This window comes from Mercurialis annua, linkage group LG5 (assembly GCF_937616625.2).
Source record: "Mercurialis annua linkage group LG5, ddMerAnnu1.2, whole genome shotgun sequence".
Classification (NCBI taxonomy): domain Eukaryota; kingdom Viridiplantae; phylum Streptophyta; class Magnoliopsida; order Malpighiales; family Euphorbiaceae; genus Mercurialis; species Mercurialis annua.
In genome coordinates this window covers 32995312-33067400 of record NC_065574.1, presented here as the reverse complement: position 1 = coordinate 33067400, position 72089 = coordinate 32995312, and positions in this window count along the sequence as shown.

Here is a 72089-nt window from a genome sequence, read left to right as displayed (position 1 = left end):
GCTTGGATTTGTTTGGTAACGTTGGTAAACGTTTTGCTTAAATTTCTAAAAAGGCGAAACGCTTGGTTTTGTTTCGTATCATTTGTAAACGTTTGTCTTAAATCGCTAAAAATGTGAAACGTTTGAATTTGTTTCGTGACATTTTAAACGTTTGGTTTTGTTTTGTAACGTTTGTAAACCTTTGGCATAAATCGCTAAAAATGTGAAACGTTTCGATTTGTTTCGCAACGTTTTAAACGTTTGGTTTTGTTTCGTAACATTTGAAAACGTTAGGCTTATATCGCTAAAAAGGAGAAACGTTTGGATTTTTTTCATAACGTTTGTAAACGTTTGGCTTAAATCGCTTAAAAGGTGAAATGTTTGGATTTGTTTTGTAACGTTTGTTAACGTTTGGCCTAAATTGCTAAAAAGGTTAAATGTTTGGTTTTTTTCGTAACGTTTGTAAACGTTCGGCTTAAATCGCTAAAAAAGTGAAACGTTTGGATTTTTTCCGCAACATTTGTAAACGTTTGGCTTAAATTTCTAAAAAGGTGAAACGCTTGGATTTGTTTCGTAATCTATGTAAACGTTTGGCTTACAATACTAAAAAGGTGAAACACTTGGATTTGATTCGGAACGTTTGTAAACGTTTGGCTTAAATTGCTAAAAAGGTGATACGCTTGGATTTGGTTCGTAACGTTTGTAAACGTTTGGCATAAATTGCTAAAAAGGTGAAATGCTTGGTTTTGTTTTGTCACGTTTGCAAGGGTTTGGCTTAAATCGCTAAAAATGTGAAACGTTTGGATTTGTTTCGTAACATTTGTTAACGTTTAGCTTAAATCGATATAAAGGCGAAACGTTTGAATGTGTTTCGTGACGCTTGTAAATGTTCGGCTTAAGTCGCTAAAAAGGTGAAATTTTTGGATTTATTTCGTAACATTTGTATACGTTTAGCTTAAATCGCTAAAAAGGTGAAACGTTTGGATTTTTTTCGTATCGTTTGTAAACATTTGGCTTAAAGCGCTGAAAAGATGAAAGGTTTGGATTTGTTTCATAACATTTGTAAACGTTTGGCTTAAATTTATAAAAAGGTGAAACGCTTTGATTTCTTTCGTAACGTTTGTAAACATTTTTGCTTAAATTGGAAAAAAGGAGACACACATGGATTTGTTTCTTAACGTTCGTAAATGTTTGGGTTAAATGGCTAAAAAGGTGAAACGTTAGAATTTATTTCGTAGCTTTTATAATCGTTTGGCTTAAATCGCTAAAAAGATGAAACGTTAGAATTTATTTCGTAGCTTTTATAATCGTTTGGGTTAAATTGCTAAAAAGAAGAAACGTTTGGATTTGTTTCGTACCGTTTTGAAACGTTTGGCTTAAATCGTTAAAATCGTGAAACGCTTGGATTTGTTTCGTAAATTTTGTAAATGTTTGGCTTAAATTGCTAAAAAGGTGAAACGCTTGGTTTTGTTTCGTATCATTTGTAAACGTTTGGCTTAAATCGCTTTAAATGTGAAACGTTTGGATTTGTTTAACGTTTTAAACGTTTGGTTTTGTTTCGCAACGTTTGTAAAGGTTTGGCTTAAATCGGTAAAAATATGAACCGTTTTGATTTGTTTAGTAAGGTTTAAATGTTTAGTTTTGTTTCGTAATGTTTGTAAACGTTTTGCTTAAATCGCTAAAAAGGGGAAACGTTTGGATTTGTTTCATAACGTTTGTAAACGTTTTGCTTAAATTGCTAAAAATGTGAAACGCTTGGATTTGTTTCGTAACGTTTTTAAACGTTTGTCTTAAATTACTGAAAAGGTGAAACGATTGGTTTTGTTTCGTAAAGTTTGTAAACGTTTGGCTTAAATTGCTAAAAATATGAAAAATTTTGATTTTTTTGTAGCGCTTGTAAACATTTCGCTACAATCGCTAAAAACGTGATACGTTTGGATTTGTTTCGTAACGTTTGTACACGTTTGGCATAAATCGATAAAAAGGTGAAACGTTTAAATTTGTTTCGTAACGTTATAAACGTTTGGCAGAAATTGCTAAAATGGGGAAATGTTTGAATTTATTTCGTATCATTTGTACACGTTTGGCTAAAATCGCTAAAAAAGTGAAACGTTTGGTTTTGTTTCGTAACGTTTGTAAACGTTTGGCTTAAACCGCTAAAAAAGTGAGATGTTTGGCTTAAACCGCTTAAACGTTTGTAACGTTTGTAATCATGCTGCTTAAATTGCTAAAAAGGTTCGTAACGTTTCTAAACGTTTGGCTTAAATCGCTAAAAAGGTGAAATTCTTGGATTAGTTTTATAACGTTTGTACACATTTGGCTTAAATTGCTAATAAGGTGAAACACTTAAATTTGTTTCGTAATGTTTGTAAACGTTTGGCTTGAATCGCTAAAAAGGTGAAACATTTGGATTTGTTTCATAAACTTTGTAAACGTTTGGCTTTAATTGCTAAAAAATTGAAACGATTGGATTTGTTTCGCTACATTTATAAACGTTTGGCTTAAATTGCTAAAAAGGTGAAACGCTTTGATTTGTTTCATAACGTTTGGCTTACATTGCTAAAAAGGTGAAATGTTTGGATTTGTTTTGTAGCATTTGTAAAAGTTTGGCTTAAATCGCTAAAAAGGTGAAACGTTTGGATTTGTTTCGTTCCGTTTATAAACGTTTGGCTTAAATCGCAAAAAAGGTGAAATGTTTGGATTTGTTTTGTAACTTTTGTAAACGTTCGCTTAAATTTCTAAAAGGTGAAACGCTTAGATTTGTTTCATAACGTTGTAAACGTTTGGCTTAAATTGCTGAAAAGGTGAAACGCTTGGATTTCTTACGTTACGTTTGTAAAGATTTGGCTTAAATTGCTAAAAAGGTGATACGTTTGGCTTTTGTTTCGTAACGTTTGTAAACGTTTGGATTTGCTTCGTAACGTTTGTAAACGTTTGGCTTCAATCGCTAAAAAGGTGATACGTTTGGCTTTGTTTCGTAATATTTGTAAACATTCGGCTTAAATCGCTAAAAAGGTGAAACGTTTGGATTTGTTTCGTAACATTTGTAAAGGTTTTCCTTAAATTGCTAAAAAGGTTAAACGCTTGGATTTGTTTTGTAATGTTTGTAAACGTTTGGGTTAAATTGCTAAAAAGGTGAAACGCTTGGATTTGTTTAAGAACGTTTGTAAACGTTTGGCTTAAACTGCTAAAAAGTTGAAACGCTTGGCTTTTTTTTGTAACGTTTGTAAACGTTTTGTTTAAATTGCTAAAAAGGTGAAATGCTTGGTTTTGTTTCGTAACGTTTGTAAAGGTTTGGCTTAAATCGCTAAAAATGTGAAACGTTTGGATTTGTTTCGTAACGTTTTAATCGTTTGGTTTTGTTTCGCAACATTTGTAAACGTTTGTCTTAAACCGTGAAAAAGGAGAAATGTTTGGATTTCTTTCGTAACGTTTGTAAACGTTTGGCTTAAATTGCTAAAAAGGCGAAACATTTGGATTTGTTTCGTAACGTTTGTAAACGTTTGGCTTAAATCGCTAATAAGGGGAAACGTTTGGATTTGTTTCGTAATGTTTGTAAACGTTTGGCTTAAATCGCGAAAAAGGTGAAACGGTTGTTTTCTTTTGAAAAGTTTGTAAACGTTTGGCTTATATCGCAAAAAAGGTGAAACGTTTGGATTTATTTCGTAACATTTGTAAACGTTTAGCATAAATCGCTAAAAAGGTGAAACGTCTGGATTTGTTTCGTATCGTTTGTAAACGTTTGGCTTAAATTGATAAAAAAAGTGAAACGCTTGGATTTGTTTCGTAGCGTTTGTAAACGTTTGGCTTAAATTGATAAAAAGGCGAAACGCTTAGATTTGTTTCGTATTTGTAAACGTTTGGCTTAAATTGCTAAAAGGGTGAAACGATTGGATTTGTTTCGTAACGTTTGTAAACTTTTGGCTTAAATTGCTAAAAAGGTGAAACACTTGGATTTGTTTCGTAATGTTTCTAAACGTTTCACTTACATTGCTAAAAAAGGTAAACATTTGGATTTATTTCGTAGCGTTTGTAAACTTTTGGCTTAAATCACGAAAAAAGGTGAAACGTTAGGATTTGTTTCGTACCGTTTGTAAACGTTTGGCTTAAATTGCTAAAAAGAAGAAATGTTTGGATTTGTTTCTTATCATTTGTAAAGGTTTGCCTTGAAGTGCTAAAAAGGTGAAACGCTTGGATTTGTTTCGTAACGTTTGTAAACGTTTGGCTTAAATTAATAAAAAGGTCAAACGCTTGGACTTGTTTCGATACGTTTGTAAACGTTTGACTTAAATTTCTAAAAAGGTGAAATATTTGGTTTTTGTTTCGTAACGTTTGTAAATGTTTGGCTTAAATTGTTAAAAATGTGAAACATTTGGATTTGTTTCGTAACATTTGTTAACGTTTAGCTTCAATCGCTAAAAAGGTGATACGTTTGGATTTGTTTCGTAACGTTTGTAAACGTTTGGCATAAATCGCTAAAAAGGTGAAACGTTTGGATTTGTTTTGTAACGTTTTAAACGTTTGGCTTAAATTGCTAAAATAGGAAAACATTTACATTTGTTTCTTTACATTTGTAAATGTTCGGCTTAAATTGCTAATAAGGTGAAACGTTTGATTTTGTTTCGTAACATTTGTAAACGTTCGGCTTAAATTGCTAAAAAGGTGAAACATTGTGATTTGTTTCGTAACGTTTGTAAATGTTTGCCTTGAATTTCTGAAAAGGTGAAACGCTTGGATTTTTTTTGTAACGTTTGTAAACATTTGGTTTTAAATACTAAAAAGGTGAAACGTTTGGATTTGTTTCAGAACATTGGTCAATGTTTGGCTTAATGTCAGGACCCGATGCCCCCCTCGAAACTCGAGCCAAGACCGGCGCTAGGGAATGGGAATGGTTGTTCCGAAACCCGTAGCAAGCCTAAAATCTCTATAAATGTTTTCGCCACCTTAAATATAAATTTAGATCGTACCTCATGTACGATCCGTTTTCAGAAAACACCGTTAAAACATTTTTCCGTTTAACGTGGAATACACGTTCTTAAAGTATTCATATAAGTGAAACCGCATTTTCCGAAATGCTGGTTGAATAACCCTAGTTATTCTGACCCACGCGCATTTCTGAAAACCGGTGCGGTGGTACAGGGACTTAGCTCACATGCCTTGCCTCGCAGGCAGCCCTGTTTCAAATCACGCATCCGAACAATATGTTTAATGAAATATATCGAACACTTTCCTTTTCAAAGCGTTATATCAAACATATTAAAAACATGCACAGCAGGCACACAAACGTAAGGCCAGCTAAACTACACACAGTTTGCAGACCAAATACACAAAGCTTGGACCACCCGTATGGGACACCATAAAACACAATATCAGAGTATATAAACAGAGGAACCATGACATGGCCACAGGCATGTCAAACCTATATACACTATTGCAGCATCTAAGAGTTTAAAGTGTTATTTACAAAACAACAAGATAAGCTTCCCTGATGGAAAAGGGTGGAAACTCGACCAGGCCCGGTAGCTAGGTATCTGAAAATGATAAACAGCAACGGGGTCAGAAATATAAATATTTCTGAGTGAGTAGATATGTTTACAGTTAAATACCAAAATCGCATATAGACAAAATCTCGGTATATAAAAATATTGCCAGTCCTCGATGCAAATGAAACCCTAGTCCTGTTATGTAATAATGCTATCATATATAATGCATATGCACAACTCTTGTTTAATACAGGATGAGCTGCATACTTATGTATCACAGCCATCTTGACTTTGTATAGGGTTGCTGGGCCGGAACTTAAATCACTGCCACCTTAGGACTACCCAATAGGTTTAAGCCGCTTTACAAGCATCTGTCTTAAAACCTAATCTCAATATGTATGCTTATAATATTTACCTCACATCTAGTTCATTAACACCGTTGATCACACAGTCCTATTGGCTAAGTTTCATACTTAGTGCTATTTGTGCATTATAAAACAATTGAATACTAATATTCAAAAGTAACCAAATGAACTCACAAACACCGCTAGGTCTAGAACTTAATCATGTGGTTGTGGTCAGACTGCTGGCTAGCTGGTCGGACTAAACACACAAAGCAAACAGGATAAAACACATCAATATATGTTTCCTATAAAACCTCTAGATCCTTAAACCCAGATCTAGGTCAAACATATAATCATATAAAGACGTAACACTTATGATCTGTTTTCTTTTAAAACCATATTATAAATTCTTGTTTTGAGAAAACGTTCTAACTTCTCTCTAGAAGTTATTTTAGGTATCGCGATACCTAAAGACAATCATTTATAGTATTGTCACGACCCAAATTATTGAGCCGAGACCGGCGCTAGGGAATGGGAGTGGTAGCTCCGAAACCCGTAGCAAGCCTAAAACCATTAATGATTTATCGCATATAAAAGTATAATATATAATGTATATTAAAACATTTTCGGAAAAACTCTTTTTAATAATATACTTATGGATATTAATGTATTATATCAGAGTTTACAATATGAAATACTATTTGAAATTAATTTACCAATCTTGGACCGACACCTACTGACTACTGCAGCTCTAGGAACTCATACTTGTGCAAGTCCAATGACTTATGGCACAATGGAGATGGTTTGTCTGATCCGACTCCGTCTACCTGCAAACATCAGAGTGAGGGGTCAATATTTGGGAAAATTCTGAGTGAGTTTGCAAGTTACTTATAGTATTATCAAAATACAGCGTCACACGCTTAATACGTATATAAATTTTTGATGCAAGCAAACATTATTAATTTCAAAAGTGTGAGTCCAACTCACTAGATACGGGGACTTCCAGACTACGCCGTAGCCGAGTGCTCACTCGTATCGAAATCATAAAGTGTGAGTCCAACTCACTGGTGGGTCCAACCCACTGGTGGGCCCAGCCCACTAGATACGGGGACTTCCAGACTACACCGTAGCCGAGTTCACTCTCGTATCGGATTCGTAATACATCATGCATAATTATATCATCTTACTTTTTAATCGCAAAGTCAGACACTCTAGACTGACTCACTAATGATCACAGAGCCTATTGACACCCAATAGGTAGTTGGTCTCTTTGGACCGCATGTTAGACATTCATCTTCAAATCAACGTATACAACAGAATTTATATAGTCAAATCTATCAAATAAAACATCTTATATGAGCAAATCATATAGGTACAAGGTATTTAATAATAATATTAACGATATAAGAAAATAACTTTTATAATAATACGCAAAAGTAAATTGCCACTCACAGTGACCGCTTTCCGAATAATAATAATATAAAGATCCCATGAACTTCATGCGTCGTTTGATCACACAGCTATTCCAGCTCATCGGCATGGTAGCTCGTCGATACGTCAGTTCCTATTCAAATCATATGTACGTTTAATTCATAAACGTAGACTTAATCTCAAAACCCTAAGTTATAAACTTAGGTTAACTCGATCTTATTCTAAATACGTCTTTTAACTTTCATCGTGTCCTAATACATAGGTGAGATACTTGTTATATCTCTTATTCATCGATTTCTAATCATAGGTTTCTTATATCTCAGAACCCTAATCGAATACGTCATGTTCGATATTTAAATTTATCGTTTTCGGGGTCCGTATTTCCTTTTTGATGTCTGACATTCTTAAAGTCGGAAAATGGGCTCATAGCGGGGTGAAAATACCGTATAAGTGCTTCACATAAACTATGCGCCCGCATAGTCTTGCTGCGCGCCCGCGCATTATAGTTTTGCGCCCACGCAATATGATTGCGCGCCCGCGCAATTTCTTTACGCGCCCGCGCATTATAGTTTTGCGCCCACGCAATATGATTGCGCGCCCGCGCAATTTCTTTACGCGCCCGCGTAAGACAGTTACACGCCCGCGCAACATACTTACGCGCCCGCGTAAGACAGTTACGCGCCCGCGCAACATACTTACACGCCCGCGTAACTATGTTACGCGCCCGCGCAACATACTTACGCGCCCGCGTAACTATGTTACGCGCCCGCGTAACTATGTTATGCGCCCGCGTAACTTTGTTACGCGCCCGCGTAACTTTGTTACGCGCCCGCGTAACACTCGCCCTCAGCCATTCCGACGTGCTTCCGACATGAAAACGCTCCAAACGTGTTAATAACACTTAATCTAAGTTCAAAACACTATAATTCAATCTCAAAACATTAAAACGATTAAATCGTTCCGTGGCCTAAAACTTTAACTCGATATAACTCTAAATATATCCATTTAAACGTAAAAAGATAAGCTTACCGTGATTTGCCATTGAAATACGATCAATTCGAGCTATAGAACGTCGGAAACGGACGAGAAACGAGATCGAGCGACAAAAACCGTAAGTATCGTCGAATGAATAAGAAAATGATCTGATGGTTTATGAGTTTCTGGATTCTTCATCCTTAATGATGAAGGATATATATATCCTGGCTAATTAACTCTTTTAATCCTTCATTTCTTTAACTTAAACCATTTCTCTTTTAAACTTTCTAATTTAACCAAACGGTTAAATTATTCTTTTGACTCAATTACTTACGTATTATTTATATCCAAATAAATAATACTAATTCATAATTATTATTTTCCGTCTATAATCTTTTAATTACTATTCTCGAGACTTAATTGGCTAATTTGCACTTTGGTCCTTGAAATTTTTCAAAAGTTGCAATTTAGCCCAAAACACATCCGCGTCCAAATTTTAAAAGGTCTCCGATTGACCCGAGATTTTTACCATTATTACTATAAAACATTTCGCGGACCTTGGCGAAATAATTTTCATTTCGAGATTTATATGGTTAAATTACCACTTTAGTCCCTATACTTTATTTTGCGACTTTCTTAACATTTTTCTTTTCTAATTCCAATTCCAACTTTAGAACTGAAATATAATGTTAAATTTCTCACAATAATCCTCTCGAATCCGTCCTGCTAGAATTTAATATTTATCTTAATTTCCCGGAAATCTCTCTGATATCGCCACTCTAGCGACTTAACACTGGACACGTGGTCCAATTAAATACTTAAATATTTTGGGGTATTACATTCTTCCCCCCCTTATAAAAATTCGTCCTCGAATTTTCGTATACTTTTCTTACTTTAATCCCCTTTACGTCTAGTAAGGATACCGTGTTCGTCTCTTAACACTGGTCAGCACATGGAATCGTCATTCCAATTTCTGTACTTCTTGCACTTTGATGTCAGTTATCACTGACAACTTTACTTTTGATTTCTTCTCTTTAAACTTTCAGTTTCTTACTGATATCCAATGGTAGTTCGTCTTAATGACGTTTTATCATTAAGGACGACGAAACTAGTAGTATTCATATGTACTTACCATTCTCTGTCTTTGATTGTTTACTTTTTGTTCAATACGTCTATCCCATTATAATTCCTTGTTGAGTAATGTGATTACTCAATTAGCTCATGTGTAGTCTCTTGCATCTAGATATATCGTATACCTCTTTATTCGTTTGCATTTCCATTGATCTATTTCCTTTAAGCATGACGTACTATTCTTTGAAACTCTTTGTCTCTTCTTACCTTACATCGATATGTTTCATCAATCTGGTTTTCAGCCAGATAGGATTGTCATATTGGTCGCTGAATTCTTATTTTAATAAGGCAGCGTGTGGCCAATGCTCATGCAAGCTTTCTTTGCTTCTAATGCTTAAGTGAAGATCTTAATCCTTTTCCAATCATATACTTACATCTGAATGTTCCTTAATGACATTGTTACTTGCTCCATATTTGATCTTTTTATTCATCATAATCTAACTCTTTCTTTTCTATTCCTTCTTTCCAATTCTCAATCTTAATTGGCTCTTAGCTTCCAAATCATTTCCCTTTACTATCATGTAGCGTTAAGTTTACTTCTCATTACTATCCATGATCTTGTTACTTCACTTGTTATTCCTACTTTTGTTCATATTGCAGACGTACTTCTCCGTAACTTTCTTTGACTTCTTGTCCTTTGTTAACCAATAGGATTAATAGTCTAAATGCTATGATCCTATGGTATTCTTCTTGTGTTCCTAATTCACGTTTTTATCGTGTTTCTTGATTATCTTCTATAACATTCTTTGCTTTTCTCCTCAGCGCCTTTTGTACATCGTGTACTACTTGCTTTTAATATCCATAACATCGATTATTAATAGAGAGTTGTGGCCTTCTTCATCTGAATTTCTCGATGTAGTGCGTTCTCAATCGTATATATATCATCTTATCGTATTTCATATTCCTGATATTTCTTGTTTTGGCACTCTGAACGTCGATCACCAATTAAATAATGGGTCGCAATTCTTTTGCCTGAATTATCGACGTAGTGCATTCTCGATTACTTACATATCGTCCTATTGTACCCTTACTGACATCTTAACTGTCAGTGGATCCATTCATATGACTCTATCATCTTTATCCTTTTTTGTTTCTATGCGTTGACGACTACATAGAATTCAATCCATCTGATCCTCTCGTCATCTTTCCACGTGACTTTCTCTTTTTCATTTTTCAATAACTCTTATCAAGTTCCTTGCGACATACGCAAGTTATCCGTACTTTCCTTAACTCTGCTTATTTTAACTAATTTCTTATTATCCATAATCTACTTTTGCGTCTTTATACTTTATCATATACGTTATGTACCTTTGATAATCCCTCGACCGTACGCAGGAAGTCAGTGGAATATTGTCCCACTGGTAGCATTCCTTGTGATGAGGAGCGCATTTGCTTCCTAACCTGATTCAAGGTCATTTATGCTTGACCATTGGCTATCTCTGCATCCTCCCTCAGATTGCGATATTTCCGTACACTGAACTAACAATGGTCACTCCGATACTCCTCGACATCGGACTCATCTGATAAATCTTCTTCCCCGAAGTCCTCTTCCTGAGGGTCTTCTTCTTCTGGGAATATATCAAACAAGCTTGATCGTATCTAACACATCTTAATCCTTGAAGGATCATAATCCATCTTTTATATCGATCACATTATGCACTTTACTCTTTATTTGATCTAATTTGGAATTTAAGGTTTAGCACTTCACAAGCATTTATTACATTTGTGCCTTCTGACCTCATTACTTTGATTTTTCCGATTATCTTTAATTGGGGCTAATAGTAGAAAGAATTCCTCAAGTCGGGTCACAAACTTAGTTCGTATTATTTGATCTATCACCGCTCCAATTGCTTGTCGAAACTGATCATAGGTTGAACCTTTCATCGACATCTTGATCGACATTACTGTTTGTCTTTCATCTGCTCGATATGTACAAACATCTTACTTTACCTTTCCTAGAGGCTCTAGCATTCCTCTTGATCCGTTAAACTCTTTTTGCCTTAACTTATGTATACAAATATCAAACCTCTATAGGTGTCTCTTTCTTCACGCTAATACTATCTTTGTATCCATCGTTTTATTATTGGCACACAATTCCTTATATCAGTTGCTTTTACGACTATTTGATCTATAACAACGTTGGATTACTATGGCACTCCCAATGCCTGTATATTCTTACTTTATTTTACTAGGTTCCCATTGACCTTCATCTCGTTCTTGGCCTTTATTGGTCAAATGGACTGGGTTGCATTCGCTTTTGTTACTTCAATCTTCCTCTCGCGCTTCCTATACCTGCTGTGCAACAGCACGCGTTCGCGCAATTCTTTGTTCCTAGTATAGCGATTATATAAAGGAATACTGATAAATTCCTTAAAATATAATCCTTACTAATTATCACGTCTAATAGCTGTCCACGTATGTTGGACTCTAGGGACGTCTCCTTCCTTTAGGCTTTCTAGGATGATGTCTCTTATTGCAAGTCTTCTGAGTGCTCTAACTCATTGTAGACTTAGCAAATTATCAAAACATATACGCACGTTGTATATGTTAAACGCATGTTACTATCGTAGCTATAAGCATCTATGTTGACCGAATTCAAGAAAATCAGTGTCCCCTAGATTTTCTTGATTACGTATCGCATCTTAAGTCTTGCGAGCATTCCGCTCACATGGACTTAATCAAACATCAAAAATATCTACGCATAACATATCATACATGTTCTATACATCATTAATCGGATATAAATTATTACCCGAACACATTTACTATTCTGATCGTACACTAGTCTGTTTAATTAATGCTAAGTTCATTAGCTAGAGGCACAAATCCTATGTTCTCACAACTATACATATTCATTCACCTCGTAGCCTAGATCATAGCTTGCTCGCGAGCACTTTACTTCCGTCACAGAGTTCTGGTCTAGGTATACTCACATTAAAAACAAAACTCTTTGAAAACTCTTTCAAATAAAACGACTCATTTGAAAATTTCTTTTAAATCTTAGCAAAATTGTGCACTAGGATGATGACGTCTCTCATCCCCAAAGAGTTGCCACATCTCACCTCTTCGTCTGAACATAATGCATATGATGCATGTCCTATATATGCATGTATTGATGTATGTAGTGATGCATTTCTATCAATATCGTGGCAATCATGTATTTCTGTATCGGGTCTAGGCAAAATTATGCTTTCAGAATTGTAAAACAAATAACTTTTAAAAGTTATAAACTTTGAGTTTTGTAAGATCTTTAGACCTTTAAACTCTGCTTCTGGAAAGTTCCTCAACTTCTACAACTTTGCATTCCTTCTTCTCACTCTTTCTGAAATTTCGATCGATCGAACCCAGTAACATTTCTCACGTTATCTGATGCTAAGTACACATACATATGACATCAAATCACAATCATATCAATTATGTTCTATTCATAGGAGGCAATACCTCTCCTAGAAACTTCATTTCAAACAGCATATTATTCTTAATCTCTTTCGTCTGACATCGATAGCAAAGCCAACCGATGTACCCTATCTGCCTGACATCGATAGCGAAGCCAACCGATGTATCCTATCTGCCTGACATCGATAGCGAAGCCAATCGATGTATCCTATCTGCCTGACATCGATAGCGAAGCCAACCGATGTATCCTATCTGCCTGACATCGATAGCGAAGCCAACCGATGTATCCTATCTGCCTGACATCGATAGCGAAGCCAACCGATGTATCCTATCTGTCTGACATCGATAGCGAAGCCAACCGATGTATTCTATCTACATGACATCGATAGCCAAGCCAACCGATGTATTCTTTATGCCTGACATCGATAGCGAAGCCAACCGATGTATTCTTTATGCCTGACATCGATAGTGATTCAACTCATACAAATCAATCTCATATCATGCAAGCACATCTTATCGAAAACAAAATTATGCGTATATATCCCGTATATACGTGTCACGAAAAGCAAACAAACATTTTGCAAGTCAATCTATTATACTTATCATAAAACACTTTACGTAGATGACTGAGATCAGACAAAGCTCAACTATATAGCTGCAGTAGTTCCTAGGTTACTTAACCGACAAACGCATCTTAGCAGAGGTAACTGGACCAACTGCTCTGATACCACAATTGTCACGACCCAAATTATTGAGCCGAGACCGGCGCTAGGGAATGGGAGTGGTAGCTCCGAAACCCGTAGCAAGCCTAAAACCATTAATGATTTTTCGCAAATAAAAGTATAATATATAATGTATATTAAAACATTTTCGGAAAAACTCTTTTTAATAATATACTTATGGATATTAAAGTATTATATCAGAGTTTACAATATGAAATACTATTTGAAATGAATTTACCAATCTTGGACCGACACCTACTGACTACTGCAGCTCTAGGAACTCATACTTGTGCAAGTCCAATGACTTATGGCACAATGGAGATGGTTTGTCTGATCCGACTCCGTCTACCTGCAAACATCAGAGTGAGGGGTCAGTATTTGGGAAAATACTGAGTGAGTTTGCAAGTTACTTATAGTATTATCAAAATACAGCGTCACACGCTTAATACGTATATAAATTTTTGATGCAAGCAAACATTATTAATTTCAAAAGTGTGAGTCCAACTCACTAGATACGGGGACTTCCAGACTACACCGTAGCCGAGTGCTCACTCGTATCGAAATCATAAAGTGTGAGTCCAACTCACTGGTGGGTCCAACCCACTGTTGGGCCCAGCCCACTAGATACGGGGACTTCCAGACTACACCGTAGCCGAGTTCACTCTCGTATCGAATTCGTAATACATCATGCATAATTATATCATCTTACTTTTTAATCGCAAAGTCAGACACTCTAGACTGACTCACTAATGATCACAGAGCCTATTGACACCCAATAGGTAGTTGGTCTCTTTGGACCGCACGTTAGATATTCATCTTCAAATCAACGAATACAACATAATTTATATAGTCAAATCTATCAAACAAAACATCTTATACGAGCAAATCATATAGGTACAAGGTATTTAATAATAATATTCACGATATAAGAAAATAACTTTTATAATAATACGCAAAAGTAAATTGCCACTCACAGTGACCGCTTTCCGAATAATAATAATATAAAGATCCCATGAACTTCATGCGTCGTTTGATCACACAACTATTCCAGCTCATCGGCATGGTAGCTCGTCGATACGTCATTTCCTATTCAAATCATATGTACGTTTAATTCATAAACGTAGACTTAATTTCAAAACCCTAAGTTACAAACTTAGGTTAACTCGATCTTATTCTAAATACGTCTTTTAACTTTGATCGTGTCCAAATACATAGGTGAGATACTTGTTATATCTCTTATTCATCGATTTATAATCATAGGTTTCTTATATCTCGGAACCCTAATCGAATACGTCATGTTCGATATTTAAATTTATCGTTTTCGGGGTCCGTATTTCCTTTTTGATGTCCGACACTCTTAAAGTCGGAAAACGGGGTCATAGCGGGGTGAAAATACCGTATAGGTGCTTCACATAAACTATGCGCCCGCATAATCTTGCTGCACGCCCGCGCATTATAGTTGTGCGCCCGCGCAATATGATTGTGCGCCCGCGCAATGTCCTTACGCGCCCGCGTAAGATAGTTACGCGCCCGCGCAACATACTTACGCGCCCGTGCAACATACTTACGCGCCCGCGTAAGACAGTTACGCGCCCGCGCAACAAACTTACGCGCCCGCGTAACTATGTTACGCGCCCGCGTAACACTCGCCCTCAGCCATTCCGACGTGCTTCCGGCATGAAAACACTCCAAACGTGTTAATAACACTTAATCTAAGTTCAAAACACTATAATTCAATCTCAAAACCATTAAAACGATTAAATCGTTCCGTGGCCTAAAAATTTAACTCTATATAACTCTAAATATAAACATTTAAACGTAAAACGACAAGCTTACCGTGATTTTCCATTGAAATACGATCAATTCGAGCTATAGAACGTCGGAAACGGACGAGAAACGAGATCGAGCGACAAAAACCGTAAGTATCGTCGAAGGAATAAGAAAATGATCTGATGGTTTATGAGTTTCTGGATTCTTCATCCTTAATGATGAAGGATATATATATCCTGGCTAATTAACTCTTTTAATCCTTTATTTCTTTAACTTAAACCATTTCTCTTTTAAACTTTCTAATTTAACCAAACGGTTAAATTATTCTTTTGACTCAATTACTTACGTATTATTTATATCCAAATAAATAATACTAATTCATAATTATTATTTTCCGTCTATAATCTTTTAATTACTATTCTCGAGACTTAATTGGATAATTTGCACTTTGGTCCTTGAAACTTTTCAAAAGTTGCAATTTAGCCCAAAACACATCCGCGTCCAAATTTTAAAAGGTCTCCGATTGACCCGAGATTTTTACCATTATTACTATAAAACATTTTGCGGACCTTGGCGAAATAATTTTCATTTCGAGATTTATATGGTTAAATTACCACTTTAGTCCCTATACTTTATTTTGCGACTTTCTTAACATTTTTCTTTTCTAATTCCAATTCCAACTTTAGAACTGAAATATAATGTTAAATTTCTCACAATAATCCTCTCGAATCCGTCCTGCTAGAATTTAATATGTATCTTAATTTCCCGGAAATCTCTCCGATATCGCCACTCTAGCGACTTAACACTGGACACGTGGTCCAATAAAATACTTAAATATTTTGGGGTATTACAAGTATAGACCTAATTGTCAAAACAATCCTCGGTCATATACTAAGTATTTAACAAAACCGGTCGCTAAATCTTTAAAATCATTTAAACGTTGACTTTAACTCTTTTAAAGTCCATTATAAACATTTAACTTTACTTCTAAAATCTTCTTTTAAAAGTCTTTAGGTTTAGTATATAAAACCTTTTCACTTTCTTCTATCACAAGTTATCATTTTAAAATATATAACTTTTGTTTAAAAACATTTATTAAAAATGTTTTAGGTTCGTTTGGAAAACACCTCGGGTTTCTAGGCGAAAGCACGTCGGAATCGCCCCCGGAAAGTCCCCCAAAAGACCAAAGAAAACGAACCCCGACAGCCTGTCGGGGCAGCTGTGCGCCAGCACAGAAGCACTGTTGTTAGTAATATGTGCCCTAAGGCCATTTAATCGTGTATATTTATAGAACTAATCCCAATGCAAAGATATATATGTTTTATTTGAACTAAGTGTCTTATCAACTAAGTGTTCATTTATTACGTATTGTCCTTAACACATTGTGATAGAATCTATTCTTAAGGTGTTAAGAATATGAGTGACAAATTCTATTATACAAGTGATCTAAATAATTATTCATGATCAATGGGATCCTACAAATAAGGGCATCACATTATCCCAGAAAGATCGTCACCTCTGTTTATTCTCCTGATTAGTAAAGAGTTACTAAATTATAGGAAGTAGTGAGTCTTATACTACTTGATGTGGATCAGAATAAACATGTGGACACTCAAGGTGTTGAGTGAGTTGAATAAGTGACGCTAGATGACTTATACATGGTAATTCATTAAAGTCAATTTAATGTCATCTAGTTCATAATTGTACATATGTCCTTTGACTTGCGGTGACACTGTCTTGTATTTAGGTGATTAGAGTTTGATACTCCTTAACTCTAGATCTTTCATGAGCTAGGGCCGCGGGATGTGTTGGCTCTAGTTTGTTGTATACGGAGATAGGGGTTTAACCTAGAAAGGATTCATCGCTCTGGATGAACGGAGACAAGATTCTATGCTATCTTGAATGGTTCTTGATGGATGATAAAACCATCACAGGTGTATATGACTTACATAGAAAGTTGTTTCTAGTGGAAGTCATATTTATCAAGAATTAAAACTGAGAGATGAGGTCATATAATCAAGACAAACAGTGTTTGACTTTACCGTGACACTAGTCAAGATTGGAATCTTAGATGAAGGGAATTTTGAGTGTACGGTAATTATGAACATTGGTTCATAAAGAATGCATCGAAACATTCATATCTATTTGGGAGTCGTGATATGTTGCTAGACGTCACTCTCGATCTACGAGAATTAATAATTAAATGGGATTTAATTATTTAATATAAGAAAGGCGTTTCTTATGTCTCTCGTTGCCATATAGATGTGAACCTAGTTAGTCACACACAATAGAGTGTGCAACCGATTGAGTTTACGAAAGATCGATTTCATAGCATATCTAGGAAATTAATGTAAGATGAAAAACAAGTACAAATTAGGGACTAATTTTTAAGAGTTATAAATTAGTAAGAACCTAATTGTACTATATCCAAATTAATTAGGGACTAATTTATAAGAGTTATAAATTAGTAGGAACCTAATTATATTTTAGCCAAAATTTACGATTAAAAGACTAAAGTAATTAATTAGTGTAACTAATGATACTTAAAGCAGTAATCATAAATTAGTGGAATGATGATGCAATATAGTGATGTCATGTCATGAAGATGATATCATGGAGATGATGTCATGGAGATGATGTCACAAGTGACACATATGTAGTTAGGTGTCACATGGTGGCAATACCTTAACTACATATGTAACACTTGTCTTACAATGTGTCATAAGGACACTAAACCTCCAAGCCTATATATAGTTCATGGAAGTTAAGGCAAATGACTACAACACACAACACACATCTCACTACAAAGTTGTAGAGAGAGAAAGCACTTGAAGGAGTTCAAGTAGTCATCAATCATGGGAAAAACTTGGCGACGTTTTTTATATATCCGAGCAAGGACGTAATCGCGGCGAGAGTTTGAGCTTAGGGCTACTCGGCAAGAGGAATTCTTGCAGATTACTTCAAGGCGAGGATTCAATCGGACGCATACTCGTGTGGACGAGTTCGAGGTCGCCGTACTTTCGAGACTACAAGAATCGTTGGTGAATCGACATAGGTATTCTTCTTATGATTCCTAGATGCGTGCTTTAATTACTAAATGATACGACGATCCATTTGTTGTTGATATGATCAACTTTAGTATCCGGATTGTTGGAATTTCGATTTTGAATTGAATATACGATCCGGACCCACGCCTCCCGTTGCGCCAGCAGTGGTATCAGAGCCACCGTATCATCGAGTATTAACGATTTACGATTGAATACATGTATAAATAATCATGGACTTAGGAATTATCATTGGGCATGTAATTTATAATTCCGAGGGCTTAATATTTTTTTTCCAAAACGAACAAACGCTATTGTGATATTAATTACATTTGATTAAATTCTGTATAGGTGATTGGTACTTAAGTGGTCCGCTCGTGACCCTCCAATCTATCCTGAGAATTTTTCTAATGTGATCATTTAACACAATACGTGATTCGCTTGTGCATTATGTTGTCATCAACGGAATATGCACAAAAAGCGAAACCCGGAAAAAAAATCCGGAAAAAAAATAATATTTTTTTTCATAAAAACCAAAAATGCAGAAAAACGGGTTTTTCACCCGGGAAAAATTTTCGGCCCGAAAAAAAAAGTATTTTTTTTCCGTAAAAAACCGAAATGCTGAAAAGGGGTTTTACATCCGGGAAAAAGTTTCCGACTCGAAAAAACAAACCGAAAAAAAAAACCGTAAAAATTAATTTTTTTCTCGAGGATCTGCAATTGGTTGAGGCTTTCAGAGGTTCTAGGATGAATTCTTGATACCTAAAGAATGTAGATATTACATAGTGAATGATTAGAGAATCATTTGTGAGTTATGTAATAGTTTGCTCATTTTTTTGTGGCTAAAGAATGAGAACTAGGAAGTCCATGATCATACATGTGTGGTTGCATGATTTATTTTAGCTTTAATATGTATGGGATGCATGCTAAAATGTGTTGTGTGTTTAGTGAGACCGGAATAATTTAAAACCCTAAGAAATCTTACTAAAAGTTGAAAGATTGAGTTTATATTGATTAATCATTAAATTGATTTATCCATGGCTCTCCATTGGAGCAATAAACTAACACACTTTGAGTTATCATCTTGTCGGCTATGGATACATTGGGGTGAGATGATATTGTCAAGAGGCTGTTGTTGAGTTAATTGTTAAGAATAAGATGTTACGGGTGTAGTCGATATAATACACGGCGAGAAAGGCATTAGTCGTACCTGAGTCGTATATTATTCAAATTGATACATCTTAGTTGATTCAATGGGTTAAACTTAACTGATGCAGAAATCCAATAACGACAATGGGTATCTGAGGGTGAAAGCATTAGGAGCCGAAAATGATTGAACCTTATATGAGATATGATGAACAAGTAGTTGTTCACTTATATATAATTTTGATCCCAAGAATAGCATTAAGTACTTGAGGGAAAGATAAATGAATATAATAACTCAATCCCCCGCTTGAAATCTTTTCCAACAAAGATTCACGTTTCCTATTTTGGAAGTATAGGATTCGAAAAAGATAGTGGGAGGCCTAGTGGGAGGCCCTTTTGATAAAGACCAAATCATTATGGTTAAATATATAAAATAACATGAATACTAATTAGAGATCTTTGTTGTCTAAGGGATAATAAGGTTAAATAGAATCCTTTAAGGTGACATTCACGATAGTAATCGGCTAGTGGTTTAAAATTAATTTTTGGTTGATTAAGATATTTAGATGCCTCCAAGGCAATTGCGAAAAAGAAATGCACATCAGTTAACAAAGAAAAATATTTTCATTTGTTAAGATGTAGGACAGTATAAGTCATTGCCGGGAATATTTGGAATATTTAAAAGGCGGTTCGGTCAATAAAAGAAAGTGTTTCTTTTGTCAAACCGAAAGACATTGAAATGGAAATCGCATTAACTATTGTGAATTCTTAAAAGGGCAATGGCGAGAGGAACAAAAATTCCATCAAGAATGTGTCGATCTCATGTTCCACTGTCGATTGCTCATTTAAAATTTTGGGTATTGAATACAGATGTTAATTCTCACATTTGTTTATCTTTTACGGATTTAGTAAAAGTGAGAAAGATAGGAAAAAGATGAAGTAATCTTAAAGCTCGGGAATGACGCAAGCGTTGCGACAAGAGTTATAGGATCAACTTCAATTTTCTTAAATAAATATAAGTTGTACTTAAACAAATTTTTTGTACTTACCCAATATATATAGAAATATCATATCCGAATTTGTATGACAAATTTGGTAGTTAATTTTCTATTTACAAAGGATGTTTGTAATATTATGTTTGATAATACGAAGTTGGGTATGGATATGTACAAAATGTTCTTTATGACTTGAATAAAGATTATTAATGCAAAAAATGTTTTGGAAATTAATACCATAAGTTATCAAATTTCTAAACAACTTTGGCACTTCTGATTAGGACATATTGCAAAAGATAAACATAACAAGTTAGATAGGATGAGAATCTTGAACAATCAAGATTTTGCATCTCTTCCGATTTGTGAGTCGTATCTTAAAGGCAATATGGCCTGATTATTCTTTGTTGGACAAAGTGGTAGAGCCAGAGCTGTTTAAAAGATCATACATAGTGGTGTATATGGTACGTTTAAAGAAACAGACCAAGGTAGATACTTATACTTCATTTCCTATATCGATGATTTATCACGATATAGTTAAGTTTGTCTTGTGAAGAACAAATGTGAAGCATTTGAAAAGTTCAAAGACTTCAAGAATGAAGTAGAAAACCAAATTGGAAAAGGTATTAATACTTTATGATGTGATCGAAAAGGGAAGAATACTTGAGTACAGAATTTGGTACGTTCCTAAAAGGAATGTGGTATTATTTTTCAACTTACTCCTTGGGAACACCATGGTTGAATGGTGTGTCTGTCAGTAAGGATGTACCGTACATTTTGGGACATGATACTATCAATAATGAGCTATATATTGACTTATCCATCTCGTTATGGGGTCAAACACTTCTTAACGCAAATAAAATTTATAAATTAAATTCCAACTAAATTTGCACCATAGATACCTTATGAGATATGGTATGGAATCAAATCTTAAGGATGTTAAGATTTGAGGGTGTTCAGAACATATCATGTAAATGATATCCGATAAATTTGGAATCAAAATCAATCATGGAAAGGTTATGTCGGATATCCTAAAGACAGTTTAGGATATTGTTTCTATATTCGAACCGAACAAACAATCGTTGTTTATCGGTGGTAGTCTTTCTTGATAAAGCGTTTATTCAAGAGGGAGACTAAGAAAGGAATATAGAATTAGATGAGGAATCATCTAGTTACCGACAAAATAATGAATCAATGAAGATTGATCAAACCCACCAAAAGCCGGAGTTAGTAAAAAATGTATCTATATTAACATCTCGAAGATCAAGTAGAGTATCTCGTCCACCGGAAAAAGATGGTTTTCCCGCATGATAACAAGAGTTGTTTGGACATGGAGAAAAATATCAAGTGTTGATCCATCTACTTATGAGGAAACTATATGTGATATAGATTCTTCAAAATTGGTTTGAAGGAGTAAAATTTGAAATGGATTCCATATAAAGAAACCAAATTTTAAGAGCTAGTCGATCCATCCATAGGTATTATACCGATAAGGTTTAAATGTATCTTCAAGTGTAAAATTAGTACTAATGGAAAGGTGGAGACCCTTAAAGCTAGGCTTGTTGCAAAAGAATTTTGCTAGAGGCAAGAAGTTGTATTGTGAATACACTTTATCGCTGGTAGCCATGCTTAAGTCCATCAAGATTTTTCTTACCAAGGCTACACATTTAGATTTTGTGGTTGGACATATGGATGTAAGAACCATATTCCTTAATGGTTAAATTAAGGAGTATATCTATATGGAACAAGTCAAGGATTTTGAATACGAAGAAGGTTCCAATGCGTGTAAGCTAAAATGATCCCTAGTGGATGAAAAGGAAGCTTTGAGTTTCTTCGTCTTGATAAATCCGTAAGAAGTTACCAATTTATTAAAAACGATGATAAATCCAATGTTTACAATAAGGTTAGTGGGAGAAAACTCACTTTCATGATCTTGCATGTAGATAACTTATTACTAATAAATAATAATATCAGAATGTTAACTTTTGTAAAACTTTGGTTTATCTAATACGTACTCCATCAAAGACCTCGGAGAGGTAGTCTAAATTCTCAGTATTAGTCTCTACAGAGATGGATCTAAGAGAATAATTGGTTTCTCCTAAAGGCTCTTCTTAGAAAATATATTGAAGTAGTTCAATATGGAAGTTCTAAGAAGGATTGATACTAGTTAGGCATGAAATTCTTCTTTTAAACGAAATGTCTTCCGAGACTTCTGAAGAAAGAAAGAATCTAGCAAAGATACCATAAGCTTCGGCAATTGGTAGTTTGATGTATGTGTTGTCACTTACAAAGCTAGAAATTCTCTATGCGTTTATTGGGACTAATCGGTTTCAATCCAATCCACGTTGAGAACAGTGGATGGTTGTTAACGATATCTTTAAGTACTTTTGAAGAACTAAACATATGGTATTAACAAATGGAGAACGAGATTTTTAAGTAGACCGTTTTACAGATTATGATTAATAATCAGATATGGATGAGAGAGAGTCTATCTCCGAATTCATATTTATCTTTAATGAAGGAGTAGTGAGCTAGAAGTGTTCTGAGCAAGAATTAACTCCATATTCCATTATAGAAGCCGAGTATATTATGAAATGAGATGTCGTAATAGAAGGTGTTTGGATAAATTAGTTCCTAACTAAACCAAGTACGGTTTTCTTCCATTAAGTCGATAGTTCCTTTTTTCTGAGACCACAATGGTGTTGCTGCCCTAGCCAAAGAAACCGGGTCTCACAATTTGTCCGAACATAAGGAAAGGCATTATCATATTATCTAAAGAAAATGTTGGAATGAGAAAGGTGTTTCTCTAAAAGACAGCATTAGCCAATAACACGGCGGACCCACTGACAAAGCCCATAACTTAGAGTCCTTAAAGTTTACATGACTAAGAGTCATTAAGATTTACATTTTGTAAAGATGGGGCTTAAATATAGTTGACAATGGCACTAGTGCAAGTGGGAGATTGTTAGTAGTATGTGCCCTAGGGCCATTTAATCGTGTATATTTATAGAACTAATCCCAATGGCAAAGATATATATGTTTTATTTGAACTAAGTGTCTTATCAACTAAGTGTTCATTAATCAATGAAGATTGATCAAACCCACCAAAAGCCGGAGTTAGTAAAAAATGTATCTATATTAACATCTCGAAGATCAAGTAGAGTATCTCGTCCACCGGAAAAAGATGGTTTTCCCGCATGATAACAAGAGTTGTTTGGACATGGAGAAAAATATCAAGTGTTGATCCATCTACTTATGAGGAAACTATATGTGATATAGATTCTTCAAAATTGGTTTGAAGGAGTAAAATTTGAAATGGATTCCATATAAAGAAACCAAATTTTAAGAGCTAGTCGATCCATCCATAGGTATTATACCGATAAGGTTTAAATGTATCTTCAAGTGTAAAATTAGTACTAATGGAAAGGTGGAGACCCTTAAAGCTAGGCTTGTTGCAAAAGAATTTTGCTAGAGGCAAGAAGTTGTATTGTGAATACACTTTATCGCTGGTAGCCATGCTTAAGTCCATCAAGATTTTTCTTACCAAGGCTACACATTTAGATTTTGTGGTTGGACATATGGATGTAAGAACCATATTCCTTAATGGTTAAATTAAGGAGTATATCTATATGGAACAAGTCAAGGATTTTGAATACGAAGAAGGTTCCAATGCGTGTAAGCTAAAATGATCCCTAGTGGATGAAAAGGAAGCTTTGAGTTTCTTCGTCTTGATAAATCCGTAAGAAGTTACCAATTTATTAAAAACGATGATAAATCCAATGTTTACAATAAGGTTAGTGGGAGAAAACTCACTTTCATGATCTTGCATGTAGATAACTTATTACTAATAAATAATAATATCAGAATGTTAACTTTTGTAAAACTTTGGTTTATCTAATACATACTCCATCAAAGACCTCGGAGAGGTAGTCTAAATTTTCAGTATTAGACTCTACAGAGATAGATCTAAGAGAATAATTGGTTTCTCCTAAAGGCTCTTCTTAGAAAATATATTGAAGTAGTTCAATATGGAAGTTCTAAGAAGGATTGATACTAGTTAGGCATGAAATTCTTCTTTTAAACGAAATGTCTTCCGAGACTTCTGAAGAAAGAAAGAATCTAGCAAAGATACCATAAGCTTCGGCAATTGGTAGTTTGATGTATGTGTTGTCACTTACAAAGCTAGAAATTCTCTATGCGTTTATTGGGACTAATCGGTTTCAATCCAATCCACGTTGAGAACAGTGGATGGTTGTTAACGATATCTTTAAGTACTTTTGAAGAACTAAACATATGGTATTAACAAATGGAGAACGAGATTTTTAAGTAGACCGTTTTACAGATTATGATTAATAATCAGATATGGATGAGAGAGAGTCTATCTCCGAATTCATATTTATCTTTAATGAAGGAGTAGTGAGCTAGAAGTGTTCTGAGCAAGAATTAACTCCATATTCCATTATAGAAGCCGAGTATATTATGAAATGAGATGTCGTAATAGAAGGTGTTTGGATAAATTAGTTCCTAACTAAACCAAGTACGGTTTTCTTCCATTAAGTCGATAGTTCCTTTTTTCTGAGACCACAATGGTGTTGCTGCCCTAGCCAAAGAAACCGGGTCTCACAATTTGTCCGAACATAAGGAAAGGCATTATCATATTATCTAAAGAAAATGTTGGAATGAGAAAGGTGTTTCTCTAAAAGACAGCATTAGCCAATAACACGGCGGACCCACTGACAAAGCCCATAACTTAGAGTCCTTAAAGTTTACATGACTAAGAGTCATTAAGATTTACATTTTGTAAAGATGGGGCTTAAATATAGTTGACAATGGCACTAGTGCAAGTGGGAGATTGTTAGTAGTATGTGCCCTAGGGCCATTTAATCGTGTATATTTATAGAACTAATCCCAATGGCAAAGATATATATGTTTTATTTGAACTAAGTGTCTTATCAACTAAGTGTTCATTTATTACGTATTGTCTTTATCATATTGTGATAGAATCTATTCTTAAGGTGTTAAGAATATGAGTGACAGATTCTATTATACAAGTTATCTAAATAATTGTTCACGATCAATGGGATCCTACAAATAAGGGCATCGCATTATCCCAGAAAGATTGTCACCTCTGTTTATTCTCCTGATTAGTAAAGAGTTACTAAATTATAGGAAGTAGTGAGTCTCATACTACTTGATGGGGATCAGAATAAACATGTGGACACTCAAGGTATTGAGTGAGTTGAACAAGTGAAGCTAGATGACTTATACATGGTAATTCATTAAAGTCAATTTAATATCATCTAGTTCATAATTGTACATATATCCTTTGACTTGCGGTGACACTATCTTGTATATAGGTTATTAGAGTTTGATACTCCTTAACTCTAGATCTTTCATGAGCTAGGGCCGCGGGATGTGTTGGCTCTAGTTAGTTGTATATGGAGATAGGGGTTTAACCTAGAAAGGATTCATCACTCTGGATGAACGGAGACAAGATTCTATGCTATCTTGATTGTTCTTGATGGATGATAAAACCTGCGCAGGTGTATATAACTTACATAGAAAGTTTTTTCTTGTGGAAGTCATATTTATCAAGAATTAGAACTGAGAGATGAGGTCATATAATCAAGACAAACACTGTTTGACTTTACCGTGACACTAGTCGAGATTGAAATCTTAGATGAAGAGAATTTTGAGTGTACGGTAATTATGAACATTGGTTCATAAAGAATGCATCGAAACATTCATATCTATTTGGGGGTCGTGATATGTTGCTAGACATCACTCTCGATCTACGAGAATTAATAATTAAATGGGATTTAATTATTTAATATAAGAAAGGCGTTTCTTATGTCTCTCGTTGCCATATAGATGTATACCTAGTTAGTCACACACAATAGAGTGTGCAACCGATTAAGTTTACGAAAGATCAATTTCATATAGATACTAGCATATATCGGAAATTAATCTAAGATGAAAAACAAGTACAAAGTAGGGACTAATTTGTAAGAGATATAAATTAGTAAGAACCTAATTGTACTATGTCCAAATTAATTAGGGACTAATTTATAAGAGTTATAAATTAGTAGGAACCTAATTATATTTTAGCCAAAATTTACGATTAAAAGGCTTAAGTAATTAATTAGTGTAATTAATGATACTTAAAGCACTAATCATAAATTAGTGTAATGATGATGCAATATAGTGATGTCATGTGATGAAGATGATATCATGTAGATGATGTCACAAGTGACACATATGTAGTTAGGTGTCACATGGTGGCAATACCTTAACTACATATGCAACACTTGTCTTGCCATGTGTCATAAGGACACTAAACTTCCGAGCCTATAACACACAACACACATCTCACTACAAAGTTGTAGAGAGAGAAAGCACTTGAAGGAGTTCAAGTAGTCATCAATCACGGGAAAAACTTGGCGACGTTTTTCATACATCCGAGCCAGGACGTAATCGCGACGAGAGTTTGAGCTTAGGGCTACTAGGCAAGAGGAACTCTTGCAAATTAATTCAAGGCGAGGATTCAAACGGACGCATACTCGTGTGGACGAGCTTGAGGTCCCCGTACTTTCGGGACTACAAGAATCGTTAGAGAATCGACATAGGTATTCTTCTTATGATTCCTAGATGCGTGCTTTAACTACTAAATGATACGACGGTCCATTTATTGTTGATATGATCAACTTTAGTATCCGGATTGTTGGAATTTCGATTATGAATTTAAATATACGATTCGGACCCACGCCTCCCGCTGCGCCAACAAATGTGCAGTCGCACAGTTGCAGCTGTGCGGTCGCACAAGATTTCAATGCTGTGCATCCGCAAAGCTCACTGTGCATGCGCACAGTGGGCTGTGCTTTTGCACAACCCCGGAATTTGAATTTCGGGACCTCCGTCCTACTTAAAACGTCCAAAAATACTATTCTAACATTCACTATCACGTATACACAATTCAAAATCAATACGGACGTTTAAAACGATTATTCGATATGGTAACCATTTATAAACGAGTTTATATTCGAAATAAATCGAAATAAACATTTAATACGGATATAATACCTCGATTACATGAGTAATCGTTGAAGAAATTGAGTTAGAATCGAGAAACGGATCGACGTCGCGAAACCCTAGCTTTGTCGCACAGTTACAGAGCTTCTGCTCTTATTTTCCTTTTCAAAAGAAAAGAAAATGGCTTCTGAGCCTTATTCTCATCCTTTAAAACATATATATATGTTTTGGCTAAAATACTCTTTAGTACTAGTTCAATCATGCACTTTAAACCAACTTCTAAACTAGTCGTTCGTAGCCTAAACGGAAACGATATCCGAATTTCGTGAAAATTTTACCAAAAATCTAATTAAATATAACAAGAATAAAAATATAATTTTTATTCCCATCCGACTTATATTTTATTCTTAATAAATTATTTTTGACTTATTACGTCCGCATTGATTGCGCTTGATAAAATTTCTGCTTCCAAATTTTATAAAATTTTAACGATAACCTTTTTAAAATATTTCGCGAATATTAGCACCAAAAATATTCGTTAGGGACTTATGAATTATTCTGCACCCAATTCATAAATCCATATTATTCTCATTAACTATATAACCAATCAAATTTAAATTCTAAAAATTTAAATTTGCAATCCTATAGCCATAATAAAAATTTAGGGACACTTGTAAATTAAATTTATCTTTAAATTTAATTTAGCTACTCCCGTCTAACAAAATATTAGACACGTGGCTATATTTTAACTTTTAAATTGCCGAGTTATTACATTCTCTCCCCCTTATATAAATTTATCCTCGAATTTACATATACTTACTTTTCATTTATAGTCAAAAATTCACCTATACTTAATCTCACTTCATGCTTCGGAAAGCATAGAACCATTTTGACTGGCATCCTCAATCATATCTCTCTTCTCCACTATTGTTCTTATCATCTGTTTGAACTTCCGTTCAGCAACAGATTATCCACTTTGTATACTCCTCTTGATCCTATAACTCGTATAGAATACCTTTTACTCCTTAGCTTAGCGTTATTTAACTTACTCTAGGGTTATCATAAAACTAGGTTACCTCTGCTAGTTTTTGATAACTCCTCCTTTAGTATATCACCTTTGTCGCACATCATTATTTATTTTATTTTTCTTTCTTTTGTTTTCTTTTCAACCTTAATTGTTTGTTTATGGCTCATCTTATTATTGAGATGACTTTTAGTATGTTTTATGATTACTGTTTCATAAACTAACTACTCATCTTTTAGTTTCCATAAATTTTTATACCTTGTATAGAATGTCCTCTATTTTATCCTTAATTTGTAGTAACTTCCTGTTACAGATTGGGTAACTGATCTTCTCTCTTGCAGAAATGTGGTTCTATAGGTGTGGGTGTGGTTATAATCTAACTATCTCACCATAGAATACCTTCTAACTTCCTTTATAATCACCGCAAAACTATATTTCCATTAATAGTTTTCGGGATTCCCAAGGTTAAGAAGACTTCTTAATCTCTTCTCCACATAGATATCCTCCTTGTTCGCAGCTAACAATTTTTCATAACTGTACTATAGATGTTACTATCGTGTTTAATTAACTGACTATCAACTTTAGCTCCACTTTCAAAACATTTTACATTAAAACAAAATGTTTATTAAATATTTTTCAGTTTTTTAGTCGGCCTTGCTTTACACATTTTTGGCTCGACACTCAAAATACATGTACACTACATGTACACTCTGTTACCATTCAGCCTAAACTTTTTTGTCATAAGGCTCGGATTGTCTCAATAAAGTTTTCAAATTCATTTGTATACATATATGGAGCTTATGTTGATAATTCTAAGTTAATTAAGGTTTACACTTCTTATCGTGATCACTTGCACTTTTGGCTCGCTGCCAAAATTCAGGTTTACACTTCATCTTCAAGCATCATCTATCTCTCTGTTCCTCGATCACAATGGTTAAAACTTAGATAACCGTCTTGGGATTATCATATCCCAATATCAAACCGATCTAACAGTTCGATTACTAGTTAATGGGTTTTTACTACACTTTGTTAGTTCCAGATAACATCTGAAACATACTCTTTTAGTTCATTATCTTCCTTTTCCTTACCTTGATAACATTTCCATTTATGTTAATCCAAGGTTTATTATACTGTTTTAGTATATTGTTTATTCATTAAATAGTTTAATAATGAATTATTAATGAATATCTCATTTGACACGACTTCACAAATTATGTCAGTCGTTAACATAATCAACGACTCTCTTTATTCAAATCAGAACTAGTAGTATAACTACTTAGTTCTGAAAATTATTTTCCTTTTTCATCATCTTTCTTTTAATTAATTATTTCGTTGTTGTTTATTGGTTAAGTGCTGAGGTTTACTCCTCTCAGACTTATGAGTTTTGGTTTATCTAACCACTCGTTTGGATTCAAGAGATATGTCCATTACTGACATCTGCTCTGTCTGTAAGACCAATCTCAGATCCATTTTAATTAAACACATGCGTATGACTTTGTTCACCGACAGTTACTTGAAGTCAAACTAACCGAGTTGTGTTTAATTAGATCCTACTCTCTCTTATCTTAATCGCAATTATCTTCTATTATCTACTCTCGAACTTTTATTTATCACAAAAGTCCAGCACCAGACTTACATATCAGTCTATCTCAGAGTAAGAATGTAAATTCTCACTTCCCACTCTTCTCAATCCTTAGTAATTTCTGATGTTTCGGAATGAAACATTAGAATCAAGATCTTTATTGTTTGTTATGAACAATAAAAATCACATCTTATCTCCACTATCTTGTATCCTATCTTGAGATTATTACAGAGTTTTCGTTCAAGTATGCTTACATTTTAAAACAAATACAGTTTGTTTTATAAACAAATTGTTTCTCAACAATTTATATCACAAAATTTTGTTTTATAAACAAATGGTTTCTCAAACCAATCATTTCAAACATATGTGCATATACACATATTCACCCACATATACAAGTATATGTGTGTACCAGCTGGATTTTTCTTTAAATTCATCTCTTCAAAACTGTGAATCTAACAATTCACATTTTAAAACTTTTGTACAATTGTGGCTCAGGGTGATGACATCTCTCATCCCCAAAGAGTTGCTATACAATCCATTTTCTTTTTGATATACTAATAATATACATGATGCATGTCCTATCAAAAATCATTTTGTATAAGTATATGGAATTCAAGTATTCCTTTTTTTCTATAGTGATCGTTGCAATGTGCATTCATGATGAATCTGAGCACAATAATACATTCTTTTAAAACAAAACTGTAATACTCACTCTGTAAGTTTCTTTCAAACTACTTCTCCGTAACATTTCAAGTTTCTTAATCCTAATAATTTATTCTCAAATTAGGATTATTATTGCTTCACATCATTTGATTGATTATCAATAGTTATTGATTTCTATTTAAAGGATGCACATTTCTAACATCCCTAAGTTATCAATTCCCATTTATCATTTAACTTTTAATGTTTACTTATATGTGTATTTCTTTTTGTTTAAGGATATGATTTATATCTATAATTTATGTTTTCCAATTCTAACGTGAATATTGAAAACATATAAACAGACTAACTTAAACATCAAACACGTAACTAAACATTACCTGACGATGATCGCGGAGAAGGAAACACCTCACGAATCATCGGGCCTTTACCTCGCCCTCCGCGGAATTTTAGTTTTCACTTATCCTTTCCCCCTCGCGGAACAAAATAGGGGTTGTAGTACCTCGCGGGTCTGAAATTTCCTACCCTAGGAAATGTAGCAGTAGATTCTTCAGGTTTGGTGTAATAGTACGGCTGGAGGGGTATATCGTTCCTCCTCAACTTACTCTCTATCTGTTTTGCGCGCCCAGCCAGATATGCTACAAAATCAGACTTTACCGCCATGAGTTCCTCGAACTCAGGCCCCAAACCTTTGACGTACCTATTGGCAACTTCCTCACCATCACGAACTAACTCATGTACTTCTTCGCATAAACTCGATAGTGTATGCTTCCACATTCAAATCTTCCCTAGTATACTTGTCCATATAATCCCTCAGCCTATCCAAACTTTGGTTCTCTTGCACCTCCCAGTCGCTCACGTAATCCCACGACTGATTCGGCGAGTGTCTTATTTGCTGTTGAACCCTCCTTAGATGATCCACCTAAGCTAAGAACTCTTTTACCTTAAATTCCAGATAAGCCGATGTAGCAGTTGATTCAGACACAGAGCTATGGCTATTTCCAGTACTATTTATGTCTTCATTCAACATACTCTCTAATTCCTCCACTCCAATAGCATCCTCCCATATGTCAATGTCGCATGTTGATGTTGAGTCAACAACCTTTATGGGAACAGATGTATCAGGTATAACAGGCAAACTTGGTACATTATGTGGATCAGACCCCACATGCATATGAGCTCTACTTGGCCCAGACATACTGAAATACATGAAATTTCAGCATAAATACCGTATGTAATAGTTATAGAAAAATCACATTTTCATATAACAGGTATCAACTATTAAACCCATATAAGCAAAACATATAACAATCAAATACAATTCAGAGAAAATCTAACTATTTTCTCGAACAAAAATCCAGAGGAAATCTTCGCTTTGTCCTATATTCTAACAGAACCATTCTCCTCGAATACTGGTAATCTGTTCTGACCATTCCGCTTCATGATTGTAACATGTTTCCAGCTTAGGAACATCTCACATGTTCCAACAGTTGTAACGTGTCTCGAACACAAGAACAACTCATGTGTTCCTGATCAAAACATCAATACATACCACATACATGTATTGTTGCTATCTATTGCTGATTGTATTCAATAACTGATAACTGATAAAGACATGACTTGAATCCTATGTTGCTGCAATAGTTCACTAGGAATTCTTATGACTTCTAGTACCTCTACTTAAATTATATCAGCAACAATACCTCAGACATTCAAGTCCTAAAACATTGCTCTGATACCACCTTTGTCACGACCCGTTTTCCCCCTCGAAACTCGAGCCGAGACTGGCGCTAGGGAATGTGAATGGTTGTTCTGAAACCCGTAGCAATCCTAAAATCTCTATACATTTTTTCGCCACCTTAAATATAAATTTAGATCGTACCTCGTGTACGACCCGTTTTCAAAAAACACAGTTAAAACATTTTTCCGTTTAGCGTGGAAGACACGTTCTGAAAGTATTCGTATAAGCGAAATCGTGTTTTCGGAAATGCTGGTTGAATAACCCTAGTTATTCTGAACCACACGCATTTCTGAAAACCGGTGCGGTGGTACAAGGACTTAGCTCACATGCCTTGCCTCACAGGCAGCCCTGTTTCAAACCCAGCATCCGAACAATATGTTTAATGAAATATATCGAACACTTTCCTTTTCAAAACGTTATATAAAACATATTAAAAACATGCAAAGCAGGCACACAAACGTAAAGCCAGCTAAACTACACACAGTGTCTTTGCAGACCAAAGATACGAAGCTTGGCCCACCCGTAGGGGACACCATAAAACACCATATGCCTATGAAGTAGCCACTTATTAGAGTTAGACAAAGTCAGGTTCCTATCAGAGTATATAAACAGAGGAACCATGACGTGGCCACAGGCATATCAAACCTATATACACTATTGCAGCATCTAAGAGTTTAAAGTGTTATTTACATAACAACAAGATAATCTTCCCTGATGGAAAAGGGTGGAATCTCGACCAGGCCCGGTAGCTAGGTATCTGAAAATGATAAACAACAACGGGGTTAGAAATATAAATATTTCTGAGTGAGTAGATAGGTTTACAGTTAAATACCAAAATCGCGTATAGAAAAAATATCGGTATATAATGAAACCCTAGTCCTCAATCCTAATGAACCCTAATGAAACCCTAGTCCTGTTATGTTATAATTCTATCATATATAATGCATATGCAACACTCTTGTTCAATACAGGATGAGCTGTATACTTATGTATCACAGCCATCGTGACTTTGTATAGGGTTGTTGGGCCGGAACTTAAATCACTGCCACCTCAGGACTACCCAATAAGTTTAAGCCGCTTTACAAGCATCTGGCTTAAAACCTAATCTCAATATGTATGCTTATAATATTTACCTCTCATCTACTTCATTAACACCGGTAATCACACAGTCCTATTGTTGCCCAATAGATAGCTCGTTTCAGTGGATCTTCCTTGGCTAAGTTTCATACTTAGTGCGATTTGTGAATTTAAAAACAATTGGATACTAATATTAAAGAGTAAACAAATGAACTCACAAACACCACTAGGTCTGGAACTTAATCCCGTGGTTGTGGTCAGACTGCTGGCTAGCTGGTCGGAATGTAATACCCCGTAGATTTTGTTAAATAGTTCCGGAAATAAAATCGACTAATTGCGGAGTCTTGGTTTAATTAGGAGTTATATAAATACTTTTTGTCTTGGGTCAAGATTCGATTTTTTGGGGCTATTTGATTTGTGGTTCAACCAATAATGGTTGAACTCGTGCCTCAGATGGTTCATTCCTTGATTAACGCTGAAAACATTAATCCCAGCCCTCCCTTACAATTTTTCAAATACAAAAACAAGTCCTACATATACACGTTCCACCTGTTTCACGTTTCCATTGGTTATAACCTAAAATTTTATCGCCTGGAATCAAACCTCAGCCGCCACACTTTCTTAACATCCTGAAATCATCATCATCCCTTCCGTTCATTCATAATCCGGTAAGAGATTTACGTTGCTTCCCTCTTTTGTCGTTGCTTCTACACGATATCGTATAAACCGCTTAATGACTTGTTATGTTCATTATGATAGCACTAGTCTAAGGTTGTTCAGTTCGTTACTACGGTTCGCATCATTCCCTTCTATCCTAAGCTTTGAGATCATCAAACGGTACATACAATTGTTTCGCTCTCGTGCCGTCTCGTCGTCGTTACTGAGTTTAGTTTCTGCCATGTTCATGAGTTCGTTGCTGCCGATTTTTTATTAAGATTTACTGTCATTTTACTTGATATACCATGTGGTGAGCTAGTAGTTAATCCTTGGTTAAACGTGAGAACATTTCTTTGCCATTTCGACTTCGCCGTGTATATGTTATAACGCTGCCGTGTTCTTGAGTTGTTGCTGAATGTTGGTTGCCATGACTGCGTTTCTTATTTGTTTGTTCGATTCTTCTATGAATAGGGTTTTATGGTTTGAATTATAAATGTCAGTAGGTTTATGGTCTGAAATTGAAATAGTTATTAGGTTTATATGTTTGTTGTTGAAGTTGTTTAGGCGGGATGTGGTGTTCATGGCAGTAGCATTAATTGCTATTTGATTTAAGAGATGGCCAATTGACCAAAGTGGTTCCCAAGTTATTATGACCTTATTAAATTGATTCCTTAAGATTACTTTTAAATTAATCACTTCTATTTGTTAATTGTTTTTGATTTTAAATTGTGGATTTAGTCCGACTTATAATTTGATAATTCGATAATATTATTACATATAATTTTAAATTACTTTGGTGATATTATTATTTTTAAAATCTAGAAATGATATTACTCCTATTATAATTTTAATGACTTTAATTTAAATTATTTAATTGATTATATTTATCGAATTATTTATTTTGATTTCTAAATTGAGGATTTCATTTAAATTAAAAGTTTGCCAAACTAGTTATATTATTTTTAAGATCTAAAAATGATATTCGACTTATTTAACAATTAAATTAATAATTATTGTTAACTATTATTGAATTGCTAAACTAAGATTTTGGTTTAGAATGCCTTTGTGATTAAAGTTATATTTTTACTTTATTTCTGTTATTTAATTATTTGAGATATTTTGCCGATAATTAAAATTACTTGGGTTTCAAGCTATTGAGTTCATTTTCATATTTAATCAACATTTTTATTAAAAATTTATAATCATAAACTGTGGTTTATAATTCTAAAATATCAGTTGGGTCGGTTTAGACTTTGATCACTGACATGTGGGGTTAGGCTTGGTAGTTTTAAGAAACTCGGCTACCCCACTATTTAGGAAAGGATTTTAATTATTAATTAAATATTATTTAATTAATATTTTTTCGGATGGATTTTTAATTTGAACTCAATAGACTTGATTTATTTTTCGGCATTATAATTTATTTGAAATTGTGTTTCTCTGTGATTTTATCTGACTTATTAATTCTGCTAATCCTACGTGGTGTCTAGTAATCTTAGAGTTAGGGGTTGGAGCTATTTTAACGTATGATTTATTTTTAGACTCTTCGACTACTCGCGCTCCGGAGTCGAACCAGGGTTAGCTGTTTGCCGAAGTTTCACGTGGATAAGTCAAGCAGTGAGTTTGTAGTGCTATTTACCGCTTTATTAAGTACAATATCATATTTTAATATTATAAATGCTTTTGAATTGTTTTAAGCGATTATGGATCTGGATTGAAACGAGCTACTCGATAGGCTTGTATCGAGACTGTGTGCACCGGTATATACTCTGGGATCGGCAGATTATGGTCTTGCTTACGCTGATAATTTGACGAGGATTAGTTCCCGTCCACTCTGGGTTTATTTTTCAGTATGTTATGTCATACTTACGCTGGGATCATTTCAATACTGTTATTCCATAATCATATTATATTAGTATAAAAGGTTTTGATTTAAGGGTTTTAAACTTAATAAATGTAAATAGTATTGCTAACTCATCTCAGTATATCTGACCCCGTTGTTTTTCCAAATTTTCCAAGTTTATGATTCGAAAGCTGGTCCACTCCGATTCTTTTAATTCTTCCGAGGTTTTTATGTTATTTAAACTAGTTACTGTTTTCGAACTCTTAGACCGCAGTAGAACTAGTTATGATATATTACATTGGTATTATACTTTGGAATTGTCGACTTGATCTACTATTTATTATTGGCATGTTGACTCTGGAATATTTTATTATTATATTCAAGGCATGCTGTTGAACATTTAAGATATTTAAGTTATTTATATTGAGACTGTAATATAAATTGCTAGACCTAGGGTGGAGTCTCGGTTGCCTCCGAGCAGTTTTCTGCAGGTTTAAATGTTTATTTGATTTCCGTGAGGCTTACAACGGGTTTTGGTACAACTATACCCATACCCTAGCGCCGGTCACGATTCATGAAATTGGGTCGTGACATAAACACACAAAGCAAACAGGATAAAACACATCAATATATGTTTCTTATAAAACTTCTAGGTTCTTAAACCCAGATCTAGGTCAAACATATAATCATATAAACACGTAATACTTATGGTCTGTTTTCTTTTAAAACCATATTATAAATTCTCGTTTTGAGAAAACGTTCTAACTTCTCTCTAGAAGTTATTTTAGGTATCGCGATACCTAAACACAATCATTTATAGTATAGACCTAATTGTCAAAACAATCCTCGGTCATATACTAAGTATTTAACAAAACCCATTGCTAAATCTTTAAAACCATTTAAACGTTGACTTTAACTCTTTTAAAGTCCATTATAAACATTTAACTTTACTTTTAAGATCTCCTTTTAAAAGTCTTTAGGTTTAGTATATAAAACCTTTTCACTTTCTTCTATCACAAGTTATCATTTTAAAATATATAACTTTGGTTTAAAAACATTTATTAAAAATGTTTTAGGTTCGGTTGGAAAACACCTCGGGTTTTTAGGCGAAAACACGTCGGAATCGCCCCCTGAAAGTTCCCCAAAAGACCGAAGAAAACGAACCCCGAATACATATCGGGGCAGCTGTGCGCCCGCAAAGAAGCACTGTGCGGTCGCACATTTGCAGCTGTGCTATCGCACGGCATTTCAATGTTGTGCGGTCGCATAGCGCACTGTGCGTTCGCACAGCGCCCTGTGCGTTCGCACAGCGCCCTGTGCGTTCGCACAGCGCCCTGTGCGTTCGCACAGCGCACTGTGCATGCGCACAGGGGGCTGTGCAAACCCGAAATTTGAATTCCGGGACCTCCGTCCTACATAAAACGTCCAAAAACACTATTCTAACATACACAATCACGTATACACAATTCAAAATCAATATGGACGTTTAAAACGATTATTTTATACGGTAACCGTTTGTAAACGAGTTTATATTCGAAATAATAGAAATAAACGTTTAATACGGACATAATACCTCGATTACGTGAGTAATCTTTGAAGAAATTGAGTTAGAATCGAGAAACAGATGGACGGCGCTAAACCCTAGCTTTGTCGCACAGTTATAGAGCTTCTGCTCTTATTTTCCTTTTCAAAAGGAAAGAAAATGGCTTCTGAGCCTTATTCTCATCCTTTAAAACATATATATATGCTTTGGCTAAAGTACTCTTTAGTACTAGCTCAATCATGCACTTTAAACCAACTTCTAAACTAGTCGTCCGTAGCCTAAACAGAAACGATTTCCAAATTTTGTGAAAATTTTACCAAAAATCAAATAAAAATATAATTTTGATTCCCATCCGACTTATATTTTATTCTTAATAAATCATTTTTGATTTATTAAGTCCCCATTGACTGCGCTTTATAAAATTTCTGCTTCCAAATTTTATCAAATTTTCACGATAACCTTATTAAAATATTTCGCGAATATTGGCACCAAAAATATTCGATAGGGACTTATGAATTATTCTGCACCCAATTCATAAATCCATATTATTCTCGTTAACTATATAACAATCAAATTTAAATTTGCAATCCTATAGCCATAATAAAAATTTAGGGACACTTGTAAATTAAATTTATCTTTAAATTTAATTTACTTACTCCCGTCTAATAAAATATTAGACACGTGGCTATATTATAACTCTTAAATTTCCGGGTTATTACACTTAAATTGTTAAAAAGGTGAAATGCTTGGCTTTTTTCGAGACGTTTGTAAAGTTTTGGCTTAAATCGTTAAAAAGGTGAAACGTTTGGATTTGTTTCATAATATTTTAAACGTTTAGTTTTGTTTCGTAAAGTTTGAAAACGTTCGGCTTAAATCGCTAAAAGGGGAAACGTTTAGATTTGTTTCGTAACATTTGTAAACGTTTGGCTTAAATTGCTAAAAAGGCGAAATCTTTGGATTTAATTCGTAGCGTTTGTAAAAATTTGGTTTAAATCTCTAAAAAGGCGAAAAGTTTGGATTTGTTTCGTAATGTTTGTAAACGTTTTGCTTAAATCGCTAAAAAGGTGAAACGTTTAGATTTTTTTTGTAAAGTTTGTTAACGTTTGGCTTAAATTACTAAAAAGGTGAAACGTTTGGATTTGTTTCGTAATGTTTTTAAACGTCTGGCTTAAATTGCTAAAAAGGGGAAACGTTTGAATTTGTTTTGTAAAGTTTGTAAACATTTGGATTTGTTTCGTATAGTTTGTAAACGTTTTGCTTAGATCACTAAAATGGGGAAACGTTTGGATTTGTTTCGTAACGTATGTAAACGTTTGGCTTAAATTGCTAAAAAGGTGAAACGCTTGGATTTATTTTGAAACGTTTGTAAATGTTTGGCTTATATCACTAAAAAGGAGAAATGCTTAGATTTGTTTCGTAACGTTTGTAAACGTTTGGCTTAAATTGCTACAAAGGTGAAGCATTTGGATTTGTTTCTTAACCTTTGTAAATTTGGTTTAAATCACTAAAAAGGTGAAATGTTTGGATTTGTTTTGTAACGTTTGTAAACGTCCGGCTTAAATCGCAAAAAAAGGTGAAACATTTGGATTTGTTTCGTAACATTTGTAAACGTTCGGCTTAAATCGTTAAAAAGGTGAAACGTTTTGATTTATTTTGTAAAGTTTGTAGATGTTTGGTTTAAATCTCTAAAAAGGTGAAACCATTGGATTTTTTCCGTCACGTTTGTAAACGTTTGGCTTAAATCGCTAAAAAGGTGAAACGTTTGAATTTATTTCGTAACGTTTGTAAAATTTTGGCTTAAATTGCTAAAAAGGTGAAACGATTGCATTTGTTTCCTAACTTTTGTAAACATTTGGCTTAAATAGATAAAAAAGGGAAATGTTTGAATTTGTTTCGTACCGTTTGTAAACGTTTGGCTTAAATAGCTAAAACGGTGAAATGTTTGGATTTGCTTCAAAATGTTTGTAAACGTTTTCCTTAAATGGATAAAAAGGTGAAACGCATGGATTTGTTTCCTCATGTTTGTTAACGTTTCGCTTAAATTGCTAAACAGGTGAAACGCTTGGATTTCTTTCGTTACTTTTGTAAACATTTGGCTTGAATAGCAAAAAAGGTGAAACACTTTGTTTTTATTTCGTAGCGTTTGTAAACTTTTGGCTTCAATCGCTAAAAAGGTGATACGTTTGGATTTGTTTTATAACGTTTGTAAACGTTTGGCATAAATTGCTAAAAAGGGGAAATTTTTGGATTTGTTTCACAATGTTTTAAACGTTTGGCTTAAATCGCTAAAATGGGGAAAAATTTATATCTGTTTCGTAATGTTTGTAAACGTTTGGCTTAAATTGCTAGAAAGGTGAAACGTTTGCTTTTGTTTCGAAACGTCTGTAAACGTTGGGCTTAAATCGCAAAAAAGGTGAAATGTTTGGATTTGTTTCGTAACGTTTGTAAACGTTTGCCTTAAATTGCTAAAAAGGTGAAACGCTTGGATTTGTTTTGTAACGTTTTTATACATTTGCCTTAAATTGCTAAAAAGGTGAAACGCTTTGATTTATTTTGTATAGTTTGTAAACGTTTGGCTTAAATTACTAAAAAGGTGAAACACTTTGGTTTGTTTCGAAACGTTTGTAAATGTTTGGCTTAAATTGCTAAAAAGGTGAAACGCTTGGATTTGTTTTGTAACGTTTGTAAACGTTTGGCTTAAATTGCTAAAAAGGTCAAATGCTTCGTTTTGTTTCGTAACGTTTGTAAAGGTTTGGCATAAATCGCTAAAAATGTGATATATTTGGATTTGTTTCATAACGTTTTAAACGTTTTGTTTTGTTTCGTAACATTTATAAATGATTGGCTTAAATCACTAAAAAGGGGAAACGTTTGGATTTGATTCGTAGCGTTTGTAAACGTTTGGCTTAAATTGAAAAAAAGGCGAAACGTTTGGATTTGTTTTGTAATGTTTGTAAATGTTTGACTTAAATCGCTAAAAAGGTGAAACGTTTGGTTTTGTTTTGTAATGTTTGTACAAGTTTGGCTTAATTCGCTAAAAAGTGGAAACGTTTGGATTGGTTTTGTAAAGTTTGTAAACGTTTGGCTTAAATCGCTAAAAAGGTGAAACATTTGGATTTTTTTCGTAACGTTTGTAAACGTTTGGATTAAATTGTTAAAAAGGTGAAACGCCTCGATTTTTTCGTAACGTTAATAAATGTTTGGCTTAAATTGCTAAAAAGGTGAAACGCTTCGATTTGTTTCGTAACGTTTATAGACGTTTGGCTTAAATCGCTAAAAAGGTGTAACGCTTGGATTTGTTTCGTAACGTTTGTAAACGTTTGGCTGAAATCGCTAAAAAGGTGCAACTTTTGGATTTGTTTCATATTGTTTAGAAACGTTCAGCTTAAATAGCTAAAAAGGTGAAACGTTTGGATTTGTTTCATAACGTTTGTAAACGTTCGGCTTAAATTGCTAAAAAGGTGAAACGCTTGGATTTGTTTTGCTATTATTGAAAGGTTTCACTTATATTACTAAAAAGGTGAAACACTTGGATTTGTTGTGGAACGTTTGTACATATTTGGTTTAAATTGCTACTAAGGTGAAACGCTTGGATATGTTTCGTAACGTTTGTAAACATTTGGCTTAAATTTCTAAAAAGGTGAAACACTTGGATTTGTTTCGTAACGTTTGTAAAGGTTTGGCTTAAATCGTTAAAAATGTGAAATGTTTGGATTTTTTTCGTAGTGTTTTAAACGTTTGGTTTTGTCTCGTAACGTTTGTAAACGTTTGGCTTAAATCGTTAAAAATGTAGAACGTTTGGATTTATTTCGTACCATTTTAAACGTTTTTTTTCGTTTCGTAACGTTTGTAAGCGTTTGGCTTAAATTGCTAAAAAGGAGAAACGTTTGGATTTGTTTCGTAATGTTTTGAACGTTTGGCTTCAATTGCTAAAAAGGCGAAACATTTGGATTTATTTCGTAATGTTTGTAAACGTTTGGCTTAAATCACTATAAAGGCGAAACGTTTGGATTTGTTTCGTAATGTTTGTAAACGTTTGGCTTAAATCGCTAAAAAGGTGAAACGTTTGGATTTGTTTTGTAATGTTAGTAAACGTTTGGCTTAAATCGGTAAAAAGGTGAAACGTTCGATTTGTTTCGTAAAGTTTGTAAACGTTTGGCTAAAATCGCTAAAAAGGTGAAACGTTTGGATTTGTTTCGTAACGTTTGAAAACGTTTGGCTTAAATTGCCAAAAAGGTGAAACGCTAGGATTTCTTTTGTATCGTTTGTAAACGTTTGGCCTAAATTGCTAAAAAGGTAAAACGCTTGGATTTTTGGAAACGTTTGTAAACGTTTGGCTTAAATTGCTAAAAATGTGAAACGCATGGATTTGTTTCGTAACGTTTGTAAACATTTAGCTTAAATTGCTATAAAGGTCAAATGCTTTGTTTTGTTTCGTAACGTTTTTAAAGGTTTGCATAAATCGCAAAAATGTGATACATTTGGATTTGTTTCATAACGTTTTAAACATTTTCTTTTGTTTCGTAACATTTATAAACGATTTGCTTAAATCGCTTAAAAGGGGAAACGTTTGGATTTGTTTCGTAGCGTTTGTAAACGTTTGGCTTAAATTGCAAAAAATGCGAAAATTTTGGATTTGTTTCGTATCGTTTGTAAACATTTAACTTAAATCGCTAAAAAGGTAAAAAGTTTGGTTTTGTTTTGTAATATTTGTAAATGTTTGGCTTAAATCGCTAAAAAGGGAAAACGTTTGTATTTGTTTTGTAAAGTTTATAAATGTTTGGCTTAAATCGCTAAAAAGATTAAACATTTGGATTTTATTCGTAACGTTTGTAAACGTTTGGCTTAAATTTCTAAAAAGGGGAAACGCCTCGATTTTTTTCGTAACGTTAATAAACGTTTGGCTTAAATTTCTAAAAAGGTGAAACGCTTCGATTTGTTTGGTAACGTTTATAGACGTTTGGCTTAAATCGCTAAAAAGGTGAAACACTTGGATTTGTTTCGTAACGTTTGTAAACGTTTGGCTGAAATCGCTAAAAAGGGGAAACTTTTGGATTTGTTTCATAACGTTTGGAAACATTCGGCTTAAATAGCTAAAAAGGTGACATGTTTGGATTTGTTTTATAACGTTTGTAAACGTTTGGCATAAATTGCTAAAAAGGGGAAATTTTTGGATTTGTTTCGCAATGTTTTAAACGTTTGGCTTAAATCGCTAAAATGGGGAAAATTTATATCTGTTTCGTAATGTTTGTAAACGTTTGGCTTAAATTGCTAGAAAGGTGAAACATTTGCTTTTGTTTCGAAACGTCTGTAAACGTTGGGCTTAAATCGCTAAAAAGGTGAAATTTTTGGATTTGTTTCGTAACGTTTGTAAACGTTTGCCTTAAATTGCTAAAAAGGTGAAACGCTTGGATTTGTTTTGTAATGTTTTTATACATTTGCCTTAAATTGCTAAAAAGGTGAAACGCTTTGATTTATTTTGTATAGTTTCTAAACGTTTGGCTTAAATTACTAAAAAGGTGAAACACTTTGGTTTGTTTCGAAACGTTTGTAAATGTTTGGCTTAAATTGCTAAAAAGGTGAAACGCTTGGATTTGTTGCGTAACGTTTGTAAACGTTTGGCTTAAATTGCTAAAAAGGTCAAATGCTTCGTTTTGTTTCGTAACGTTTGTAAAGGTTTGGCATAAATTGCTAAAAATGTGATATATTTGGATTTGTTTCATAACGTTTTAAACGTTTTCTTTTGTTTCGTAACATTTATAAATGATTGGCTTAAATAGCTAAAAAGGGGAAACGTTTGGATTTGATTCGTAGCGTTTGCAAACGTTTGGCTTAAATTGAAAAAAAGGCGAAACGTTTGGATTTGTTTTGTAACGTTTGTAAACGTTTGACTTAAATCGCTAAAAAGGTGAAACGTTTGGTTTTGTTTTGTAATGTTTGTACAAGTTTGGCTTAATTCGCTAAAAAGTGGAAACGTTTGGATTGGTTTTGTAAAGTTTGTAAACGTTTGGCTTAAATCGCTAAAAAGGTGAAACATTTGGATTTTTTTCGTAATGTTTGTAAACGTTTGGATTAAATTGTTAAAAAGGTGAAACGCCTCGATTTTTTTCGTAACGTTAATAAATGTTTGGCTTAAATTGCTAAAAAGGTGAAACGCTTCGATTTGTTTCGTAATGTTTATAGACGTTTGGCTTAAATCGCTAAAAAGGTGTAACGCTTGGATTTGTTTCGTAACGTTTGTAAACGTTTGGCTGAAATCGCTAAAAAGGTGCAACGTTTGGATTAGTTTCATATTGTTTGGAAACGTTCAGCTTAAATAGCTAAAAAGGTGAAACGTTTGGATTTGTTTCATAACGTTTGTAAACGTTCGGCTTAAATTGCTAAAAAGGTGAAACGCTTGGATTGTTTTGTTATAATTGAAAGGTTTCACTTAAATTACTAAAAAGGTGAAACACTTGGATTTGTTGTGGAACGTTTGTACATGTTTGGTTTAAATTGCTACTAAAGTGAAACGCTTGGATATGTTTCGTAACGTTTGTAAACATTTGGCTTAAATTTCTAAAAAGGTGAAACCCTTGGATTTGTTTCGTAACGTTTGTAAAGGTTTGGCTTAAATCGTTAAAAATGTGAAACGTTTGGATTTGTTTCGTAGTGTTTTAAACGTTTGGTTTTGTTTCGTAACGTTTGTAAACGTTTGGCTTAAATCGTTAAAAATGTAGAACGTTTGGATTTGTTTCGTACCGTTTTAAATGTTTTTTTTCGTTTCGTAACGTTTGTAAGCGTTTGGCTTAAATCGCTAAAAAGGAGAAACGTTTGGATTTGTTTCGTAACGTTTTGAACGTTTGGCTTCAATTGCTAAAAAGGCGAAACATTTGGATTTATTTCGTAATGTTTGTAAATTTTTGGCTTAAATCACTATAAAGGCGAAACGTTTGGATTTGTTTCGTAATGTTTGTAAACGTTTGGCTTAAATCGCTAAAAAGGTGAAACGTTTGGATTTGTTTTGTAATGTTTGTAAACGTTTGGCTTAAATCGGTAAAAAGGTGAAACGTTCGATTTGTTTCGTAAAGTTTGTAAACGTTTGGCTAAAAGCGCTAAAAAGGTGAAACGTTTGGATTTGTTTCGTAACGTTTGAAAACGTTTGGCTTAAATTGCCAAAAAGGTGAAACGCTAGGATTTCTTTTGTATCGTTTGTAAACGTTTGGCCTAATTTGCTAAAAAGGTTAAACGCTTGGATTTGTTTCGAAACATTTGTAAACGTTTGGCTTAAATTGCTAAAAATGTGAAACACTTGGATTTATTTCGTAACGTTTGTAAACATTTAGCTTAAATTGCTAAAAAGGTCAAATGCTTTGTTTGGTTTCGTAACGTTTGTAAAGGTTTGCATAAATCGCTAAAATGTGATACATTTGGATTTGTTTCATAACGTTTTAAACGTTTTCTTTCATTTCGTAACATTTATAAACGATTTGCTTAAATCGCTTAAAAGGGGAAACATTTGGATTTGCTTCGTAGCGTTTGTAAATGTTTGGCTTAAATTGCAAAAAATGCGAAAATTTTGGATTTGTTTCGTATCGTTTGTAAACATTTAATTTAAATCGCTAAAAAGGTAAAAAGTTTGGTTTTGTTTTGTAATATTTGTAAATGTTTGGCTTAAATCGCTAAAAAGGGGAAACGTTTGGATTTGTTTTGTAAAGTTTATAAATGTTTGGCTTAAATCGCCAAAAAGATTAAACATTTGGATTTTATTCGTAACGTTTGTAAACGTTTGGCTTAAATTTCTAAAAAGGGGAAACGCCTCGATTTTTTTCGTAACGTTAATAAACGTTTGGCTTAAATTTCTAAAAAGGTGAAACGCTTCGATTTGTTTGGTAACGTTTATAGACGTTTGGCTTAAATCGCTAAAAAGGTGAAACACTTGGATTTGTTTCGTAACGTTTATAAACGTTTGGCTGAAATCGCTAAAAAGGGGAAACTTTTGGATTTGTTTCATAACGTTTGGAAACATTCGGCTTAAATAGCTAAAAAGGTGACACGTTTGGATTTGTTTCATAACGTTTATAAACGTTCGGCTTAAATTGCTAAAAAGGTGAAACGCTGGGATTTGTTTTGTAATAATTTAAGGGTTTGGCTTAAATTACTAAAAAGGTGAAACGCTTGGATTTGTTTCGGAACGTTTGTAAACGTTTGGTTTAAATTGCTACAAAGGTGAAACGCTTGGACTTGTTTCGTAATGTATGTAAACGTTTGGCTCAAATTGCTAAAAAGGTGAAACACATGGATTTGTTTCGTAATGTTTGCAAAGTTTTGGCTTAAATCGCTAAAAATGTGAAACGTTTGGATTTGTTTCGTAACATTTTAAACGTTTGGTTTTGTTTCGTAACGTTTGTAAACGTTTGGCTTAAATCGTTAAAAATGTGAAACATTTGGATTTGTTTCGTACCGTTTTAAACGTTTTGTTTCGTTTCGTAAACTTTGTAAACGTTTGGCTTAAATCGCTAAAAGGGGAGACGTTTGATTTGTTTCGTAACGTTTTGAACGTTTGCCTTCAATTGCTAAAAAGGCGAAACGTTTTGATTTGTTTCGTAATGTTTGTAAAAGTTTGTCTTAAATCGTTATAAAGGCGAAAGGTTTGGATTTGTTTCATAATGTTTGTAAATGTTTGGCTTAAATCGCTAAAAAGGAGAAACGTTTGGATTTGTTTTGTAACGTTTGTAAACGTTTGGCTTAAATCGGTAAAAAGGGGAAACGTTTCGATTTGTTTCGTAATGTTTGTAAATGTTTGGCTAAAATCGCTAAAAAGGGGAAACGTTTGGATTTGTTTCGTAACGTTTGAAAACGTTTGGCTTAAATTGCTAAAAATGTGAAACGCTTGGATTTGTTTCGTAAAGTTTGTAAACGTTTGGCATAAAGTGCTAAAAAGGTGAAATATTTGGTTTTGTTTTGTAACGTTTGTAAACATTCGGTTCAAATAGCTAAAAAGGTGAAACGTTTGGATTTGTTTCATAACGTTTTTAAACGTTCTTCTAAAATTGCTAAGAAGTTGAAATGTTTGGATTTGTTTCGTAATATCTATAAATGTTTGGTTGAAATTGCTAAAAAGATGAAACTCTTGGAGTTGTTTTGTAACGTTTGTAAAGGTTTGGCAAAAATTACTAAAAAGGTGAAACGCGTGGATTTTTTTCGGAACGTTTATAGACGTTTGGCTTAAATTTCTAAAAAGGTGAAACGCTTGGATTTGTTTCGTAACGTTTGTAAACGTTCGGCTAAAATTGCTAAAAAGGTGAAACTCTTGGATTTGTTTCGTAAAGTTTGTAAACGTTTGGCTTCAATTGCTATAAAGGTGAAATATTTGGATTTGTTTTGTAACGTTTGTAAACGTTCGGTTTAAATAGCTAAAAAGGTGAAACGTTTGGATTTGTTTTTAAACGTTCGGCTAAAATTGCTAATAAGTTGAAATGTTTGGATTTGTTTCGTAACATTTGTAAATGTTTGGCTGAAATTGCTAAAAAGCTGAGACACTTGGATTTGTTTTATAACGTTTGTAAAGGTTTGGCAAAAATTACTAAAAAGGTGAAACGCGTGGATTTGTTTCGGAACGTTTATAACGTTTAGCTTAAATTTATAAAAAGAGGAAATGCTTGGATTTGTTTCGTAACATTTGTAAACGTTTGGCTTAAATTGCTAAAAAGGTGAAACACTTGGATTTGTTTCGTAATGTTTGTAAAGGTTTGGCTTAAATCGCTAAAAATGTGAAACGTTTGGATTTGTTTCGTAGCGTTTTAAATATTTGGTTTTGTTTCGTAACGTTTGTAAACGTTTGGCTTAAATCGTTAATAATGTGAAATGTTTGGATTTGTTTCGTACCGTTTTAAACGTTTTTTTTGTTTCGTAACGTTTGTAAACGTTTGGCTTAAGCGCAAAAAAGGGGAAATGTTTGGATTTCTTTCGTATCATTTTGAACGTTTGGCTTCAATTGCTAAAAAGGCGAAACATTTGGATTTGTTTTGTAACGTTTGTAAACTTTTGGCTTAAATCTCTATAAAGACGAAACATTTGGATTTGTTTCGTAATGTTTGTAAACGTTTGGCTTAAATCGCTAAAAAGGTGAAACGTGTGGATTTGTTTTGTAACGTTTGTAAACGTTTGGCATAAATCGGTAAAAAGGTGAAACGTTTCGATTTGTTTCGTAAATATTGTAAGAGTTTGGCTAAAATTGGTAAAAAGGGGAAGCGTTTGGATTTGTTTCGTAACGTTTGAAAATGTTTGGCTTAAATTGCTAAAAAGGTGAAACGCTTTGATTTGTTTCGTAACATTTGTAAATGTTTGGCTTAAATTGCTAAAAAGGTGAAATATTTGTATTTGTTTTGTAAAGTTTGTAAACGTTCGGTTTAAATAGCTACAAAGGTGAAACGTTTGGATTTGTCTCATAAAGTTTGTAAATGTTCGGCTTAAATCGCTAAAAAGTTGAAATGTTTGGATTTGTTTCGTAACGTCGGTAAATGTTTGGTTTAAATTGCTAAAAAGGTGAAACGCTTGGATTTTTTTTGTAACGTTTGTAAAAGTTTGGCAAAAATTACTAAAAAGGTGAAACGCGTGGATTTGTTTCGGAACGTTTATAAACGTTTGGCCTAAATTTCTAAAAAGGTGAAACGCTTGGATTTGTTTTGTAACGTTTGTAAAGGTTTGTCTTAAATCGCTAAAAATGTGAAATGTTTGGATTTGTTTCAGAACGTTTTAAACGTTTGGTTTTGTTTCTTATCATTTGTAAACATTTGGCAGAAATCGCTAAATATTTGAAACGTTTGGATTTGTTTCGTAACGTTTTAAACGTTTGGTTTTGTTTCGTAACGTTTGTAAACGTTTGGTTTCAATAGCTACAAAGGTGAAACGTTTGGATTGTTTCATTAAGTTTGTAAACGTTCGGCTTAAATCGCTAAAAAGTTGAAATGTTTGGATTTGTTTCGTAATGTCGGTAAATGTGTTGGTTGATATTGCTAAAAAGGTGAAACGCTTGGATTTGTTTTGTAACGTTTGTAAAGGTTTGAAAAAAATTACTAAAAAGGTGAAACGCGTGGATTTGTTTCGGAACGTTTATTGGCTTAAATTTCTAAAAAGGTGAAACGCTTGGATTTGTTTTGTAACTTTTGTAAAGGTTTGTCTTAAATCGCTAAGAATGTGAGATGTTTGGATTTGTTTCATAACGTTTTAAACGTTTGGTTTTGTTTCTTATCATTTGTAAACATTTGGCATAAATAGCTAAAAATTTGAAGCGTTTGGATTTGTTTCGTAACGTTTTAAATTTTTAGTTTTGTTTCGTAACGTTTGTAAACGTTTGGCTTAAATTGCTAAAAAAATGAAATGTTTGGATTTGTTTCGTAACGTTTGTAAGTGTTTGGCTTATATTGCAAAAAAGGTAAAACGCTTGGATTCGTTTCGTAACGTTTGTAAACGTTTGGCTTAAATTGCTAAAAAGGTGAAACGCTTGGATTTGTTTCGTAACGTTTGGAAACGTTTGGCTTAAATTGCTAAAAAGGTGAAATGTTTGGATTTGTTTCGTAACATTTGTCAACGTTTGGCTTAAATCGCTTAATAGGTGAAACGTTTCGATTTGTTTCGTAACATTTGTAAGCTTATGTTTAAATCGCTAAAAAGCTGAAATGTTTGGATTTGATTCGTAACGTTTGTAAACATTTGGCTTCAATCGCTGAAAAGATGAAACATTTGGATTTGTTCCATAACTTTGTAAACGTTTGGCATTAATCTTTAAAAAGGTGAAATGTTTGGATTTCTTTCGTAATGTTTTAAACGTTGGGTTTAAATCGCAAAATTGGGGAAACATTTGGATTTGTTTCGTAACGTTTTTAAATGTTTGGCTTAAATTGCTAAAAAGGTTAAATTTTTGGTTTTTTTCGTAACGTTTATAAACGTTCGGCTTATATCGCTAAAAAGGTGAAACGTTTGGATTTCTTTCGCAATGTTTGTAAACGTTTGGCTTAAATTGCTAAAAAGGTGAAACACTTGATTTTGTTTCGTAACGTATGTAAATGTCTGGCTTAGTTTACTAAAAAGGTGAAGTGCTTGCATTTTATTCAGACCGTTTGTACACGTTTAGCTTAAATTGCTAAAAAGGTGAAATGCTTGGATTTGTTTCGTAACGTTTGGCATAAATTTCTAAAAAGGTGAAATGCTTTGTTTGATTTTATCACGTTTGTAAAGGTTTGGCTTAAATCGCTAGAAATGTGAAACGTTTGGATTTGTTTCGTAACGTTTGTTAACGTTTAGCTTAAAACGCTATAAAGGCGAAACTTTTGGATTTGTTTCGTAACGTTTGTAAACGTTTGGCATAAATCGCTAAAAGGTGAAACATTTTTATTTGTTCGTAACGTTTGTATACGTTTGGCTTAAATCGCTAAAAAGGTGAAACGTTTGGATTTGCTTCGTATCGTTTGTAAAAATTTGGCTTAAATCGCTAAAAAGATGAAACGTTTGGATTTGTTTCACAACATTTGTAAATGTTTGGCATAAATTTCTAAAAAGGTGAAACGCTTTGATTTGTTTTGTAACGTTCGCAAACGTTTTGCTTAAATTGGTAAAAAGGAGAAACGCTTGTACTTTTTTCGTAACGTTTGTAAATGTTCGGCTTAAATCGCTAAAAAGGTAAAACATTTGGATTTTTTTCGAAACGTTTGTAAACGTTTGGCTTAAATTGCTAAAAAGGTAAAATGCTTCGATTTGTTTCATAACGTTTATAAACATTTGGCTTAAATTGAAAAAAGGTGAAACTCTTCGATTTGTTTCGTAATGTTTATAAAAGTTTGGCTTAAATCGCTAAAACGGTGAAACACTTGGTTTTGTTTTGTAACGTTTGTAAACGTTTGGCTGAAATCGCTTAAAAGGTGAAACGTTTGGATTTGTTTCATAATGTTTGGAAACGTTCGGCTTAAATCGCTAAAAAGGTGAAACGTTTGGATTTGTTTCAATATGTTTGTAAACGTTCGGCTTAAATTGCTAAAAAGGTGAAACATCTGGATTTATTTTGCAATGTTTGTAAAGGTTGGGCTTAAATTACTAAAAAGCTAAAACGCTAGGAGTTGTTTCGTAACGTTTGTTAAAGTTTGCTTTTAATTGCTACTAAGGTGAAACGCTTGGATTTGTTTCGTAAAGTTTATAAACATTTGGCTTAAATTGCTAAAAAGGTAAAACGCTTGGTTTTATTTCATAACATTTGTAAAGGTTTGGCTTAAATCGATAAAAATGTGAAACGATTGAATTTGTTTCGTAGCGTTTTAAACGTTTGGTTTTGTTTCGTAAGGTTTGTAAACATTTGGCTTAAATCTCTAAAAATGGGAAACGTTTGGATTTTTTTCGTACTGTTTAAACGTTTTGTTTCGTTTTGTAACGTTTCTACACGTTTGGCTTAAATTGCTAAAAAGGGGAAATGTTTGGATTAGTTCCGTAAAGTTTTGAACGTTTGGGTTCAATTGCTAAAAAGGCGAAACGTTTGGATTTCTTTCGTAAGGTTTGTAAACGTTTGGCTTAAATCGCTAAAAAGGCGAAACGTTTGGATTTGTTTCGTAATGTTTGTAAACGTTTGGCTTAAATCGCTAAAAAGCTGAAACGTTTGGATTTGTTTTGTAACGTTTGTAAAAGTTAGGTTTAAATCGGTAAAAAGGTGAAACATTTTGATTTTTTTCGTAATGTATGTAAACCTTTGGCTAAAATTGCTAAAAAAGTGAAACGTTTGGATTTGTTTCATAAGGTTTGAAAACGTTTGTCTTAAATTGCTTAAAAGGTGAAAGGCTTGCATACAATGTTTGGTTTTGTTTCGTAACGTTTGTAAATGCTTGGCTTAAATTGCTAAAAAGGTGAAACGCTTGGATTTGTTTTGTAACGTTTGTAAAGGTTTGGCAAAAATTACTAAAAAGGCGAAACGCATGGATTTATTTCGGAATGTTTGTAAAAGTTTGGCTTAAATTTCTAAAAAGGTGAAACGCATGTATTTGTTTCGTAACATTTGTAAACATTTGGCTTAAATTACTAAAAAGGTGAAACGCTTGGATTTGTTTCGTAATATTTGTAAAGGTTTGTCTTAAATCGCTAAAAATGTGAAACGTTTGGATTTTTTTCGTAACGTTTTAAACGTTTGGTTTTGTTTCTTAACGTTTGTAAACTTTTGGCATAAATCGTTGAAAATGTGAAACGTTTGGATTTGTTTTGTAACGTTTTAAACGTTTGGTTTTGTTTCATAATGTTTGTAAACGTTTGGCTTAAATCGTTAAAAAGGTGAAATGTTTGAATTTGTTTCGTAACGTTTGTAAATGTTTGACTTAAATTGCTAAAAAAGATGAAACGCTTGGATTGGTTTCGTAACGTTTGTAAACGTTTGGCTTAAATTGCTAAAAAGGTGAAACTCTTGGATTGGTTTCTTAACGTTTGCTAACGTTTGCGTAAATTGCTAAAAAGGGGAAACGCTTGGATTTATTTCGTAACCTTTGTTAACGTTGGGTTTAAATCCTTAAATAGGTGAAACCTTTCGATTTGTTTCGTAACATTTGTAAACATATGTTTAAATCGCTAAAAAGTTGAAATGTTTGGATTTGCTTCGTAACGTTTGTAAACGTTTGGCTTCAATCGCTGAAAAGATGAAACGTTTGTAAACGTTTGGCTTCAAGCGCTGAAAAGATGAAACGTTTGGATTTGTTTCGTAACGTTTGTAAACGTATGGCTTAATTTCTAAAAAGGTTAAATGTTTGGTTTTTTTTCGTAACTTTTGAAAATGTTCGTCTTATATCGCTAAAAAGGTGAAACGTTTGAATTTCTTTCGCAAAGTTTGTAAACGTATGGCTTAAATTGTTAAAAAGGTGAAACGCTTGGATTTGCTTCGTAACGTATGTAAACGTTTGGCTTACATTACTAAAAAGGGGAAACGCTCGGATTTGATTCTGAACGTTTGTAAACGTTTGGCTTAAATTGCTAAAAAGGTGAAAGGCTTGGATTTGTTTCGTAACTTTTGTAAACGTTTGGCATAAATTGCTAAAAAGGGGAAACGCTTAGTTTTGATTTGTCACGTTTGTAAAGGTTTGGCTTAAATCGCTAAAACTGTGAAACGTTTGGATTTGTTTCGTAACGTTTGTAAACGTTTGGTTTCAATTGCTACAAAGGTAAAACGCTTGGATTTGTTTTGTAAAGTTTGTAAACATTTGGCTTAAATTGTTAAAAAGGTAAAATGCTTGGTTTTGTTTCATAAAATTGTAAAGGTTTGGCTTAAATCGCTAAAAATGTGAAACGGTTGGATTTGTTTCGTAGCGCTTTAAACGTTTGGTTTTGTTTCGTAAGGTTTGTAAACGTTTGGCTTAAATCGCTAAAAATGGGAAACGTTTGGATTTGTTTCGTACTGTATAAACGTTTTGTTTCGTTTCGTAACGTTTGTACACGTTTGGCTTAAATTGCTAAAAAGGGGAAATGTTTGGATTGCTTTCGTAAGGTTTTGAACGTTTGGGTTCAATTGCTAAAAAGGCGAAACGTTTGGATTTATTTCGTAACGTTTGTAAACGTTTGGCTTAAATCGCTAAAAAGGCGAAACGTTTGGATTTGTTTCGTAATGTTTGTAAACGTTTGGCTTAAATCGCTAAAAAGCTGAAACGTTTGGATTTGTTTTGTAACGTTTGTAAAAGTTTGGCTTAAATCGGTAAAAAGGTGAAACGTTTTGATTTATTTCGTAATGTATGTAAACCTTTGGCTAAAATCGCTAAAAAGGTGAAACGTATGCATTTGTTTCGTAACGTTTGAAAACGTGTGTCTTAAATTGCTTAAAAGGTGAAACGCTTGGATGAAATGTTTGGTTTTGTTTCGTAACGTTTGTAAATGTTTGGCTTAAATTGCTAATAAGGTGGAACGCTTGGATTTGTTTTGTAACGTTTGTAAAGGTTTGGCAAAAATTACTAAAAAGGTGAAACACATGGATTTGTTTCGGAACGTTTGTAAACGTTTGGCTTAAATATCTAAAACGGTGAAACACATGGATTTGTTTCGTAACGTTTGTAAACGTTTGGCTTAAATTACTAAAAAGGTGAAACACTTGTATTTGTTTCGTAATGTTTGTAAAGGTTTGTCTTAAATCGCAAAAAATGTGAAACGTTTGGATTTGTTTCGTAACGTTTTAAACGATGGTTTTGTTTCTTAACGTTTGTAAACATTTGGCATAAATCGTTGAAAATGTGAAACGTTTGGATTTGTTTCGTAACGTTTTGAACGTTTGGTTTTGTTTCATAATGTTTGTAAACGTTTGGCTTAAATCGCTAAAAAGGTGAAATGTTTGGATTTATTTCGTAACGTTTGCAAACGTTTGGTTTAAGTCTCTAAAAAGGTGAAACGCTTGGAATTGTTTCGTAACGTTTGTAAACGTTTGGCTTAAATTGCTAAAAAGGATAAAATCTTGGATTTTTTTCGTAACGTTTGTAAACGTTTAGCTTAAATCGCTAAAAAGGGGAAACGTTAGGATTTGTTTCGTAGCTTTTACAAACCTTTGGCTTAAATATCTAAAAAGGCAAAACGTTTGGATTTGTTTCGTACCGTTTGTAAACGTTTGGCTTAAATCGCTAAAATGGTGAAACGCTTAGATTTGTTTAATGATGTTTGTAAACGTTTGGCTTAAATTGCTAAAAAGGTGAAACGCTTGGTTTTTTTTCGTAACGTTTGTAAACGTTTAGCCTAAATCGCTTTAAATGTGAAACGTTTGGATTTGTTTAACGTTTTAAACGTTTGGTTTTTTTTCGTAATGTTTGTAAAAGTTTGGCTGAAATCGGTAAAATTGTGAAATGTTTTTATTTGTTTAGTATGGTTTTAAATGTTTGGTTTTGGTTTTGTCTTAAATTACTAAAAAGGGGAAACAGTTGGATTTGATTCGTACCATTTGTAAACGTTTGGCTGAAATTGCTAAAAATGTGAAACATATGGATTTGTTTCATAACCTTTGTAAACATATGGTTTAAATGGCTAAAAAGGTGAAACGTTTGGATTTGTTTCATAACGTTTGTATTAGTTCGGCTTAAATCGCTAAAAAGTTGAAATGTTTGGATTTGTTTCGTAACACTTGTAGACGTTTGGCTTAAATTGCTAAAAAGGTGAAACTCTTGGATTTTTTTTGTAACATTTGTAAAGGTTTGGCTTAAATTACTAAAAAGGTGAAACGCTTAGATTTGTTTTGGAATGTTTGTAAATGTTTGGCTTAAATTGCAAAAAAGGTGAAAAGCTTGGATTTGTTTCGTAGCGTATGTAAACGTTTGGCTTTAATTGCTGAAAATGTGAAACATTTGGATTTGTTTCGTACCGTTTGTAAACGTTTGGTTTAAATAGTTTAAATGGTAAAATGTTTGGATTTGTTTCGTAACGTTTGCAAATGTTTGCCTTAAATTGCTTAAAAGGGGAAGCGTTTGGATTTGTTTTGTAACATTTGAAAATGTTTAGCTTAAATTGCTAAAATGGTGAAACGCTTGGATTTGTTTCGTAACATTTGTAAACGTTTGGCTTAAATAGCTACAAAGGTGAAACGTTTGGATTTGTTTCATAAAGTTTGTAAATGTTCGGCTTAAATCGCTAAAAAGTTGAAATGTTTGAATTTGTTTCGTAACGTCGGTAAATGTTTGGTTTAAATTGCTAAAAAGGTGAAACGCTTGGATTTGTTTTGTAACGTTTGTAAAGGTTTGGCAAAAATTACTAAAAAGGTGAAACACGTGGATTTGTTTCGGAACGTTTATAAACGTTTGGCTTAAATTTCTAAAAAGGTGAAACGCTTGGATTTGTTTTGTAACGTTTGTCTTAAATCGCTAAAAATGTGAAATGTTTGGATTTGTTTCATAACGTTTTAAACGTTTGGTTTTGTTTCTTATCATTTGTAAACATTTGGCAGAAATCGCTAAAAATTTGAAACGTTTGGATTTGTTTCGTAACGTTTTAAACGTTTGGTTTTGTTTCGTAACGTTTGTAAACGTTTGGTTTAAATAGCTACAAAGGTGAAACGTTTGGATTTGTTTCATAAAGTTTGTAAATGTTCGGCTTAAATCGCTAAAAAGTTGAAATGTTTGGATTTGTTTCGTAACGTCGGTAAATGTTTGGTTGATATTGCTAAAAAGGTGAAACGCTTGGATTTGATTTGTAACGTTTGAAAAGGTTTGGCAAAAATTACTAAAAAGGTGAAACGCGTGGATTTGTTTCGGAACGTTTATATACGTTTGGCTTAAATTTCTAAAAAAGTGAAACGCTTGGATTTGTTTTGTAACGTTTGTAAAGGTTTGTCTTAAATCGCTAAGAATGTGAGATGTTTGGATTTATTTCATAACTTTTAAACGTTTTGTTTTGTTTCTTATCATTTGTAAACATTTGGCATAAATCGCTAAAAATTTGAAGCGATTGGATTTGTTTCGTGACGTTTTAAAATTTTGGTTTTGTTTCGTAACGTTTGTAAACGTTTGGCTTAAATCGGTAAAAAAATTAAATGTTTGGATTTGTTTCGTAACGTTTGTAAACATTTGGCTTCAATCGCTGAAAAGATGAAACGTTTGGATTTGTTCCATAACCTTTGTAAACATTTGGCATTAATCTCTAAAAAGGTGAAATGTTTGGATTTCTTTCGTAATGTTTTAAACGTTGGGCTTAAATCGCTAAATTGGGGAAACATTTGGATTTGTTTCGTAACATTTTTAAATGTTTGGCTTAAATTGCTAAAAAGGTTAAATTTTTGGTTTTTTTTCGTAACGTTTATAAACGCTCGGCTTATATCGCTAAAAGGGTGAAACATTTGGATTTCTTTCGCAATGTTTGTAAGCGTTTGGCTTAAATTGCTAAAAAGGTGAAACGCTTTATTTTGTTTCATAACGTATGTAAACGTCTGGCTTAGTTTACTAAAAAGGTGAAGTGCTTGCATTTAATTCAGACCGTTTGTACACGTTTAGCTTAAATTGCTAAAAAGGTGAAACGCTTGGATTTGTTTCGTAACGTTTGTAAACGTTTGGCATAAATTTCTAAAAAGGTGAAATGCTTGGTTTTATTTTATCACGTTTGTAAAGGTTTGGCTTAAATCGCTAAAAATGTGAAACGTTTGGATTTGTTTCGTAACGTTTGTTAACGTTTGGCTTAAAACGCTGTAAAGGCAAAACTTTTGGATTTGTTTCGTAACGTTTGTAAACGTTTGGCATAAATCGCTAAAAGGTGAAACTTTTTTATTTGTTTCGTAACGTTTGTATACGTTTGGGTTAAATTGCTAAAAAGGTGAAACGTTTGGATTTGCTTCGTATCGTTTGTAAACATTTGGCTTAAATCGCTAAAAAGATGAAACGTTTGAATTTGTTTCATAACATTTGTAAATGTTTGGCATAAATTTCTAAAAAGGTGAAACGCTTTGATTTGTTTTGTAACGTTCGCAAACGTTTTGCTTAAATTGGTAAAAAGGAGAAACGCTTGGATTTTTTTCGTAACGTTTGTAAATGTTCGGCTTAAATCGCTAAAAAGGTTAAACATTTGGATTTTTTTCGTAATGTTTGTAAACGTTTGGCTTAAATTGCTAAAAAGGTGAAACGCTTCGATTTGTTTCATAACGTTTATAAACATTTGGCTTAAATTGAAAAAAGGTGAAACTCTTCGATTTGTTTCGTAACGTTTATAAAAGTTTGGCTTAAATCGCTAAAACGGTGAAACGCTTGGATTTGTTTCGTAACGTTTGTAAACGTTTGGCTGAAATCGCTTAAAAGGTGAAACGTGTGGATTTGTTTCATAATGTTTGGAAACGTTCGGCTTAAATCGCTAAAAAGGTGAAACGTTTGGATTTGTTTCAATATGTTTGTAAAAGTTCGGCTTAAATTGCTAAAAAGGTGAAACATCTGGATTTGTTTTGTAATGTTTGTAAAGGTTTGGCTTAAATTACTAAAAAGCTGAAATGCTGGGATTCGTTTCGTAACGTTTGTTAACGTTTCGTTTTAATTGCTACTAAGGTGAAACGCTTGGATTTGTTTCGTAAAGTTTGTAAACAATTGGCTTAAATTGCTAAAAAGGTAAAACGCTTGGTTGTGTTTCATAACATTTGTAAAGGTTTGGCTTAAATCGCTAATAATGTGAAACGATTGAATTTGTTTCGTAGCGTTTTAAACGTTTGGTTTTGCTTCGTAAGGTTTGTAAACGTTTGGCTTAAATCGCTAAAAATGGGAAACGTTTGGATTTGTTTCGTACTGTATAAACGTTTTGTTTCGTTTCGTAACGTTTGTACACGTTTGGCTTAAATTGCTAAAAAGGGGAAATGTTTGGATTTGTTTCGTAACGTTTTGAACGTTTGGGTTCAATTGCTAAAAAGGCGAAACGTTTGGATTTATTTCGTAAGGTTTGTAAACGTTTGGCTTAGATCGCTAAAAAGGCGAAACGTTTGGATTTGTTTCGTAATGTTTGTAAATGTTTGGCTTAAATCGCTAAAAAGCTGAAACGTTTGGATCTGTTTTGTAACGTTTGTAAAAGTTACGCTTAAATCGGTAAAAAGGTGAAACATTTTGATTTGTTTCGTAATGTATGTAAACATTTGGCTAAAGTCGCTAAAAAGGTGAAACGTTTGGATTTGTTTCGTAAGGTGTGAAAACGTTTGTCTTAAATTGCTTAAAAGGTGAAAGGCTTGCATAAAATGTTTGGTTTTGTTTCGTTACGTTTGTAAATGTTTGGCTTAATTTGCTAAAAAGGCGAAACGCTTGGATTTGTTTTGTAACGTTGGTAAAGGTTTGGCAAAAATTACTAAAAAGGCTAAACGCATGGATTTGTTTCAGAATGTTTGTAAAAGTTTGGCTTAAATTTCTAAAAAGGCGAAACGCATGTATTTGTTTCGTAACGTTTGTAAACGTTTGGCTTAAATTACTTAAAAGGTGAAACGCTTGGATTTGTTTCGTAACATTTGTAAAGGTTTGTCTTAAATCGCTAAAAATGTGAAACGTTTGGATTTGTTTCGTAACGTTTTAAACGTTTGGTTTTGTTTCTTAACGTTTGTAAACTTTTGGCATAAATCGTTGAAAATGTGAAACATTTGGATTTGTTTTATAACGTTTTAAACGTTTGGTTTTGTTTCATAATGTTTGTAAACGTTTGGCTTAAATCGCTAAAAAGGTGAAATGTTTGAATTTTATTTCGTAACGTTTGTAAACGTTTGACTAAAAAGGTGAAACTCTTGGATTGGTTTCTTAACGTTTGTTAACGTTTGGCTTAAATTGCTAAAAAGGGGAAACGCTTGGATTTATTTCGTAACCTTTGTTAACGTTTGGTTTAAATCGCTAAATAGGTGAAACCTTTCGATTTGTTTCGTAACATTTGTAAACATATGTTTAAGTCGCTAAAAAGTTGAAATGTTTGGATTTGCTTCGTAACGTTTGTAAACGTTTGACTTCAATCGCTGAAAAGATGAAACGTTTGTAAACGTTTGGCTTCAAGCGCTGAAAAGATGAAACGTTTGGATTTATTTCGTAACGTTTGTAAACGTTTGGCATAAATCGCTAAAAAGGTGAAATGTTTGGATTTGTTTTGTAATATTTTAAATGTTAGGCTTATATCGTTAAAATGGGGAAACGTTTTTGTAAACGTTTGGCTTAAATTCTAAAAAGGTTAAATGTTTGGTTTTTTTTCGTAACGTTTAAAAACGTCCGTCTTATATCGCTAAAAAGGTGAAACGTTTGAATTTCTTTCGCAAAGTTTGTAAACGTATGGATTAAATTGTTAAAAAGGTGAAACGCTTGGATTTGCTTCGTAACGTATGTAAACGTTTGGCTTACATTACTAAAAAGGGGAAACGCTTGGATTTGATTATGAAATTGTAAACGTTTGGCTTAAATTGCTAAAAAGGGGAAACACTTAGTTTTGATTTGTCACATTTGTAAAGGTTTGGCTTAAATCGCTAAAACTGTGAAACGTTTGGATTTGTTTCGTAACGTTTGTTAACGTTTGGTTTAAATTGCTACAAAGGTAAAACGCTTGGATTTGTTTCCTAAATTTTGTAAACATTTGGCATAAATTGCTAAAAAGGTAAAACGCTTGGTTTTGTTTCATAAAATTGTAAAGGTTTGGCTTAAATCGCTAAAAATGTGAAACGGTTGGATTTGTTTCGTAGCGTTTTAAACGTTTGGTTTTGTTTCGTAAGGTTTGTAAACGTTTGGCTTAAATCGTTAAAAATGGGAAACGTTTGGATATGTTTCGTACTGTATAAACGTTTTGTTTCGTTTCGTAACGTTTGTACACGTTTGGCTTAAATTGCTAAAAAGGGGAAGTGTTTGGATTGCTTTCGTAACGTTATGAACGTTTGGGTTCAATTGCTAAAAAGGCGAAACACTTGGATTTATTTCGTAACGTTTGTAAACGTTTGGCTTAAATCGCTAAAAATGCAAAACGTTTGGATTTGTTTCGTAATGTTTGTAAACGTTTGGCTTAAATCGCTATAAAGCTGAAACGTTTGGATTTGTTTTGTAACGTTTGTAAAAGTTTGCCTTAAATCGGTAAAAAGGTGAAACGTTTTGATTTGTTTCATAATGTATGTAAACCTTTGGCTAAAATCGCTAAAAAGGTGAAACGTTTGGATTTGTTTCGTAACGTTTGAAAATGTTTGTCTTAAATTGCTTAAAAGGTGAAACACTTGGATGAAATGTTTGGTTTTGTTTCGTAACGTTTCTAAATGTTTGGCTTAAATTGCTAATAAGGTAAAACGCTTGGATTTGTTGTAATGTTTGTAAAGGTTTGTCTTAAATCACTAAAAATGTGAAATGTTTGGATTTGTTTCGGAACGTTTGTAAACGTTTGGCTGAAATATCTAAAAAGGTGAAACACATGGATTTGTTTCGGAACGTTTGGAAATGTTTGGCTTAAATTACTAAAAAGGTGAAAAGCTTGGATTTGTTTCGTAACGTTTGTAAAGGTTTGTCTTAAATCGCAAAAAATGTGAAACGTTTGGATTTGTTTCGTAACGTTTTAAACGTTTGGTTTTGTTTCTTAACGTTTGTAAACGTTTGGCATAAATCGTTGAAAATGTGAAACGTTTGGATTTGTTTCGTAACATTTTAAACGTTTGGTTTTGTTTCATAATGTTTGTAAACGTTTGGCTTAAATCGCTAAAAAGGTGAAATGTTTGGATTTATTTCGTTACGTTTGTAAACGTTTGGCTTAAATCTCTAAAAAGGTGAAACGCTTGGATTGGTTTCGTAACGTTTGTAAACGTTTGGCTTATATTGCTAAAAAGGAGAAACTCTTGGATTTTTTTCGTAACGTTTGTAAACGTTTAGCTTAAATCGCTAAAAAGGGGAAACGTTAGGATTTTATTCGTAGCTTTTACAAACCTTTGGCTTAAATATCTAAAAAGGCGAAACGTTTGGATTTGTTACGTACCGTTTGTAAACGTTTGCTTAAATCGCTAAAATGGTGAAACGCTTAGATTTGTTTCGTAACGTTTGTAAACGTTTGGCTTAAATTGCTAAAAAGGTGAAACTCTTGGTTTTGTTTCGTAACGTTTGTAAACGTTTAGCATAAATCGCTTTAAATATGAAACGTTTGGATTTGTTTAACGTTTTAAACGTTTAGTTTTTTTTCGTAATGTTTGTAAAAGTTTGGCCGAAATCGGTAAAATTGTGAAATGTTTTTATTTGTTTAGTATGGTTTTAAATGATTGGTTTTGGTTTAGTCTTAAATTACTAAAAAGGGGAAACAGTTGGATTTGATTCGTACCGTTTGTAAACGTTTGGCTGAAATTACTAAAAAGGTGAAACATATGGATTTGTTTCATAACCTTTGTAAACGTATGGTTTAAATGGCTAAAAAGGTGAAACGTTTGGATTTGTTTCATAACGTTTGTATTCGTTCGGCTTAAATCGCTAAAAAGTGGAAACATTTGGATTTGTTTCGTGATGTTTGTAGACATTTGGCTTAAATTGCTAAAAAGGTGAAACTCTTGGATTTTTTTTGTAACATTTGTAAAGGTTTGGCTTAAATTACTAAAAAGGTGAAACGCTTAGATTTGTTTTGGAATGTTTGTAAACGTTTGGCTTAAATTGCAAAAAAGGTGAAAAGCTTGGATTTGTTTCGTAGCGTATGTAAACGTTTGGCTTTAATTGCTGAAAATGTGAAACATTTGGATTTGTTGCGTACCGTTTGTAAACGTTTGGTTTAAATGGTAAAATGTTTGGATTTGTTTCGTAACGTTTGTAAATGTTTGCCTTAAATTGCTTAAAAGGGGAAGCGTTTGGATTGTTTCGTAATGTATGAAAATGTTTGGCTTAAATTGCTAAAAAGGTGAATTGCTTGGATTTGTTTTGTAACATTTGTAAACGTTTGGCTTAAATTGCTAAAAAGGTGAAATATTTGGATTTGTTTTGTAACATTTGTAAACGTTCGGTTTAAATAGCTACAAAGGTGAAACGTTTGGATTTGTTTCATAAAGTTTGTAAATGTTCGGCTTAAATCGCTAAAAAGTTGATATGTTTGAATTTGTTTCGTAACGTCGGTAAATGTTTGGTTTAAATTGCTAAAAAGATGAAACGCTTGGATTTGTTTTGCAACGTTTGTAAAGGTTTGGCAAAAATTACTAAAAAGGTGAAACGCGTGGATTTGTTTCGGAACATTTATAAACGTTTGGCTTAAATTTCTAAAAAGGTGAAACGCTTGGATTTGTTTTGTAACGTTTGTAAAGGTTTGTCTTAAATCACTAAAAATGTGAAATGTTTGGATTTGTTTCATAACGTTTTAAACGTTTGGTTTTGTTTCGTAACGTTTGTAAACGTTTGGTTTAAATAGCTATAAAGGTGAAACGTTTGGATTTGTTTCATAAAGTTTGTAAATGTTCGGCTTAAATCGCTAAAAAGTTGAAATGTTTGGATTTGTTTCGTAACGTCGGTAAATGTTTGGTTGATATTGCTAAAAAGGTGAAACGCTTGGATTTGTTTTGTAACGTTTGTAAAGGTTTGGCAAAAATTACTAAAAAGGTGAAACACGTGAATTTGTTTCGGAACGTTTATAACGTTTGGCTTAAATTTCTAAAAAAGGTGAAACGGTTGGATTTGTTTTGTAACATTTGTAAAGGTTTGTCTTAAATCGCTAAAAATGTGAAATGTTTGGATTTGTTTCATAACGTTTTAAACGTTTGGTTTTGTTTCTTATCATTTGTAAACATTTGGCAGAAATCGCTAAAAATTTGAAACGTTTGGATTTGTTTCGTAACGTTTTAAACGTTTGGTTTTGTTTTGTAACGTTTGTAAACGTTTGGTTTAAATAGCTACAAAGGTGAAACGTTTGGATTTGTTTCATAAATTTTGTAAACGTTCGGCTTAAATCGCTAAAAAGTTGAAATGTTTGAATTTGTTTCGTAACGTCGGTAAATGTTTGGTTTAAATTGCTAAAAAGGTAAAACGCTTGGATTTGATTTGTAACGTTTGTAAAGGTTTGGCAAAAATTACTAAAAAGGTGAAACGCGTGGATTTTTTTCGGAACGTTTATAAACGTTTGGCTTAAATTTCTAAAAAGGGGAAACGCTTGGATTTGTTTTGTAACGTTTGTAAAGGTTTGTCTTAAATCGCTAAGAATGTGAGATGTTTGGATTTGTTTCATAACGTTTTAAATGTTTGGTTTTGTTTCTTATCATTTGTAAACATTTGGCATAAATCGCTAAAAATTTGAAGCGTTTAGATTTGAACGTTTTAAATTTTTGGTTTTGTTTCGTAACGTTTATAATCGTTTGGCTTAAATCGCAAAAAAAATGAAATGTTTGGATTTGTTTCGTAACGTTTGTAAGTGTTTGGCTTATATTGCAAAATAGGTAAAACGCTTGGATTCGTTTCGTAACGTTTGTAAACGTTTGGCTTAAATTGCTAAAAAGGTGAAACGCCTGGATTTGTTTCGTAACGTTTGGAAACGTTTGGCTTAAATTGCTAAAAAGGTGAAATGTTTGGATTTGTTTCTTAACATTTGTAAACGTTTGGTTTAAATCGCTTAATAGGTGAAACGTTTTGATTTGTTTCGTAACATTTGTAAACATTTGGCTTCAATCGCTGAAAAGATGAAACGTTTGGATTAGTTCCATAACCTTTGTAAACGTTTGGCATTAATCTCTAAAAAGGTGAAATGTTTGGATTTCTTTTGTAATGTTTTAAACGTTGGGCTTAAATCGCTAAATTGGGGAAACATTTGGATTTGTTTCGTAACGTTTTTAAATGTTTGGCCTAAATTGCTAAAAAGGTTAAATTTTTGGTTTTTTTCGTAACGTTTATAAACGTTCGGCTTATATCGCTAAAAAGGTGAAACGTTTGGATTTCTTTCGCAATGTTTGTAAACGTTTGGCTTAAATTTCTAAAAAGGTGAAACGCTTGATTTTGTTTCGTAACGTATGTAAACGTCTGGCTTAGTTTACTAAAAAGGTGAAGTGCTTGCATTTGATTCAGACCATTTGTACACGTATAGCTTAAATTGCTAAAAAGGTGAAACGCTTGGATTTGTTTCGTAACGTTTGTAAACGTTTGGCATAAATTTCTAAAAAGGTGAAATGCTTGGTTTTATTTTGTCACGTTTGTAAAGGTTTGGCTTAAATCGCTAAAAATGTGAAACGTTTGGATTTGTTTAGTAACGTCTATTAACGTTTGGCTTAAAACGCTATAAAGGCGAAACTTTTGGATTTGTTTCGTAACGTTTGTAAACATTTGGCATAAATCGCTAAAAAGTGAAACTTTTTTATTTGTTTTGTAACGTTTGTATACGTTTGGCTTAAATCGCTAAAAAGGTGAAACATTTGGATTTTCTTCGTATCGTTTGTAAACATTTGGTTTAAATCGCTAAAAAGATGAAACGTTTGGATTTGTTTCATAACATTTGTAAATGTTTGCCATATATTTCTAAAAAGGTGAAACGCTTTAATTTGTTTTGTAACGTTCGCAAACGTTTTGCTTAAATTGGTAAAAAGGAGAAACGCTTGGATTTTTTTCGTAACGTTTGTAAACGTTTGGCTTAAATTGCTAAAAAGGTGAAACGCTTCGATTTGTTTCATAACGTTTATAAACATTTGGCTTAAATTGAAAAAAGGTGAAACTCTTCGATTTGTTTCGTAACGTTTATAAAAGTTTGGCTTAAATTGCTAAAACGGTGAAACACTTGGATTTGTTTCGTAACGTTTGTAAACGTTTGGCTGAAATCGCTTAAAAGGTGAAACGTTTGGATTTGTTTCATAATGTTTGGAAACGTTCGGCTTAAATCGCTAAAAAGGTGAAACTTTTGGATTTGTTTCAATATGTTTGTAAACGTTCGGCTTAAATTGCTGAAAAAGGTGAAACATCTGGATTTGTTTTGTAATGTTTGTAAAGGTTTGGCTTAAATTACTAAAAAGCTGAAACGGTGGGATTTGTTTCGTAACGTTTGTTAACGTTTGGTTTTAATTGCTACTAAGGTGAAACGGTTGGATTTGTTTCGTAAGGTTTGTAAACGTTTGGCTTAAATTGCTAAAAAGGTAAAACGCTTGGTTTTGTTTCATAACATTTGTAAAGGTTTGGCTTAAATCGCTAATAATGTGAAACGATTGAATTTGTTTCGTAGCGTTTTAAACGTTTGGTTTTGTTTCGTAAGGTTTGTAAACGTTTGGCTTAAATCGCTAAAAATGGGAAACGTTTGGATTTGTTTCGTACTGTATAAACGTTTTGTTTCGTTTCGTAACGTTTGTACACGTTTGGCTTAAATTGCTAAAAAGGGGAAATGTTTGGATTTGTTTCGTAACGTTTTGAACGTTTGGGTTCAATTGCTAAAAAGGCGAAACGTTTGGATTTATTTCGTAAGGTTTGTAAACGTTTGGCTTAAATCGCTAAAAAGGCGAAACGTTTGGATTTGTTTCGTAATGTTTGTAAACGTTTGGCTTAAATCGCTAAAAAGCTGAAATATTTGGATTTGTTTTGTAACGTTTGTAAAAGTTAGGCTTAAATCGGTAAAAAGGTGAAATATTTTGATTTGTTTCGTAATGTATGTAAACCTTTGGCTAAAATCGCTAAAAAGGTGAAACGTTTGGATTTGTTTCGTAAGGTTTGAAAACGTTTGTCTTAAATTGCTTAAAAGGTGAAAGGCTTGCATAAAATGTTTGGTTTTGTTTCGTAACGTTTGTAAATGTTTGGCTTAAATTGCTAAAAAGGTGAAACGCTTGGATTTGTTTTGTAACGTTTGTAAAGGTTTGGCAAAAATTACTAAAAAGGCGAAACGCATGGATTTGTTTCGGAATGTTTGTAAAAGTTTGGCTTAAATTTCTAAAAACGTGAAACCCATGTATTTGTTTCGTAACGTTTGTAAACGTTTGGCTTAAATTACTAAAAAGGTGAAACGCTTGGATTTGTTTCGTAACATTTGTAAAGGTTTGTCTTAAATCGCTAAAAATGTGAAACGTTTGGATTTTTTTCGTAACGTTTTAAACGTTTGCTTTTATTTCTTAACGTTTGTAAACTTTTGGCATAAATCGTTGAAAATGTGAAACGTTTGGATTTGCTTTGTAACGTTTTTAACGTTTGGTTTTGTTTCATAATGTTTGTAAACATTTGGCTTAAATCGCTAAAAAGGTGAAATGTTTGAATTTCTTTCGTAACGTTTGTAAACGTTTGACTTAAATTGCTTAAAAGATGAAACACTTGGATTGGTTTCGTAACGTTTGTAAACGTTTGGCTTAAATTGCTAAAAAGGTGAAACTCTTGGATTGGTTTCTTAACATTTGTTAACGTTTGGCTTAAATTGCTAAAAAGGGGAAACGCTTGGATTTATTTCGTAACCTTTGTTAACGTTTGGTTTAAATCGCTAAATAGGTGAAACCGTTCGATTTGTTTCGTAACATTTGTAAACATATGTTTAAATCGCTAAAAAGTTGAAATGTTTGGATTTGCTTCGTAACGTTTGTAAATGTTTGGCTTCAATCGCTGAAAAGATGAAACGCTTGTAAACGTTTGGCTTCAAGCGCTGAAAAGATGAAACGTTTGGATTTGTTTCGTAACGTTTGTAAACGTTTGGCATAAATCGCTGAAAAGGTGAAATGTTTGGATTTGTTTTGTAATATTTTAAATGTTAGGCTTAAATCGTTAAAATGGGGAAACATTTTTGTAAACGTTTGGCTGAAATTCTAAAAAGGTTAAATGTTTGGTTTTTTTTTGTAACGTTTGAAAACGTTCGTCTTATATCGCTAAAAGGGTGAAACGTTTGAATTTCTTTCGCAAAGTTTGTAAACGTATGGCTTGAATTGTTAAAAAGGTGAAACACTTGGATTTGCTTCGAAACGTATGTAAACGTTTGGCTTACATTACTAAAAAGGGGAAACGCTTGGATTTGATTCGGATTGTTTGTAAACGTTTGGCTTAAATTGCTAAAAAGGTGAAACGCTTGGATTTGTTTCGTAACGTTTGTAAACGTTTGGCATAAATTGCTAAAAAGGGGAAACGCTTAGTTTTGATTTGTCACGTTTGTAAAGGTTAGGCTTAAATCGCTAAAACTGTGAAACGTTTGGATTTGTTTCGTAACGTTTGTTAACGTTTGGTTTAAATTACTACAAAGGTAAAACGCTTGGATTTCTTTCGTAAAGTTTGTAAACATTTAGCTTAAATTGCTAAAAAGGTAAAACGCTTGGTTTTGTTTCATAAAATTGTAAAGGTTTGGCTTAAATCGATAAAAATGTGAAACGGTTGGATTTGTTTCGTAGCGTTTTAAACGTTTAGTTTTGTTTCGTAAGGTTTGTAAACGTTTGGCTTAAATCGCAAAAAAGGGGAAACGTTTGGATTTGTTTCGTACCGTATAAACGTTTTGTTTCGTTTCGTAACGTTTGTACACGTTTGGCTTAAATTGCTAAAAAAGGGAAATGTTTGGATTGCTTTCGTAACGTTTTGAACGTTTGGGTTCAATTGCTAAAAAGGCGAAACGTTCGGATTTATTTCGTAACGTTTGTAAACGTTCGGTTTAAATCGCTAAAAAGCCGAAACGTTTGGATTTGTTTCGTAATGTTTGTAAACGTTTGGCTTAAATCGCTAAAAAGCTGAAACGTTTGGATTTGTTTTGTAACGTTTGTAAAAGTTTTGCTTAAATCGGTAAAAAGGTGAAACGTTTTGATTTGTTTCGTAATGTATGTAAACCTTTGGCTAAAATCGCTAAAAAGGTGAAACGTTTGGATTTGTTTCGTAACGTTTGAAAACGTTTGTCTTAAATTGCTTAAAAGGTGAAACGCTTGGATGAAATGTTTGGTTTTGTTTCGTAACATTTGTAAATGTTTGGCTTAAATTGCTAATAAGGTGAAACGCTTGGATTTGTTTTGTAACGTTTGTAAAGGTTTGGCAAAAATTACTAAAAAGGTGAAACGCATGGATTTGTTTCGGAACGTTTGTAAACGTTTGGCTTAAATATCTAAAAAGGTGAAACACATGGATTTGTTTCCGAACGTTTATAAACGTTTGGCTTAAATTACTGAAAAGGTGAAACGCTTTGATTTGTTTCGTAACGTTTGTAAAGGTTTGTCTTAAATCGCAAAATATGTGAAATGTTTGGATTTGTTTCGTAACATTTTAAACGTTTGGTTTTGTTTCTTAACATTTGTAAACGTTTGGCATAAATCGTTGAAAATGTGAAACTGTAATACCCCAAATAATTAAGTCGTGCCACGTGTCGAGAATTCCGATAAATTAAGTTAAGAAGAATTTAATTTAATTATGTCGGGAAATTGGAATAATTTTATTAAGCTAATTAGCGGGATTTAAGGAAATAACTTCAGAAATTAAAATAAAATAAATTATAAATCCCATAACGGAATTCATTTCGCCAAAGTCCGCGAAATGATTTATAATATTTATGGTAAAAATCTCGGGTCAATCGGAGACCTTTGAAAATTTGGACGCGGATGCATTTTGGGGCCAAATTGCAATTTATGAAAAGTTTAAGGACTAAAGTGCAAATTAGCCAATTAAGCCTCGAGAACAACAATTAAAAGATTATTCACGGAATATAATAATTCTCGGTTAGTATTATTTATTTGGATATAAATAATACATACGTAATTGAGTTAAAGTAAGTAATTAACTGTTTAGTAAAAATAGAAAGTTTAAAAGAGAAATGGTTTAAGTTAAAGAAATGAAGGATCAAAGTGTCAATTGACCATTATATATATATAACCTTCATCATGAAGGAATGAAGCCTCCAGAACCTAAAACTATCAGATGCTTTCATTTCCATTTTCGACGATCATTACGGTTCCGTCGCTCGATCTTCGTTCCTCGTCCGTTTCCGACGTTCTATAGCTCGAAACGATCGTATTTCAGTGGAGAATCACGGTAAGCTTGACGTTTTGTCGTTTGGATGGATGAATTTCATTATATATCGAGTTAAAGTTTTAGGCCACGAAATGATTTTATCGTTTTAACGATTATAGGATTGAATTTTGATGTTTTGAATATAGAATAAGCGTTTTGGATGCGTTAGGAGCGTTTTTACGCCTATAGCACGTCGGGAGCCCCGGAAAACGATTCCGGGGATCGTGCACGAAAGTGCACGATTGTGCACACGAGGTGCACGAACGTGCACCTATGTGTGGTGCACGACCGTGCACTAAGGTGCACGAACGTGCACCACTAGCAAGTGCACGATCGTGCACCCTAAGGTACGAACGTGCACCTGGATCCTTTCGCCCTATCATATTGTTTTGCGACCCGTTCCGTAATCGCATATCGAGATTCAAATCGATCGATTATCGATTGATTGAACCGTTAACCTAATGAGGTTAAACATAAGATAATTTGGAAATGATATTCGATTGGTAAACGAATTAGATATCGTTCATCGAGATAAATACGTGAGGTGCACGATGGTTAAAGAGTGTGGCGTGTCGTGTCTCGAGTATAGAATTAATCTTAGAATCAGATTCTGATATGAATCAAACGTTTTGAAATTTTTCTAGATCCGGTGAGGCAAGAGGCAGCTGGACAAAGAGCTCGAAGCTTGATGTTTCTAAGCCCTAAAGTATTATTGGATAAGCGTTTTCTGTGAGTACACTTTAATTACTTGCTAAGATTCATAAAGTCGCGTATTTTCATATACGGACGACTATATGAATACTTATATGTTTGAAGGTATGTTTGAAAAGGTATATATACGTATGCTTTGAAATATTTGCATTATGTTATTTTAAATAACATAATTATATGAAATGAATGCGAATACTTAAAGAATCGGGGAGGGTAAGAGCAATATGTTATGAACTCAAAGTTTTGGTAATATACATGTATCAAATAAAATACGTATAAGAGAAGTATAGTACATTCCTATATGTACTATTATTCATATGTTATAAAGAAACATAGTACGTCCCCATACGTACTTTTAATTATAACAAATAACCATACGTGCGTGTGTTATAGATGTACGATTGTAGATTGGAATGTGCATGTCATGGTCCATAAAGGATCAATACAACAGAACGGAAAATAGAATTAAATAATAAACATAAAATGAGAATTTGTACGGTGGTACAACCAAATATAAGAACTAAGATACAAGGTTGATCTCGGTAGAGGAATCCCGAGACCTGTATCTTACCCATTCTCGATAATAGTCCTCGGGACTCATATGAAGATAAAATCAAGCGTAATATATCAAGAATCAATATGAGATAAGAGCAATAATTAAGATATGATATCAGACACATCGGTTGGCTTTGCTATCGATGTCAGATATGTGAAACACATCGGTTGGCTTTGCTATCGATGTCAGATATGTGAAACACATCGGTTGGCTTTGCTATCAATGTCAGATATGAAAAATACATCGGTTGGCTTTGCTATCGATGTCAGAGAAGTGATTACATCGGTTGGTTTTGCTATCGATGTCAGAAAGATAAAGTCAGAGAAACTTAATGAGAAGAATAAAGATAATCAAAGTCATAACAATACACAAATCATGTTAAGTATGTACGTAATAAAAACGTACATGAGACATAAGAACGAGGCAAGGATATCAAGTATGTCTATAACATAAACGCTTAGTTTATGACACGTACATGGCCTCTGATAGTATGAATGAACATACAAAGTATGTTGGGAGTAAGATCGTGTGAAGTATAATACAAAAAGAATATTTTCTACATAAAGAGGTTTTTAAACATTTTCACCCTTTATGCAATATTACTTGTAATTATGTGTATTCACTCAGTTTTATACTGACCCCGTTGTTATTCCAATTTTTACAGGTTGAGTTAGGTATAATGTGGAGAACGAAGCTTCCGAAGGTTTAATTCTCGGAAGTAGTACGAGTCATGAGACTAGGTTCTCATTCTAGCAAGTCCGCAGTAGTTTAGAATAGACAGGCTCTGTTTTATAAAACGCTTTAACTCTGATGTATATTTCAAACAGGGGTCGTGCGTATTTTGATATTATTATCATATATAAAAATATGATTTGATTTGCGAAAAATTTATATGTATTTTCAGGCTTGCTACGGGTTTTGGAGCTACCACTCCTATTCCCTAGCGCCGGTCGCGGCTCAATAATTTGGGTCGTGACAGAAACGTTTGGATTTGTTTCGTAACGTTTTAAACGTTTGGTTTTGTTTCATAATGTTTGTAAACGTTTGGCTTAAATCGCTAAAAAGGTGAAATGTTTGGATTTATTTCGTAACGTTTGTAAACGTTTGGCTTAAATCTCTAAAAAGGTGAAACATTTGGATTGGTTTCGTAACGTTTGTAAACGATTGGCTTAAATTGCTAAAAAGGAGAAACTCTTGGATTTTTTTCGTAACGTTCGTAAACGTTTAGCTTAAATCGCTAAAAAGGGGAAACGTTAGGATTTGTTTCGTAGCTTTTACAAACCTTTGGCATAAATATCTAAAAAGGCGAAACGTTTGGATTTGTTTCGTACCGTTTGTAAACGTTTGGCTTAAATAGCTAAAATGGTGAAACGCTTATATTTGTTTCGTAACGTTTGTAAACGTTTGGCTTAAATTGCTAAAAAGGTGAAACGCTTGGATTTGTTTCGTAAGGTTTGTAAACGTTTAGCATAAATCGCTTTAAATGTGAAATGTTTGGATTTGTTTAACGTTTTAATTGTTTGGTTTTTTTTCTTAATGTTTGTAAACGTTTGGCTGAAATCGGTAAAATTGTGAAATGTTTTTATTTGTTTAGTATGGTTTTAAATGTTTGGTTTTGGTTTTGTCTTAAATTACTAAAAAGGGGAAACAATTGGATTTGATTCGTACCGTTTGTAAACGTTTGGCTGAAGTTGCTAAAAAGGTGAAACAGTTGGATTTGTTTCATAACCTTTGTAAACGTATGGTTTAAATGGCTAAAAAGGTGAAACGTTTGGATTTGTTTCATAACGTTTGTATTCGTTCGGCTTAAATCGCTAAAAAGTTGAAACGTTTGGATTTGTTTCGTAACGTTTGTAGACGTTTGGCTTAAATTGCTAAAAAGGTGAAACTCTTGGATTTATTTCGTAACGTTTGTAAATGTTTGCCTTAAATTGCTTAAAAGGTAAAACGCTTGG